This window comes from Oryzias melastigma, linkage group LG20, assembly GCF_002922805.2.
Source record: "Oryzias melastigma strain HK-1 linkage group LG20, ASM292280v2, whole genome shotgun sequence".
In the NCBI taxonomy this organism is placed as follows: Eukaryota; Metazoa; Chordata; class Actinopteri; order Beloniformes; family Adrianichthyidae; genus Oryzias; species Oryzias melastigma.
Window position 1 is genome coordinate 9,755,007 of NC_050531.1, and position 72,089 is coordinate 9,827,095.

The window sequence follows — 72,089 nt, forward strand, 5'->3', positions numbered from 1 at the left end:
CTTGCAAACACATTTTCAGGAGATTGTCTTTTTTCTGAGTGTACATAAGGGCTACGTCTTCTTTCAGATTCTTTACCATCACCGCTCCAATCTCCCTCGCACAACCCCCTCCAAATTTCCATCCACACTCCGGCTCTTGCAGACACATCTCACGACGCCCTTGCATCGCGTCAGATAATTTTGCGATGACAAATCAATAATGCAACCATAAATTTCATTTAAATAAACATTAGTGGCCTGCTTAATTAATGAAAGCTCATCTGTAATTTCTCAGCGTCAGGATTGCTGAGCTCTTTGATGTTGGTATGAATATTCCCTTTCAGAAAATGAGGCACGATTAGTGCTCATCGTGGCGTTAGCCGCTTCCTGCCTTCTGTGTGGCTGCGTGAGTCTGTGCAGGGCTTATCAAGAGAGCACAGCATCGCCAGATTAAAATCATTTACTAAGCAGGGAGGACAATGTGTGTGTGGGGGGGAGGGGGGGGGCAGCAAAATGAGTATAAAACATCAAGAAAACAGAGTGGAGGGAATATCTAATGAGTCCAATCTACATACAAGCAACCTTATCAAACACTCGAGCAATTTCAGAGGCTGTATATCAAAGAGTACATGACATTAAGATTGAGCTCTAACGTGGGGGGTGCACACCCAAAAGCAATAACACTGAGAGTCGGTAACAAGCAGGTCATGGGAGATAAATAAAAATGAAAAATATGGAACAAAATGCTGTCGTATAGGAAGATGAGTGTGTGACCTGTCCTTGCCAGTGTGCAGAGAACAGCTGCTCATGACCCATTTTCCCTTGGATACATAATTCAGTGGTGCGCTACACACTAGAAAATATTCATCAAAAACAAGAAAGCAGATCCACTTCAGCAGAACTTTCAAACATCAGCTGGGAGAACAAGTCATAAAAGCTTGGCTGACCTAAATAAGTCAAGATGATCAACGCCTCGCACAAGCAGATAACTTTAAAACATTCAAGAAGGCATAACAGGATTCATTAACCATTAAACGGAAATCAGACTGACAGCAGTTCAGCCGGCACCAAAAGAACTGCGAGCGCAGGACAAAACCCTGACGGTTAAAATCTGAAAAAAGAAAAAAAAATCTGCTTTTGTCTTCAAAATCAAAACAACATCAAAACTTGAAATACATAAAATCCTTCATATCCGATCTTTGAAGTGGCCCCAAAGTACAAGACGACAAAAAGTGGACGCTTTCCATGACTATCGAGAAACAAATACAACATTTATGCTAAGTCCGAATTCCCACCCTAACTACTAAAAACTGTATAGAACAGGACTATGTAGTGCCCTGGATTTTAAAAGTAATTTGAACGGCATGTTTTTTTCTTTTTCTAAACGGCGGATATGACTTCATCAATTTAACGAAGTAAACATCTAATCAATACGAACATTTTACGACGTCTCTCTATGAATCCACTTTGTTCTGATGATAAAAATGTGGACGGTTTATTTAAAAAAAATACATTTGAACACATTTTTGGGGGTGAAATTCCTCAAATGCAATGCATTGTGGTCTGTATTTCCTAGTGTAGTGAGCATCAATCTACGCTGGTTTTTCTCAAAGACTTCTGGGAAATTTCTTGGGCTTCAAATAGAATAATAAATTGAGTTATTATGAGAAACGTAAAAGTACTTTCAGGTTTAAGACTCAAGTTTGGATTTAAAATTCTAACAATAATTGTTCAGGTTACACGATATTAACATAAAACTGTGAAAAAACTGTTCAAATTCTGAACAGTTTATATTCTTTCTAAAGAAAAAAAGCATTAACATTGATTAATGTTGTTAGATGAATTGGATTTACACCGCCCTGATCTATATTTGTATATTTGGGTGAAGCACTTTTGTTTGCATTTGTGGTTGTTTAAACTGAAGATGGAATTACAACCATCTTCAAAGACAAAACGAAAAAAAAAAAAAAAAAACGTCTCCTGCTTTACATTATCAAACGTAGTCATGTTGTGGTTTTAATTTTTATGTTGTTTTTTTTTATTTTATTCATTTATTTTTTAAATAAAACTGTCAGTTGAGTATTTTGGTTTTGATGCATTTAGTACCTCATGGTCCCCATAAATCACCAAAAGACTTCACTTTTGCATTAATTTGACAGTTTCCCCACTTTTTCCTTATGAATTTTGGGGGTATAAAGATGAATTGATTTATTCTACCAGATCAAACAGTCTGAGGCAAGTTGTTCATCCAATCAAATCAACCTATACAGGTAAAAAAAAAATTCAAAATTAGATCAATCAATAATCAATATTGGAAAATAACATTTAGATTGAGGTACAATAGTTTTTTTTTAATACAACCTAAAGACGGCCAAGTGACATCACAGTGGACAACACCCATTGTTTGGCAGCAAAAAAAAAAACCAGTGGGCTGAACTTTATAAAACTAAAATGAAAATTTATTTGTATAAATTCTTCTTTACTTGTTTGTTAGTTCACATATTTAATTTACATTTTATAATCTTGCAAGAAAAAGAAGAAATCTGGAAAACTTCACCTGCAGTGTTTAGTAGCAGGAATTTATTTCTGAGTCACATTGGTTGAAGTTTTGGCTGAAGATGTCCTGGATCGATTTTAGGTCAGTGAATCGACCTATTGGATCATCAACCACAAATTATAATAGGAATCAAATAGCTGATCGAATTGATGCATTACACCCCTAAAAATATATATAATAAAATAAGTCTTTTTGTTGTTTTATGGAGATAAAAACCAAATCTTCTGCAATAAATGGACCATACCATCCCTTCAGTTGAAGACTGCGATGAATTTTTTTTTGTCTCAATCTGATTTCAAGTCATTTGATTTTGAGTATCTGCTGATACAGAATCCAGATACTTGCGCAGCACATTTGACAAATGTATTTAACAGATCTGTTTTTTTCCCTCTAGTTTCCTTTTATTAACCTTCTTTTATCATATAATTCCTAAACAGATAAATTCGGAAAGCACAGTTCTCATTAACAGAAGCATAACCCTGATCTTTTTTTCTTTATAATGTCCTTTTAGGTCGTTTTTTTGCATTGACAGAACCCCATAAAGACACTTTCAGTCAGTTTAAAACATTTTTAAAAGAGCTATTGATCCCAGAAGTCTAAATCTGTGGATATCTTGCTAGCTTAGCTTAGCTTAGCTTAACTTAGCTAGGCTGTTTTTGTGCGCCTCTTTCGCAAACTAGCACTGTGATAAATTGTGGAGATCATGATCATGATTGTACAATGTGCTGATCATGATAAGAATAAATTCAATGCTGATGGCAACATCCGATTTCGATTAAGTCATCAACCAAGTGATCGAGCCCGACTTCCAATCACATGATAGTTGAGAACACCCAGTAGCTTATAGTTGAGTGTGTGCATTTCTACACATTATAAAAGAAAAGCCCAATCATTTAATTGAGATGCTTTGTTTGGGAGAAATTAGATAAAACTTTCTATGATGTTTGGTAAAAGGGGTTGGGGGGTCGTTTCATTCATTTCGTCTGCGTAAAACTAGGTTGCATGACTAAAAGGCTTAAATTATGAGGGAGACAAAATAAGAAAATCAAAAATCACCTCCATCCCTTATTTGGGACACCTGAAATAGGCCAGAGGCTGGTTCGCTCCTATCAGAGCGGCTTTGGGAAGCCTGAGGGACTACTGGGAAAAAAGAAAGGGGGAGGCAGTGGTGGTGGTGGGATTCAGCCGAGCCTTAAGTGTGCTATCACAGGCGTCTCTTGTGCCTGCCTGCTTTATTTGCAGTAGTCAGGTTAATGAGTCCGCCAGCCCACTTGATGTTGAGAGGCCTGCCACAAAGAGCTGCCTCATTAGAGCTAGCCTGGCATGCTGCTCTGAGACAAAAAGACATTCACACCACTGAATGCCTTTACGCTCCTGAATGCTGCCAGCCTGCGAGGGCCAACGCCATGGCAAAGCCCCCTGCACACGTCCTGGCGCCCGGCCAACCGCACCACAGCCACGGATCCGGCTGGCTGGACTCTGCTGCAGGGTCCGTGAGCTCTGCAGAGACTTCACCAGTGTGCTGAGTTATGTATGAGTGTTTTGAAGAACATGTTAGAGCAAATGCAAGAAGCCTGGAGATAAGCCGCACACTCAGTGACTACGATGCTCTCAAGGTAGCTGAGCATTCCCCTGCTTGGTGCCTCTTGTTATCTCTGTATTCGCCATTAGGCTTCACCTTTAAGAGTAAGCTGTTCTGCTCAAAAGTGCAAACTAAAACGCCCACAACCAAAGCGTATTTGCTAATAATCCTAAAAGTACAATTTCTGCCCTCACCGCAGGTATCCAATCAGTGAAAACACGACTGGAGTGCTGAAAGAAAGCTACAACAGAAAAAATGAACCACTAAAACAAATCACTTTTCACATGAATGCTAAATATAAAAAAAATCAAAATTATTTTGGATTCGTTCAATTGGTAACAATGAACTTTTATCGAATAGTTGATCAAAAATATTAACCAACAAGCAGCTCATGTTTCATAATTTTTGCATAAATCCACATCAACACTTCAGAGCAAAAGAAAAGCAAAAAATTGAAGCTTCAGGTCAGGAGTTAAATACTTTCTGCATAGGCAATCCACTGTTTCCATCACACTATTTTTAGCGCAGGCAGAAACAGCTGAGCTGACTGCAGTGATATCACTTGAGCTGATGGAATGCTTTGTTCCACAGCGTGTGCGCATGCCACCTGGGTCTGCGCGAGCTGCAAGGGGAAGCTCGATGCAAGAGCCAAGATGGCTGGCAGCTGCCCCATTTTTCGCGTGTATATTTTATTTGAGGAAAGAAAAAAAAATGGGGGGGAAAAAAAGTCTTTATCTCTTTGAGCCAGGCTGTCTGCTGCTCCAAATAAGCTCCATAAAAAAAAAAAATAAAAAAAAACCTCCAGTCTTCTGTCATGGCTCTGTATTAATGTCATGAAAGGTATCAGTATTTGTGGCTGCCATTTGGAGCTCGGCGCTCATGTCAAAGTAGAGCAACATCATAGCCGCAGCGCTCTGCATCACAACCTGCACAATCTTAAGCGTTTAACCGTTCCAAGCGCAGCGTGTATTTGGCTGAGGCGTTCAAGAACCACTATACCCATATATATTTTTAGTAAGCCTTTGGGCTTCTTTCAGTGTCCCTAAAAGAGCATGGTTGCCTGGCAACCATTATTGTTGCTATGGAGATTCATGTGTTGGCAGCTGCTGCAATCAGCATTAACTCAAGGCACACATTCTCATTCCGATAGTTGAGCAAGTAGGACACACAGTCAGACAGGGATTGTAATCAGCATGAAACATATGCTCATCCGTTTCTCGCCGCATTAATAAAGTTATATCAAAAAGAAATTTGTGGTGGAATGATCACACTGCAGACAGACGCATACAATCCATGATGGATTCCATTAATGGCTGTAATGTGATGGAAAACAATGAAAATTGGAGAAATTTGCCAAACCACAAAAGAAAGAAAACCTTTTTTTAACAATGACAGAACAAAAATGATGCTCATAAAAACAAAGAGGGCCTCTTAAATCCGTTTTTGTGATCTTGATAAGGCAGATATGTCTTAGAAACAACAAGCATCGTGCATGATGAGAGATTTCAGCTTCGACTTGCAGCATTCTGTCGTTTCCTTTTGACCTGCTGGGCGGGATAAGTGATATTTGCGGCTCTTCCTTCTTCCTATGCATCCGTGCCCAACCGGAGTAGTTGAGAGTGAAAATGTACACGTCTCGATAGCAGTTATTTCCTCCCTGCTTCCAGTTCCTTTCCCGCTGTCTCTGTCACTTCGGCGTTGACATTGCTGAGCTGTGCGGGGATAAAGAGGCAGAGAAAAACAATAACAGACCCATTGACCCCCATTTTCACAAACCTTGGGGCTATGAAAGGAAACCACTTACATGGTAGGAACAGACCTGCTGATTGTGCTTCAATGGACTTTCCATTAAAGAAAAGTCGGAGTAGATCCAGAACATGCACATCTTTGAGTTACGGATGCTTGGATGATGCAAATCTTACTATTTGTGCAGGTTAAATCAACATTCAAGAAAAAAACTTGATAAGCATGCACGATAATCCACATGATGTAAAATCAGTGATCAAATCAGTCCTGCAGCGACTTTTCTACAAAATAACCGTGACGGAGCCGCACTGGGATGTAAATTATTAAAACAAAAGGATCATCAGAAAAATCATTTTTTTATTCCAATCACAAAGCGTTTAAGAGGATTCACACAAATCTTTGTGAAAAGAATCAAAAATAAGCTGCTCATCCTTAACAGGCACTAAGGTCAGCAGAGAAACCTAAAAGCCTCAGCTAATGCGTCTTCAAATTCCCCTTCCTCCGCTGTTTTAATGACTTTATGGAGGAGAAACATGACTTTAGGAGCCACTTGTTATGGCACAGGCATAAGCATCAGAAAGGAGGCTCACCTTGCTTTGTGGAAGCTGCTGGTTGACATTTAACATCACTGAGAGAAGGGGAGGTGGAGAGCCCAATGCCCTACATGCACATTTGACCCCCTGCTAATGTCAGAGGGGGAAGGTTCCACACTCATCCTTGTTTCACTCACACAAAACACCACTGGAGAGCAGACCACCAAATACTCATCTGTGGAGAATTCAGCTTAAATATTTTACATTTGAAACGCAAGTTCATTACACATTCAAAGCCGCTGATTTGAAGTTGTACGATGATAATTTTTTCATGCTAGGCGAAGGTGCCGGTGTCTGCACCACTCTTTGGAGGGCTCCACCAACACAGCCAGCAGGCCTGCAGCCCATACAGCTGACCTGGTTCTGCTTGCACGCAACCATGAAATAACAACTGCTGTTTAGTGTTTGATGTTAGCTCGGGGAACGAAGCGTCCCTGCTTGGGTTAAGCAGGCAAACATAACCTTCAGGAAAAAGAGAGAAAAAAGGGTTCAATAAGGTAATGTTCTGAAACAAAGAGATAAATCTGCTGCATTGTTTTTAGAACTCCCAAGTGGTTTCTAGAGACCAAAAAACCATAAAGGCACACAAAAATGTTGTGGTTATTGCTTTATTCTTAAATATTATATTATATTGGGGAGTAAACAATTCACAAATAAGAGATTTTAACGATTTAGCATGCAAAAAAACACAAAAATTTGACATTTTAGCAACATAACCTTTAACAAATGTAGGCACAATAATCTAATTTTATTTACTTAATTATTTTTAAGAATAAATTTAAAGTAATTTAACTCAAATTATAACTTGGATGATATTGACAAAAAATACAACATTTTTAAGAAGAATACAATTACAAATGTTAATAGAATCTCAATAAATTCATAAGGAATCAACAAGAAACCATCAATATTACAAATAATCCAGACTTTTCTCATTCAAAATAATATACATATTTTTAATTTATTTGTGCTTTTATTCTTTGTTTTTCTTTTTTCTGTTATTGCTGAACAAATGTTTTAATTTATGTAAAAAAAAACAGAAGCAACTTTTTTTGCATTCACCAAAAATAGAAAAGGTCAATTAAATTGACCAAAAACCATTAATATAATGCATTTGTGTGGTTTAACAGATTACCACGTGACAAAAAAAAGCAATTTCATTTTAATCAAAACTTGATTTTTCCTTTTAGGAATACATACAGTAAATGTCTGTTATAGTAAACTAATGTGCGTCAATCCATTTAAAATGTGGATTAAATTAGAGGATATCATGCTGGGGTGATATTGTGTTGGGATGCTGCATGTAGAAAGGCCTGATTTAATCCAAGATAAAAATTAAATTAAAAAAAAGAAGGAAAGAAGAAGACATGCAGTGAATCTGCTCTCTCCAACGGACGCACCTGCAGCTTTTACGCAGCACCGCGCATGTCTGCAGCATTTTTCTGCACACAAACGTGTGGCTGCTTTGGATCACATATAGACAGTTAAAGTCAATCTACACAAATCAAAGCCGACGCTTGTTGTGATCCTGCTACGTGCACAAACAGGCCTGTCCAAAGTCGAAGGAACGCGTTTTTACGCATCAATTAAAATATTTCCAAATTAATATTTTCCATCGATGATTTTATGATTATCAGGAGATTTTCAATTAAGTGTGGTGTTGTTTTAATCTATATTATTATCTATCTAGTATTGTTGTTGTGATGTGGGGGGAGGGGTGCGGCAGCCTCCTTTGAAATCTACAGAAAGTGACGTCCACGTCGCCTTAAATCTCGCTGTGCACTTGCTCTCGCCGTGGAGGTCGGTCCTGCGCCGCCGCGCTGACTCTCGTGATCTCCCGTCAAAAATGCTGAACTCACGGCTCCGCTCTCTTCTCTCTCCGGTCAGGTGCCCAAAAGGACTCAGAAATCCCCGACATGTTGGTCACACATCCACGACACAGACGGAGGAGCACTTCGGTCATATTATTCATAATAATAAATCCATCCATGCTTTCCAGGAAGTTCACATCCATCGCTGCACTACAACTTTTTCAAACTCCCTCTGTCCAAATGATGGAATGCGCCTCTGCAGCTCCTGGTCATTTCTTTCAAACTCCCCCACTTCTTTGCCCCCTTTTCTCCCCCCTAAACTCTTTTTTTTTCTAGCAGAGGGGCCCGGTAGCTGGCGCTTGATTAATAAATGTTTATGTGTTTTGAAGTGCGGGACAAAAGGGGTTGACCTGTGACCTCCAGGAGCCTCGACCTTGTGCGGGTTCATTGTGAGGTGCTGGGAAAGGGTTTTTTTTTTTTTTTTTTTTTTTTGGATGGAGACCCCGGGCTACTGACCCACACACATCCCGGAGCCCTATAGCCATTCATGTGCGCACTGCTGCACGCCGCCCCGCAGCTCCCATTGTTTCAGCGGGAACAATAGTTTTAACCCCCCCTACTCTCTCTCTCTTTCTCTCTCTCTCAAAAGAAGCTCCCCAAACTTCCCTCTGGATGAAGCCTGACGCAAACCCGGGAAAAATTTCTCACCAACCCTCCAAATAAGACAAAAAATGTTGACAAAACGTTGGCGCTGCTAGTAGTGCGCTCGGGTTGCATCACACAAGCGTTGCATCATTGGATTGACTGGATTTTTTTTTTTTTTCTTGGAGCCGCCAAAGGCCAAGACTGTAACAGAGTGAAACAATAAAGAAGAAACGGGGAGAAACTGTGAAACATGGAGTGGGTGTTCAGGTCTGGAGACGACAGAAGGAGAGAGCTCGAAGAAAAAGAGCGCAGATAACACCTGCGGGCTATTTCTACCGCTGCAATGAGATATATATTAATAGGCTGTAGGTATAAGCAGGCATTAGCAGGCTCGTGCGTTCCGCCTTGGCTACGGGGTTAGTGAGGTTACGCAGATGACATCATCCATAGGCCCTGGTCTCGATTGGATCCTTGCCTGGAAGTCAATCACTGCAGGAAGTGAAGGAGCAATGCAGGACTGCACTGGCTGCAATCAATGATCGCCTCGGTGTGCATAAGACTAATGAAATCCAAAAAAGGAGGCATGCGTGGCTGCATGCATGCAAACGCCAAAAATATATGCAAAAGTTGAGATGCACGTGATTCAATCAGATTTATAGGGAATTAAATATCTAATAGAAGCCGCATATTGGTGATAAATTGTGTGCGCAAACAGAATAAATACACTGTCCTCCAGAGCGCGCATTCGGATGTATAAACTTGTGCATGCGCGTGCACGTGGAGAGAGCGAGGGAGGCTGAGAAAGAGAGTGATTTTACTCATTGTAATGTGCAGAACGACCTGCCCTCTTTTGGAAAAAAAAGAAGAAGAAGAAGAAGCGAGAAAGCACAGCCATGCTTTGCAGAGGCAGCCGCGTCGCTCTCATTATCAGGCTCTCGCCAAAAACGGAGTCCAACCGAATGAAACCGGGAATACAAGCGTGTGCCTCCACCTCCACCTCCACCACCACCACCCAACGATCTGCAGCTAAGTTAAGCGTTTTCATCTGAGGGGGATACATACACTGGGATCCACCATATGGCGTGGAGCACATCATGGTGAGTATCGCCTTTCATGCTCAGCCCGTTTTCCTTTGTAAAACCTCTGCGTTCGTGCGCTTCCGCCGCCGGGAGAAGCGCTTGGAAAACACGGCGTTTTGGGGACATAACGGTCCCGTCCTCATGCGTGCACGTTGCACTTGCCATTGTTAATGTGGGCTTTCTCCGAGGAGAGAAAAAAGACTAAACCCGAGCAGCGCATGGCTGCACCGTTTTCATGTCGACGGTTGCATAATCAATGAGAAGGGTAAAGAGGACGGAGGGTTTCTGGGATTTGGATTTTCTTCCCCTTTTTCCCCCCTTGCGCGCCGCGGGAAGACAAAAGGGGTCGTTTTGTGAGGAGGGAGCCGGGATGCAGCAGAAGGGGATGAGCGGATGAAAGCTCCAGAAACGATGGAGACGTTTCCGTCTAAAATGGCGATTCCCTTTGTTTCTGTATCCATCTCATCCATGTCAGGCGACTTATGGGATGCGCTTCCATCACCGTGCACGAGCCTGCACCTGCTCTCACTCCCTTTAACCAATTTTAACGAGTTTATGAGCGAAATATGTGTTGCGTTCATGAGCTTATTCATTTGGAGCAGCCCAGCCTTAAATCCACTTCATTATTATTTAAATATATGCATGTTTTTGATTTTACATCGACATGTGCTCTATCAGATTACATTAATATAGTAGCAAGTGTTTGTATGTCATCTGTAACGAATAATTTGTTGTTTTCTGAGCGTAAAAGACACATCCTCCTGATTTCCCAGCTTCCACCGGGCTCTCAGAGTTACCTGTAAGTCATCACATCCTGCCAAACGTAGCATTTGTTGCCCTCAGACTCAAGCATCTTCCCTCATCACTGGCTGTGCACGCGCGGGAGAGTGCACATGCGCATGCGCTAGTGGGACTGTATTGGCGTGCGCGGCATACGCACTTCTTCCCTTTTTCTGCCCCCCCCTCCTCCTCTAATCAATTGTGCAGTGTTGCATAACCGTTCACAGCCAATGCCAGATTTGGGGCTTCACTGTTTTTTTGCGGGACCATTGTTGGCGTTTCCTGTGCCGCGCGCGCGTGCGCAGACGCGCAGATCCCACGGCAAAGCCCAGTTTAGCACATTTTCACCCCAGAAACGTTCAACCCTCGCAACAGGGAAGTCGTCCATTCATTCTCCCCCCATCAGTTTCTCAAGGACGCAGGGCAGCGACGAGGAGGACGCTGGGTAAGATATAGGAACATCTGTTTGCCTAGTGACGTCATGCCCCAACCCCCCCACCCCCATCGCCATCCCAATCCTCTTGCTGAAGGCAGATGCCTCATTTGTTTGGCTGGAGCAGCATTAATCCCAAAGTCAGAGGAAAAGACCGGGCGGAGAGAGATCAGTCCCATTTAGGTGGTGCCGGAGCGCCGGGTTCGCCTCGCGCTCTTCCCCGTCCGTTCGGTTTGTTTGGACCCGCAGGTTCCGAGGCTCTTCTGCGGCCCGATTCAGAGATTTGCGCCACTTTGAGTTGTCACACGAGAGCAGAGGGCTTCAAGCGCGCGCGCGTGCGACCATAAAAATCCATATTTTCCCGTGGACGGAGGACTTTCCTGGTTTTTTTGGGACGCCAAAGTGGAATATAAGGGTTTAAAAATGTGAAGCCAAATCTGAGGTCCATGACGCATTTTGTTTTTGCTCTTTTTTGTCTTTAGGTGCATGAGTGGAGGACTTCTTTGGGCAAACCAGGATGGAAACAGATCAGTGGAGTCATTTTTACGCGCAAAAAGCAACGTGGAGCATAAAACCAGCATCGCATAATGCTGACAGTGTCTCTGTTTAATCAGTAATCTTTATCCTCAGTTGAATGCGTCCTAAAATAAGGTAGGAATGAATTAGAGGGCCGAATGGATCCAAGATTTTTCTTTTTTTCTTTTTTGGCCAAACTGGATTCTGAACGTGAAGGTTTGAAGAACGCAGAAGACGGATACACACCGACATCCGCACGCACGCAAAAAAACGCACAGAAGAGCGGGTTGTGTCTCTCCGTGTTCACAGCGGACCTTGATTTAATGTCTTACAATTAAGGCACGCGGTGAATGCCAAGAGATGATCCTCCAATCCTCGATCCAAAAAAGAGTTAATTAAAAAAATAAAGTTTGTCATGTTTTAAATGTATGTGCATAAACTGTATTTCTAAACAATAAAGAGATTTCACTGATGTATAAACTGGCTTCATGTGAGCAAATATCTTTATGTGCGTGGGTATTGCGCGCGTGTGTGTGCGTGTAGGTGGGAGCTGTCCATCCCCTCACAGGCTGTCGGAGCGCTGTCCACCTTATGTGGTGCTGAAATCTGCGCACCACAGATCAGCCTTTTGTTTCACTCGCCTGCCGGCAAAAGAGCGGAAATGACTCAACTCTTTAACAAGTGCAGGAATGCAGCCCGGACTGCGCACACGCGCGCACCAGCACCCCGGCTCTATTAGACATATAAATCAAAGAACACAGTGAGAATATGATGTTAAAAATTTGAAATCAGAACACGTCGGGATTAAATGTTGTTTTACTGTGAGTGTGTGGTGGGAAATGTTGTGTCTTCGAGGAATAAGGATGTGGTTTCCTGCGCTTGGAGTCCAAACGGACGGCTGGAGATCTGCGCGCGCACACCAACAGAGCTGAAAAGGAAGACAGCCTGATAAAAATCTGTGGACACAAGTGCGAGGCTGTATCTGAGGGAGCAACGAGGCACCTCCGCTTGATGACAGAAAAAAAAACAGGCGATGCTAATCTGACAGCAGGAGCGTGCAGGAGGCGGCTGCTTCCGGAGAGCAGATTCTGACACATTGGAGAGCGAGATTTGAGCTTTTTAACCTTTAAAACTCAATTTTCATAGTGTGTTTTATTGCTCAATTATATTGCGCAGAAATATCAGAAATTTGTGGCGTTTTTTTTACCACTTTGACATGAAAAAAGAACCATTGATAGAGATGATTATATGGGGGGAGGGATGAAAAAGGAGGAAGGGGGGTTGCCCTGGTTTTATATACTTTTATGTCTTAACGGGGATGACTCGGACAGCACATTTAATTTTTATAGGGGGAGGCTGAGGCTATAAAAAAGATGCTAAATTTCAGTTTAAAAACGACCAATCTGTTTAAAAAGATGGGGATCTGGCAAAAATAGAAGAAGTCAGCAGCGACTTGAAGGCCACCTCGTTGGATTGATGAAGGATGGTGCTAAAAAATACAATAAACCAGCTTTAAGTAGGAGAAAAATATAAATTATGCTTGTTTTTTTAATGCTGAAAACTCCATATATGTCAATTGAGGCTAATAGCAAAAACATAATTTTATTTGAGGAATTCGACATAATCCATCTTGAATCATTTTTTTCTGCTTCTCACCAGCTCAATGTCTTTGGATTTTACGCGTGTTTGGGTGCCCTCTTGTGGTAGAAGTTAAGAACTGATATGAAAACTGTTTCCTAACTATAGAAGTAAAACGATTCATTTTAGCAAAGATTCGATTCATAGTCAATACTTTTTCATTTTGAACGATACAATTTACTGACCTAAAATTAATCCAGGACATCTTTAGCCAAAAATTCATCCAGAGATAAATGCAGGTGAAGTTTTCCAGATTCCTTTGTTTTTCTTGCAAGATAATCAAGTGTTAAAAAAACAAGTATTAATGTCAAATCCATTCACATTTTAGTTTCATAAAGTTCAACTCACTGTTGTTTTTCCACATCAAAATGATACAAACAGAATATTATAAGAAGATTCCACCACACTCTATGATCACATCTTTGCAAGTTTCAAAGTGTTTCCTCATATATAACTATAATGATAGCTTGATCAATTTTTCCTGCTATCACGTGTGTTGTGCTGTCTGTTATGATGGTCATTTTAACTTTATATTAGGAAAACCCTTCCATGTCTCAATCCAAATTGCATTTTCCAATATTGATTATATAGATTTATTCCATTTTGAGTCAATTTTATTAAAGTGTAGGTCAATACTACTCTGCTAATCCTGAGAAAAATATTGCATCCGATTGTCAATCTATCAAATTACTTGATATGAAAGTCATAATTTCCATTTATCATAGAAAGCTCTTTAAAATCCAACTCCAACGTTTGATCTGTTGTAAAGCGCTCACCATAGGATTATGTTTTTAGCCAACATTTGTTTGAAAACTGTTGTTAAGTTTGTGCAGAAATTTGCCTCAGTTGTGGGCAGAAGTAAGCCTACACTGATTTCCCATCATCCCTTTGTTTACACGCTCTCCTGCTAACTTACAGCCTCTAAGAATCCCAACCTGACAAAAATGGCGAGCAATTCTGGAGCTACACGGTTTTGAAAAGAAGACGCTAATGGATCTATTTGTCTTCAAGTGGAAGCATCACAGCAGGGAAACCCAAGTCATTTGTTTTTCCAACGGCATCACTGATTCATCCCATTTTTAATAAAGTAATGCTTATAATTGCAGTTTTAATCTAAATTTATATAAATATATATTCTCCATCAGGAGAAACATGCTACAAGAACATGTTAAAAACACAAAAAAACACAATTTTCATTGGAGTGAATCTTTCTTTTCAGATAATGTGACTAATATAACCTAACAACACTTTTCTGGTAAAATGTTTAAAACTTTCTGACATTAAACTTTACAGGAAGCGTCCAGAATCTATTCAGCCTCATATTGTCAAAACTCAATTTTAGCATTTTCACACAGACACCTGAAGTTGCACATATTTTCTATCAAGTTTGACATCTCAAGGTTTATTTTTTCACTTTTTTTTTTTATGAGACACTTTCTTCACTAATAAAAAAGAGAAAAAGAATAACGGAGGTACAGGATGACAACATTTGCTACCACATCCCACAGTTTTGTCATCCTCCTCATTTGCAAAGTGCTGACATTTACAGTGTGACTGTAATGGCTGTTTCTCCGTCCTCGCCCATCTTGTCTCATTAGCTGGGCCTGATTGGCCATGAAGGTGATCTCAGGATAAAGTGATTGTCTCTCTCTCTCGCTAGATCATAACTCCTCGAGTATTTTGCCCCCAGAAGGCTCAGAAGCTAATTGAAATAAGATAGAAAAAGGGTCTAATGTGCTGACCTTGAGTGTGTGGAACAAAGTGTTAAACGTGTTTGTGATGCCCCGAGGTCCACGGGGAACACGCTGCTTTTATTCTGAAATTTAGGACGTTTGGTCACTGATGAATGTCAGGTTTTGGTTTTGTTGTTTTTGCTTGAATTAAGATCTAATTTTATTTGATAAAATGTAAATTATTTGATACTAGCAAGAATTTGAAAACTTTACTTTTTTTACACATTAAATATATTTCAACAGGTTGGACTTTGTTTTAACCTCTCTTTGATTTACAGCTTTTTAGGCTTTCCTAAGAAAAAATAATTAAGTATTAAATTGATGTCAACTTAATTCTACTCCATACTCCTAATAAAAGGAAAACCGTACTAAAAAAAACTAAACTTATTTGATTTTAGAATAAAACAAATTCTTTTGAAAACAAAAAAAATAGATTAATGTTCTAATAATAAGTGTTACTTTTTGATTTTATTGAGATTATTAAGGTGACCCAATTTGTACTAAGATTGTATTCCTATTTTGTTCTAAAATGAGTAATTTCCACTTATTACACTAATTTTTATCACTGCAATCAAAATGAACTACATATAAGTACATAAAAACTGAAAAAATACATACCATTTGCTTAAAATTAGCAAGAAATTATAGGATTACATCTAATTTTAAGTAATTCTATTCAACAGTTAGCTTTTTTTAAGCTTTTTTAATATTCAATCTTGGAATATTTGTGTGGAACTCCTTGTTTCTAGATTTTGATACTTTATCGGAATTCTACTGCACTGTTTTTTGTAATTTTCTTCTTAATATCATGTTCTTTTTCTATTTGTAGACCATTTTTTTGCATTTTAGTGACCTATTTCATATGCAATTGTTATGTTTTGGTTAAACAAATTGATAGAGGTATATTTAGCATAAAAACATTGATTATTTAAAGAAAAGAGTGGAAATATTTCAAGTTCAAACATCCTAAGACGGTATTTATGTGACAAATTGTTATCAGCCTTCTTTTTGGCTGATATTTGACATGAAAAATTAAGCATTTTTAACAATATGTTTAATGTTTTACTTCTACTTGATCCAAATAAAAGAAAAGCATCACTTAATAAAAATATACATGAATTTGAAACATCTCTTTTGGTCAGTTCTGTGGAAGAATCATGATCAGTCTTTACTACAACATGTACTCCTGCTCCACATATGTGGCTGCCAAGGCAACAAACTCACTGGGTGAAGAAGTCCACGCCGTTCTCTCAGTGCTTTCCACTGGCAGCTGTTGCTTGTAATCATAGTTTCGCGTTAGCAGCACATACGCCGCGGTAACTAACCACCTTGTTATGAGGAGGAGAAGGATTTAGTGTTTCTGTGTGTTTCTTTGAGTTTCTGCCATCACAAATATAAAGGAGAATGTTTACTAAGTAGCTGTTGGCTTGGATTTCAATATTTCCCATGTGAACACAGATGTAAAAGAATCTGCTCACAAAGAGCTTAGACTTGTTGTTTATTGCATAAACCGCACATCTGTGCACTCGGGGACTCTTTGGGTTGGGGTAAATATTAGTGAGTTCTGGTTCAAATCCTCTTTGTGCCATCCAGAGAATCACATATTTATTCAGACTTAAACTCAAAATATTGGAGAAAAAAAAGATTGAGTTCAGTTCATAAAAAATTTAAAAAATATATTTGAAATCAGCTAAAATAAACAACATATTTTTTATTTATGTGGAATTTTTCTTTCTTTATCTTTAATTAAATGTATAATTTGAAAACTTGTAATCATAAGTATTGATATAAATCATTGTCATTATAAGTTAAATAATAATATGTTGCTTTCTTTGCATAAATCAGCTCTTATTGTCTCTTCCAGTACCACTAACAAAACAATTAGAATTTCTAAATTTGATTAATTAAAATCATAGAACACAAGGTTTAGAAAAAGGAAGGATCAAAATATCAAAAACTTTATGACATTGTTCTCAACTGACAAATCCAAACTATCGGGCTATTGAGTGGTAATCAGTTTGTTTTGGGACATGAACATTTTATTTTTTTTATTTATTTTTCTTTGTTACATCAGTTCTTCAGACAAAGTTATGTGGACGTCTTGAACCGTTACAAAAATGTGTTTTAAGAATTTACATTTAATCGGTTAGACGTGTTTTCTCAAAATAGTAATTAAGTTAAAACAAATAACATCAATTTATTTACATACACAACTTTTTTATGTACTTGTTACTTTAAAGTACATTGTAGCCACAAGGTAAATGTAGAAATGTAGAGTATGACATAGACCAGGGGTCTGTAACTTTCTACATTTAAACAGCCAATCAGGTCGATTTCTCACCAACCACAACTCAGCAGGAGTCACAAAGTCTTACAAAATAAGACACTCCTTTGTATTTATAATATTTTTACTATTATTGTGTAAATCAGCAAATTATACATTTTTTGTGCACGAATAAACAAAAACATTATGACAATAATAGCATTTCTTCTAAATATGAAATTGGTTATAACTTTTGACATGACTCCCTTTCAAAATAAAAGACATAGGATCATCTCAATGCAGAAAATGTTTTATTAAGTAATGTTAGCTGTAATAATAATAATAAAAAAAGACTACTTACAGTTTATTTTATAGTTTTTGGTGGAAATTCATAAACTAATTTGTTACCCTTACTGTGTTTTTGGGACCATATGGCACAATTAAAACTCTTGTCTGGTTACTAATTCAGCATGTGGGAATTCTGGTTGTGCTTATAGCTTGGAGGTACACGGCACTCTGTCTAAATGTTTTAGTTCGACTATGAAAAATTGACCACTTTTTAAAATGAAAACATTTCAATTTTCTTCAACCAGAGAGTTACAATGGGGGTCAAAGAGCCACGTGTCTCCAGAGACTCAGATCCCTGACCTAGACCCATCCACATGTGTCATTTACAGGGGGATCCACATAAAGAAAGATAAAACATTAAATTTTACTGAATATTCTTTGCTAAAATTTTCTAAAATTTTGTTCCAAATTTCCTCTGTGTATTTTCAAATGTACATATAAATAAACTTCCATTAAGTATTTTTTTTCATTAAACTGTAAACTCCTTTTTTTTAAATCTAAATTCAAAGGACTGAATTATTCTTGTCTTATCCCCCATCTAAATTAAATATTTTCACCTGAAAGATGTAATAACTCTTTATATCCAGAAGATGGCAGCATTGTTATTCTTGATTTTTGTGCGTGTAGAGCTGAAACTGACATGGAAAAACTGAAATTTAAAGGAGACTTTTGACTAAAGATGTAAAAACCTGACAGGAGGAGGAAGAAACTATCAGATAGTGTGATAAACTATTGTTTAATGTAATTAAAACAGCAATAAATTAAACCTTACGTCACAAAAGTAATCAGAAACTAATTAAGTTTGGTTAAATCGGGCCTTGCTGACCACAAAACTCCACCCAGAATTGGTGATAAAAGGTCATAATTGCCCACCCCAAAACGGTTGTTGATTTAATGGATTAATTTGTTAATTAATGTCACTTTTTCTACTTGAACTCATTCTGAGGATTGGTCTCTAGTTTCCATTAGAACTGATGATCCGACCTGCAGCAGAGAAAGTCCTTGTGGAGTAACACATCCACACAGACGCGCGCGCACATGCCCAAAAGGAAGAGCAGGGGCGCACGCTGTACTGTTTGTCATCGTTTAAACCCCGTTAATTAAAACGTTAACCTGATTGGGTGGAGACAGAGAGGGGAGCGGGCGCCTCTGTCCCAATAGGCGAACTCTCTTTAACAACCCGCCTCGAGATAATGATGTAAAAAGACTGGAGCGTCTTGCGCGTAAAGGAGGACCATCGTGGAGATCCTGAGAAGGTGAATCAGACGTAGAGACTGGCAGGAGAGAGCGACACTTAATACGCGAGCCTCCTCTTCCTCACTACACCTCAGCTGACAAGTGGAGCGACGCTGCAACTTCACCCCCTGACGCGCAACTCAACTCGTTACGCACAGAGGGAGACTCTCGCAGAGGCGCGTCAAGAGTTTCCACAGGCGACCAAAAGCTGCGAAGACGCGGAGTCCACGAGGATATGGACCGGAGGATGAACTTGAGCGGCGGCGCTGCAGACATTTTTCACAAAACTCTCAGCGCCGTGTCCACGAAAAAGATGGATCCGTTTAGGTCGTCCGCCGGTATTGAACTTCCACCCAGAGACCGCCAGTCACCCATCAGCTGCTTTGACCAAGCCGACCCGGACCCAATTCAGCCCGGTGGATTGGTGGGAGGCAGAGGGGGACCACTGGGTCTCCCCACCGGATCTTTGTGCGTCAAATACGGGGAGAGCGCCAACAGGACTTCGGCGGCGGAGAGCAGCGGCGGCGAGCAGAGCCCCGATGATGATAGTGACGGCAGGTGTGACATGGTCCTGCTGGCTGATGGGCGGACGGGGCCCGCGGGGAAAACGGATGGAGGTAAGAAAACCAAAGAGCAGAAAATGCTGAGACTAAACATCAACGCCAGAGAGAGACGACGGATGCACGATTTGAACGACGCGCTGGACGAGCTGAGAGCGGTCATCCCGTACGCGCACAGCCCGTCGGTGAGGAAACTCTCCAAAATTGCCACTTTGCTGCTCGCCAAAAACTACATCCTGATGCAGGCGCAGGCGCTGGAGGAAATGAGGAGGCTGGTGGCGTATCTCAACCAGGGCCAAGCCATCTCCGCAGCTTCCATACCGGCCACCACGGCGCTGGCAGCTCCCGGGCTGGGCGCGTACGACCAACCGCCCGGATACCCCTTCCCCACCGGGGTGCCAACCTCCTCGTGCCCCGACAAATGTGCCCTGTTCAACAACGCCACCTCCAGCCTCTGCAAACAGTGCACTGACAAGCCTTAACTGCACCTGACAGACTTAAAAGCACACGACAGAACAGATTTGGGGACACTTTGGAGGAAAAAGTAAGACTGTTGTTGCTGAAGTTAGACTAGAGACAAAAAGTAATGCTTTTATAATATTTAATAAATGCATCAAAATGCGTTTTTCTTTCTTAAACAATACTTGATTGTGTACATAAATCATTCTTGAAGTGCTGGTATATGACAGTGCAAACCAAACAGAAGAAGAGGGCGGCCTGCGCAGGCTCGCAAGTGTCAAGTCACTTATTGATCACAATGATGGACCCTTTCTGGAGACTCTACCTGGCAACCTGCGACTTAATCACTTGAATAGATGGACATCTTCCCGGATCATTAGTCCAGCCTCACGTTCTTTCTTTCTTTCTTTTTTTCTTGTTTCTTCCTTTCATTCTCCTCCGAGTCAAGGCCTGCTTTCACGAACTTCATCATTGACCACGTGGAATGTTCTCAACGGGGAAAGTTGAAATACAATAGAAAATAAGTTAAGTGGTCCAAATCAGTCAGTTATTTCCGTGCTGTCTCTGATTCTTGTTAGCTGCAGCGCATGCCCGTTTCTATTCATTTTAGGGCAGCATAAAGGAAAAAAAAAACATAAAAAAGATAATAAGTCAGAATCAAGAAATTATCAGGTGTTTTAATAAGTCTTTTGTAATTTATTATTTTGGATATTTATGATGGATATTTTGCTTGTATTGCACATTGTTTAATAAGTTGATGTTTGTTCATTTTTCCTCAAACACGGAGTCTTCTTAATTATAATGGCAAGGCAGCCTGTGATTATTGTAGATATATGGACGAAGAGGGCCGTTTGTTTGTATTTCAGTGTTGAAAGCTTTATTAAAATATTTTGAACATCAGAAACTTAATCTGATTATTTATCCTAAATGGAACTCTTTTTTTGTGTGTGCGTAAAATGGGATTCCTGAATCCTTCAGCAGGTGTTAAAAAAAAAAAAAGTTCAGGGGGAATAAGGCGGCCTTATTTTCCACTCAATCGAAATTAGTTACCCTTTCCTCAGCTGTAAGTCACGCTAAGTGTCGGGAATGAAAGGCCAGACGTGCTTGAATGTTGCTCCGGGGCTGCAATAAGACGTTAGTTCTCCACGGAGAAAATAGAGGCTCCGGTGACCTTTATTGTGCCCATTACAATGATTTCCATGACGGTGTACAATAATACAATAATTCGAAAACAAGTGTGTATGAAAACCGTCACTGTAAGACCCGGCTTTGCATAATTAAAACACGCAGATTAGGTAATTAGACCTCGAGAACGTGATTAAGCAACGTAATTACGACCGTCTTCATTGCTGCAATTTGGGGTCTTCAATCACCGCGCATGCGGCGATCAGTTGCACTCTGGAGAGATTCACCCTTTGTCCCCATCAGGGTCAAAGCTGCATCAAAATAAAAGCTAAAATATTCTTAAAAAATATATATTTGTAAAAATATACAATATTTTAAAATAACACCAATTTGACTTTTTTAAATAAAAATAGATACATTAATTTAAAAGTGCCAACTTTATTATTAAAGTTAGTAAAATAAAAAATGTAAATGATTTCAGCACCATGGACAGAGACCTCAATTCAAGCTTGTAAATGAGCTTCTACTCCTTATTTTTCTTCTTATTTTGAAACGTTTTTATTACATTGTCATACTTTTGTTGCATTATTGAACTAATAATGCCTACATTTTAAAAGATCAAGCAGTCAAGCACAAAAAAAGCCAAAATATATCTACCTATTTTCACTACAAAACTATACATTTGTCGATTTTTACTCTCAAAAGTGGACACTGTTGTTGGTTTCCTTCCATTTTTGACCATATTGCATCCAGGCTGTGTGTGAATGAGGAGCTTCACTAACAACAGAGTCATTACAGTGTCCCATTTAATCCCATCATGCTCCTGAATGCCTCAAATCTGCACAGATCGGCTCTTAATCAAGACTGGAACTAACCAGCAAGTCCGGTTACAGAGCTCATATCTGATATTTCAAGTTGCAAAATGGGATTTACCCCCTCCCCTTTGAAAACAGAAAAAAAACATTAATTATGCAATATGCATTAATGCACAAATGACTGGAACATTTAACCCATACTAATATTCACATTAGCCCAGAATAGGAACTTCCCCAAGGGAGAGACTAAGCCATATGTGTGTGGAAAACAGAGCGGAGCATCCAGGAGAAAACAGGAAACAGTGCAGCAGTATCAGTGCAGAATTGTGAATGTCCTAACAAAAGTCTCAGAAATGGATGAAGATGTCAAGGAAACCAGAATATTCTGGTTTTTATTTATTTTTTACTTCACTTGCCACTTTTTCCTGTCTTATTTTCCTTTTTTTACGAGTGTAATAAAGCGTAATCTGTCCAAAAGTCAAATACAAACCCTTCCTCCATGGATGCAAAGAAGATAAAACGCTCCTTTCATAAAACAGAAAAGTGCTCCATTTACCATATCAAGGTCCAGCAGGGGGGTTCAATCACAACGCAAGTGCTGGAAGCTAAAAACGACGACCATAAAAGTCAAAATATACATAAACATCATAAATTGAAAGCTTTCTGTCCCATCAGTCACAAGCAAAACTCTAGAGAGTCATCATCCCTGTAGCGCATAGCACTGTTTAATAAGATATATGTGGTGCATAGTTTGAGAAACCAAATCAACCTTTGTGGCGATTCATTTCTGTCAGACGTCCGATAGCGATGCATAATATTGTTGTTTTTGAGAACATAAAGCAGGCGGAGATAAGTAACTCAGAGGGTCAAAAACAAACTCTACTTTAGTCTAAAACATGCAGGAAATGGCGATGTTGTGCTGTAAATAGTCCAATTTTGAGGGAAATTTGTTTTCATCGTTTTCTGACGACGTCTCAAATCTTTAAATTTTGGATAAAACTGTAAATTTCCATTTAAATTGGTCCTAAAATATTTTCCAATATTAATAAAATTAGCTTAGTTTAAGAAAAAATGCAAGAAATTAATAAAAATTAAGATGTTGGTTCAACAAAACATCAGTTTAAAGCAATAAAAATCAAATTATTACATGCGTATTTATAGTTGTGCAATAAAAAAGAAAATTAAAGTACTTTAAAGAGATAGTAGGTAGTTTGAAGATCTTTAATTTATTGGATAAAAGTCAGTTTTTCTAATAGTATGTTTTCCATCTTACTCAAAGCTCACAATCCCAGTTTTAAATCCCTTTTTTTGTTTTCCTCGAGGATGCTCCGAGGTCAGGTAAACATATGGCTGCTGTAAAGCGCCTTCCCTCCAACAATAAATGACGTAGTGAAGTGTGATTATCTTCTTTGAAATCCTACTATTGAGTAACATCCTTAGTATTGCATCTGCCTCCATATTAATCAGATTAACGTCCCCAAACCCCTAATCCCTGTTTACCGATGGCTCTGTTTTTGTGCCATAATCTGATGTTCTTTTATTTCCCAGAGATTTATTAATTTGGAGTTTTGTTATGGAGAGAGCCCGGCTGTACTGATGCACAGGTTGTGTACTGTAAACAAAAACAGGTGCGGGGATGTGGAGGGGTGTGTTGTTTTTGCAAATATTTGAGTAAAGCAAATAAAATGACTATTTAATTTGTTTTTCCTTTGTGGTACTGTTGCTGAAAAAACACCTCCGAGCTCTAAAGAAGCTCCACAAACATTGTTGAGAAACCTCTCCAGCTTCAAATCAAACTAATTAGGTGACAAATATGTGAAAATGTAGAGCTGATGTAGTGGTCGAGACAGCACTGAACTTTTTTCTGTGACCTCACATTCAGATAATGTTACGCCGTTTGATTAGAGCGGATGTGCAGCTCTCAGCAGCTGCTCTTTTTCCCATGAGCCACCACAACAACAACAGCAAAAAGAAGAGTTTATCTAAGACAATCCTCTTATGTTGCGGCTCCAAATTCCAGATACCTGGTTTGTGGTGTAAGACAGATCACTAGTCCTGATCAGTGTGCAGATCCTGACCCTCTCAGGCTTCATTAAAGTGGAGGTGAAGTGGCTTTCAGCTCCAGTCGGTGATGTTCATTAGCTCTGGCTTCCACATTAAAATTAGGACAGGAGGGTGACACCATAATAGTGAGATTCGCTCGTCTGTTTGGCTTCTCTGCCATCCACACACACACTCGGATACTGTCATAATTTATCTTCTTTACTTCAGAAACAAGTTCTTTTTAACAAAAGTTGTTCATATAACTGAATAACAGGATTTAAAGACGTTTTTTTAGGAGTTTAAATGGATTAAAATAAACAAAATCCAGAAAAACTGCATCCTTATGATAAAAATCTGTCACGTTACTGGAGCATGAAACCCCGCCGTTGGTGTAACACTTGCTTGGCTGATCCTCCTGATGTGTTGAGTGCTACTCGGGGCTTCAGTGTATCCGTCTGAGCAGAGGTCTTTAACAGCCATGAATGCCAACTATGGGGGGAGGCAGGGCAGGCCAAGCGTAACCACGGCAGCCCAATGTCCTTGGCTCCTTGGCGGCCTTCACCTCACACTCCCTGCACAGTAGATTTTATGGCTAATTTCCGGCAATTTATCCTGGCACTTTCAGAAGAGAGATTCCTGCGGGAATAATGTGCATAATTTGCATAAATCATCCTGATAGAATGCATATCAGCGTGCGACTCCCCCCCCTGTCTGATTCTCCAGCATTTACTTTGTAATCAGAACTGACTCTTTTCCACCAACGAATGCACGACAGCAAAAGGAGGGGAGTCCGAGCTTTTGGTGAGTAATTACAGCCGAATGGAAGAGAAATAAAGACGCTAAGTGTTCTCTCTAAAAGCCACAGTTCAGCAAAAAACAAAAAAAAACTCATAATCCAGGAGGCAAAGTTTAGTCAGCAATTCTCACTTCAGCTCCTGCTTCTGAGAGGGATTTCATTAGATCAAACTCTCCATTTGAACTCCTTTCAAGGCCTTTTTTTTGCAAAAGCTCTTCTGCGTGACTGTCTGTGAGGAAGAGGGTCAGTGTGAGGCTACCTCCTCCCATACTGTGATCTAATCTGACAAAGAACGTACATAACCTCTTCCTTAAAGTTATGATCAGCCTCATTAGAGGACCGAATGAGATGAAAACAGGAAGATTTTAGAGTTTGGTGCATGCAGGGACATAAAGGTGTGTGGCTTGATGGCGATGCAGTGCAGCAGAAGATATCCAGGCGCTAATCCGAGTCGACACGCAGACAAAACATGGAACGTGGAACGAGCCTGCACGGTTTTTCAACTGACGGACAGTAAAAGTGAACGTGCGGGCCGAATCGCTGCGTTCTGCCCGACGAGGTCCTTCAACTGGCCTTCATCCCAGAACGTGAAGATCTCAGATGGTATGACTGGTGACAACGGGACAGTTGTCTGCTGAGTGGACGTTAATCACAATAATACGGGGCAGACCGATCACGACTCACTGATCAAGCGCTTAATGACATGCTTGCCATAACCAACCCGCTGCTGAGGGATTCACACACCAAGACTAGCTCTTTTGTGGGGGCAGGAGGACATCGGTTATGAGGCTGGTGCACAGCCATCCAGACAATAATTACTCGATGACTGTGGTCACATTAGGTATCAGTCAAAGTAGATTAATTTCGACTGATAGCATTGGTCCCTCCTAAATGCAGATTTTCTTAATAAGAGTGAAATTGTCTCACTGAGAGGGTGGTGGACTGTGAGGTCTGCTGTATGGGGGTAAGTTCAATTACTTATCTGGAGTGACAATGTCTCCATCTTCACATGCTGTATTTCTGCCTAGAATTAACACACAAATGTGTTTTCCCAGGTCGTCCGATCCAGCGTGTGTTTGTATGCCGAGAACGTATGCACTGGCACAAATGAGGCTGCGTGTGATGCGGGTAGGCCTTTCAGTAAATACCCAGAGACCCCAAGAATTACCCAGAGCACTGAGGACAGCATCTGTTTGTGTGCTTGTGCCGAGCAAACAAGGCAATTTGGAGAACACCAAGAGAGCTGCTAATAAACACAACCTTATTCCCCCTTCTTCCTGCACCTGGCTCTGAATATTACAGTGCCACAGCAAGGATACACGTCTGTCTTAGTGTGTCTGAGTGTGTGATGCAATGCCAAATCCAGCTTGACCCGACGGCGAGCGCTGCGTGTGCGTTTTTTTCTTCCAAACTCGCATGTGAAAGGGGAAGTGTGCCACGTGTGTGCAACCATTCATCATTCTGCAGTGAGAGGCCTGCCAGAGCTGCTGGGTAACGGCAGGTCTGCGCCCCGTCACACGCTGGTGTCTTTTGTCTGGACTGCCAAAGTGATGCCAACTTGTCTATCCTGGACATATGGCACAGAAGCAGCACTTTGCCTCTCACAAAGGTGAGCGAACTCATGGAAACCGGGGTACAAACTGCAGTTTCTCTGTTAAGTTTTAAACAAAAACGAAATGTAAAAAATCAAATGTTTTTTTAAATTGACTTCAGTTTGCTCTGCTCAGGCTGCAATAGTAGATAAACACGTCAGACTGAGACATGCAACTCTGCTGTGAAGTGCAGCTAATGTGACAACCAGTAAAACCAGACACAAAATGGCCGCCCGGTGCCAAACCCCGCCTTGGCTTTCACTTTAAATTTCACTACAGAACTTGGCCTGGGAGTGAAGGATCTTAATTTTTTGTTTTTGGTGAAAACTCTTCAAAAAACATAAAATCCGAAGCAACTTTTTAAAGATTCACTCTGATAAAAAAAAATGTGTTTTTTACATTTTTAACATATTTTTGTCATAATGGAGGACACATATATATAAAAAAAAAGAATAAAATTGCCTTCTGAGTATTTCTTTATTTAAATTGTTCTGAATGCAGTTGGAAAAAGCTTGTAGGTGTGATGTAAAAGCTACAACGGCAAGCCAAAACCTCCGCGCTCCACTCTGTTCTGATGTATCCACTAGTAGACGACTAGATCCATGGGTGATGGGAAGGGAGGACGGGCTTGCTCTTTGTCAACTTAGGCAATTTCTAATCAACTACTGATCTATATCCTAGAAAACAAGACATTTTTTTTTAATTTTGCCTAAAAACTGCATAATCTTAAATAAAAGACTACTGAGTACGCTTTTACAATAGATCCAATCACGATTGGAGTGAGTCGTGCACTGATACTTAATGATTATTGTCTTTCATTTCCACCCAGCTGGTTTTTCCAGACATATCCTGCTGATTACCTGAATCAGGTGTATTCCTTATCTAACAAGTAGCTAAGATGGATACAAGAAAACAAAACAGGACAGCCCCCCTTAGAATTAATGAACCTCAAGCCTTTCTCTTCCCTCATCACACACCTGGCATCCTCAGACAACACCTACTCTCTAAGTAGACCCTTTGAGCCAAGAGCATCCTGAAATAAAAGGATGGATAAGAGAAATGCAAAAGAAGAGATTCATGTGAGTTATTCCATTGATTGGATTTCCAGAATGCTAATTAAAAGATGTTAGGACATGGGCTCAGCCAAGGATCAGTGGGCGCTAATGAGGACCAATAGGCGTCTGTAATCTGGGCCATAATGAGAATGGTTTAAATGTAAAGTTTGCAGGGAGGCGAGCTGGGAGGCAGAGAGACGGGAGGATGGAGGAAGCCGTCATTTCAGCAAGTTATGGTGAGGATTCACAGCCGACGGGAGTGGAAATAAAATGAGGGAAAGCAGAGATATTCAATTACACTGAAAGGAAATTTGCACAGTAAAAATATTTTATTATTAGGTAATTAACAGGCTGGTTTAACGGCTGAAGGTCACATGCTCTCTTGTCTCGCATTACGACAGGGGCCATTCTAACAAGCCAATATCCTTTAATGAGAAACCAGTTATCTCAAAGTACTGCTCCTTTACTTTCTGCTGCTCCCCTTTGTGTAATTCATGAAAAAAGTTTTACATTTAATCTGAAAAATGGGATTTTGTGCCGTTTTTTTTTTGTCCGTTTTTATTATTAACAGAAGTTATTCCGATTTAGAATCAGGCAACTTTATTGTGAACAATTTAAAAAAAGAGTTTATTGACTCAATCCCACCCAGTCTACACCATTTAGAAAAACAGACTTTATGTTTTTGTGTCCATAAAGCCATTCATTTATAAAATGCAGTTTTTAAATATTCACAAAAATTGAATGATACAAGTCTTATATTTCTTTATATAACATTTTAACTTATTTTAATCTGACAGCAGCATGTTCATGCAAAGTCGTGGACATGAAATTGAAAACAAGAATACATTTTTCACTGAAATTAGCACTTTGTGTACACAACTTAGCATTTTATTTACATTTTCTGCACACAAGTAAACATTGTCTTGCTTTTTGTGCACACAAGTTAGCATTTTGTGGCTAAAAGTTAGCATTTTATTCGCATTTTGTACACCCAAGTTAGCATTTTGCGGCTAAAAGTTAGCATTTTATTCGCATTTTGTACACCCAAGTTAGCTTTTTGTGCACAAAAGTTAGCATTTTATTTAGATTTTGAGTGCACAAGTAAGCATTTTGTGGCCACAGATTAGCATTTTATTTGCATGTTGTGCACACAAGTTAACAGGATTTGATGGCCATATGATGGGTAAAAAATTTGGAAAATCTACCACATGCTCTTAGACTAACTTTTGGTAAAAATTAATCGATAAATGCGTGTTTGTGGAATAGAAGTGATACAGAGGCCAGTTTATATTCCATTGCCACTAACTTAAATAAATCAACCTAAACCATAGATCCACTATTTATTCAGTCTGTTAGCATTTTTCTTTAACTCCAAAGATTCACAGTGGAGGAATAAAAAGCCACATGAGGCTCCAGAGCCTCAGGTTGGAGCCCCCTGGACTGAATAGTTGCTTTCCCTTTTTAGTTTAACAGCTCTAGTTTGTAAATCGCTTCAGCTCCAATCCGCTGATCCATCTAAATACAGAGGGAGGGATGATTATAAACACGGTTTAAGAGGAGGAATCAATCTGCAGCCAAAGAAAATGGCAGAATAATACCCAGCAGATGGTTAAGGAGTCAACTGAAATTAAAGAGGTCGTTACTTATTCAGAGGATGATCGTTTTCAGAAAATGGGTCTTACTGACAGCTACACCTCCGAATGACAACAAACCACCATAATCAGCCGGCTAATTCATCACAAATAATGAGTTGTGTAGACATCGGGCTGGTAAACACTTGATCAGAATGTTGTCATGATGGGGCTCACCTGGCTCACTGCTTACAGCTTCAGGTGTGTCTTTTATTCACTGTTTATTGCTTCAGTGTTTTGGGAATTGTAAGAATTTGGCTTCTGAAAGAGACACGTTTAAGCAAACCGTGTTCTTGCATTAGAATACCTGGTGTTTGCACAGCGAGCTGGCAGCAGGTGCTCGCGGATTAGTTCAAATCTAACACGTGAATGCAAAGAAAACCAAAAATAGGAAGGGATTTTATGGTTGTAAAAAGACAAGAAAGGTTTTATGGGAATCTGGATAAACATTGATAAAAAAAATTGTTAATTGAGAATAAAATCACTATGATAAACGTATGAAAACATATAAAGTCTTCAAACTTTTTCCATTGGCGATGACAAACGGCAGCAAAAGGCATCATGTTTAAATGTGTTTAACCAAGCTTAGGGCCTAATATCCAACCAGCCTTATGGTGCAGAATGAAAATTGCAGCGGTAGTATGACAATACTGATAGGCTATAAAACCATGTCATTTAATACCCCCACTCAGTCCTCCCCCTTGTGGGGCTCTGCAGTCCACCCACCATTAAGCCGATTCATCACCTGTTAAGAGAAGACCGTGAGACAGATCCAGTCTATCAGTCACTCTTTAGGATGCTCTGATGATCATGGATGTGAACACAGAGGCCATCCAAACTCAATAAAACAAAGATTCTGTATCAGATTTTTAAACAAGCAGTAGCTTTAGGTTTTGTTTGCACTTCAAGGTGTCACGTTTAAAATGACCTCTAGAAAGTGCTTCACATTTGCATTGTTGGTCGCGGCTCCTGTAATGAAAAACGTCGGGCGCATATTTCACTCAGCCTGTCAAACCCACTCACACCCCTTTGCAGGGAACTTTATTCCACCGCTTTACTACAGAGAAAGTGATGAAGTTAGCAAAAGGAGGCTGTTCAGACGCCATCCTATAATGGAGAAATATAGTGGGTTTCCTTTTTTTAAAAATGTTTCTAAATCCAATTTAGCTCCAAAAGATTGAATATGAAGTCTTCTTAAAGGTTGTTTGGTCTCTTTGAGCTCCAGATTTATGTAATCACAAGCTTGTTAGGAAGATTTCTCTGGTTTATTGACAGTGATGTGTGCTGGGGTTTGGCAGATGTGACATGTGGGAAGTGTAGTTCAGTGACACCACCTCGCAAAAGCAATTAGAGATCCATACTCCCAGACAGGACCGGACTTTGCACTTTGGTGGAGGGATAGGCCCTTTTTTTTTAATGCTTTTATTAACATGACATGCATGTCCTGTAGTTTGCATTCAGACGACAGTCAGAGGGTCATCACCGGAAGAGGTTGCAGCAATCAGTGAAAACGTGCTCTTCTGACAAGTCGGGAAATCAAAACCCATTTTCCAAGTGAACGGATTCAGAACTATGAGAGATTTTAAAAAGCCGCCCCCCCAACTAAAATCACACCATGTATCAGACAATGCTGTGGCAGCCGTAAGGAAGCAGAGCTGGATGGTTAATTAGAAATGAGTCAGTTTCAGTTGAGCAGGCTCAAACACACACCACTTACTCCCCAGCATTAAATGAACGTCAACTGGCTAAAGTAATTAGTTCAGTCTATTAATTACTATAATCACCCATTATCATGTTGGCCTTCATTTTGAACATGCTTCATGGATGTAACGAGCCTGTAGTGACACCGTTTCCAGAGTTGCTCTCAGCCCGAGTGCTAATTTTGTTGTAATTAAAAGGATAAAGCTGGTCTTATGACATTTGCTTTCATCTCCATAACTTTTTTTTATTGCACTGGATTTGTATTTTTTAAAACTGCTCATTCACTGTTTGGTTTGTATTTTAAATATGCAGGGAAAAAAAATTTGACTACATGAATTTGTGAGCATACATATAGTTTAAAGACACACTGATGAAAATCGTGTTTTTGTGGCATTTTTATCATGATGGAGGATAAGTATAGAGGAATTTAAGCTAAAAACTGCATTTCTGAGTATTTCTTTATTCAAATCCTTATGTATCAGGATGTGAAGAAAAACACTTGAAGACACATAGATCCATGAACGCCTTCATTTTCCTCGTCTGAACTCAAAACTGCAGTTAGATAATTTCTTTTTAGTCACCATTTTTGTTGCACTGCTAATTTTAGGTTAAGGTTGTAAGCTAGCGGGACAGCGAGTAAACAGATGGATGGCGGGAAATGAGGCAGGCTTACTCCACACTAACTAGAGGTGTGTATTGGCACAAGTCTTCCGGTACGATACATATTGCGGTACATGCATCGCGATACGATATTTATCGCAATACGATACGTCCCAAGACTATACCAGAACAATTTTTGACTATTCAGGACCTAGTGCATAGCTGTATTGGGGCAGGCATAAAATAAGAACATCGTTCTTCTGTCTGCTCCCTTTCATTCATGAAGTTGTAGGATTGTGTTGTGTTCTGTATATGATTTTCTTGCTGATGTTCCTCACGCTTCATAAAAGTAAAAAATAAATAAATTAAAAAAGAAAGAAAGTATTGCTTCACTTGTTTTTATCCACTACAAAGCGCTGCATTTATTTGATACTGGCAGCAACGTGGCACAGAGTCTCACTACAAAACGACGTAAATATCTAAAACAACAAAAACCATGAGGCTAAATAAACATTTAACCCAAGCTGGTTCTTGCGGGATCTTGTTGTTTTGGTTGCGGTGTAGAGCTGTTTAAAGAAGCTAAGTGTGCTGTGCTACCAACTAGTGATCGGGGGTTTAGGTGGAAAACAAAACTAACTTCATAAATAATAATCTTGTCAACATTTTAAATCGATACAAGTATTACCAAATCAAATATCGCGATATATCTGCAAATGGATTTTTCCTTACACCCTGAACGCTAACAGCTCACAACTCAGATTCAAATTTCTAATTAATTATGTTCTAGAAAATAATAAAAGTCCACTCGGAATGCTTTTAAAATAGGTTAAAAGTTGGTCTGAGTAGGGTTCTAAGAAAGCCCATTTAAAATCTCCATCTACATAAGCAAGATATGGTTTCAATTTCATGTATTTTGGTCAGCGTTTGAAAAAAATATGTATATTTTTTGTATATGTTCTCATTTCTTTCAACATTACAATGCTGACCATGTCCTTAGCTCTGGCTTTTTGTGATGAAATAAGACCAGGCTTGAAGAGATGGAGGTGCAGCGGGGTAAACAAGGCGGCCCTGCTCCCCAGCTGTGAAGGTGACACGGGGAAGCTACACGCAGAACAAGCCCTTTTGATTAATCACAGGATATTTACTAGCTCAGATCTAATCACAGACCGCGGGATCACAGGCTACATCATACACGGCCCAGGAATTTACACAGCAGAGTTAACCTGTCACCTGCCACTGTCCTTTCCTTACATCCATAAACACCGCGTCTGGGTCCACCCGCAAGGATGCACTAAAAGCAAGCGGCACGCTCCAAAAGTGATTGTTTTATTTCCGAGGCAACAGTATAACCTACAGTAAGATACTCAACACATGTCGCTTGATATAAAACCTTATGGCAAAGGGGAGAAAGAGCTATTTATCTCAAGGTGGGCCCGTTAATGGGACGCCGGAACATGAGGAGCTTCACCGCAGAGTAAGCTGCAGCGTCGTGCTCAGTGGGCCGTCATGGCAGCCTGCAGCAGCTGGATTGTTATTTCCTGAGGAGAACATGTAAGCCAAGGACTAATCCCAAGATTACAAGTGAAAAAGGATTATGCAATTCTGAGCTCTGATGGTTTATGACTTCTATAATCAATTTGACATTCATAAGATTGCACATTCAAGAGAGGCATGTTTTTAGGATAATATCCTTCTTTCTAAGATTAACACTACAGTTGTTTCATGTCCCAATAAGCTTTAAGATGACTCTCGATTACAGGGCTAATCTCAAATGGGAAGGACAAACAAATTTTAAATCAACTGAGTAGTTAAGGAGTGGATATCCAAGACAAAACAGCTTTTCTCTACTTCCTCATTTGTGATGGTAAAACAATTTATTGAGGGCCTTCATTAACCTTAGTCTTAGATTTGGGTCGGTATCGACCCGTTTTAGTTTTAAATAACATAAATGAATGACTCAATATTAATTTTAAAGCTTTTTGACTTGTCAGGAACCTTGATTTCAACAAAATCAAAATTTTTTACTTTTTTTATTCTAAAATTCTCTGGTTAAAATCATGTCCTTTTGGGTGTTAGAGTCAGTAAATAACTTTATAAAGTGATAATTAGAGCTAAAATCAAAATCCTTAGTATATTGGATCATTTATTCAATATAGCTGTAATAAAGCAAAATAAACAAACTCTGGCATGTCCAGAAACACTCAAACTCTTTTCTGATTTAGCTTTCTAATACTTTTGGAAGATTTAAGTGATTTCTATTAGTTTGATTTATTTCTTTTGTTGGTTGTTTGTATTCCAACGTGTTTGGATTAAAGTTCTAATGCTGACAAAAATAAATATATACATGTATTTTTTGCATGTTTTTGAAGAAAATATGTGACATATATGACATTGTGGGTCAGTCAATCATTCTAAAAATTAAAATATTTCAAGCAAATTAATTTCAGAGAAGTGTTCTAAACCTCTCAGTAACATTCAAGCAACACAATAACCTTTGTTTTACATGTGTGACACGATTAGATTTATGTATTATATATTTTTTTTAAATCTAGCGGTATTCTTCTTTTTTTAAATGCACAGAGACTCACAGAAAACACTAATAAAACAATTATTTCCATGGATAAGGAAGCCTAACAAGATAATTGAGAGATGACAAATTAAAAATCGTATGATAGGTTATTGCTTTAGTGCAGACATCTGCAACCTGCAGCTCCAGATTCACGTCTGGCTCTTCTACTCCTACATTGAGTATCTCTGGTTAAAGAAAAATGCAAACTTTTTAGTTTAAAAACGTAGCTTAAAGTGAAAAAAAAAGTAATATAACTTACCATTCTGTAAGCCTCGAAAGCACATCAGCCAGTAGTTTGATAATCGAAAACTAAACGTTTAATTAGTTAACTGGGTTTTAAATTTAGATAGTTAGATTTATGAATTTTTGGCTAAGAAGAATCAAAAATGTTCATTTCATTACTGACCATACACTACCACAACATTTGCTCCATCGAGATGATCCTATGTGACACAGGAAGTCTTTTATTTTGAAAGGAAGCCTTGTGAACCTCTGTTAAAAGTTATAAACTGTTTCATATTTGGGGAAAAAAGTCAATTTTCTCTTCAAGTTTGTTTTAATTATGCCAAAAAATAATATTTTTATTTATACTTCTCATAAAAATAACAATAACATAAATACAAAGTCTTATTTTCTAAAGGATGTGCGACTCCTACTGGTTAGAAATCGACCCAAATGTCTCTTTAAGTGTTAAAGGTTTTAGTGTATTTTAAGCCGACTCTTTAACAGTGGGGATGGTAACAGAAAGCTACCACAAGAGGAAATCCATACAGATGGATTAATACAAACAGTCTCCAAATATAAAATTAATTTAATTGAAGGTGCAACTTAGAGGGTAAAGATTTTTTGATAAATCCAGAATTTTTAAAAATCCACTTTTTTGGATTGTCAAGTAATGTATAGCTGCAGTCCGACTATTTTTATGTATTCAATTTGTAAAAAGAACTGTTGTCAAACAATGTGAAATGGATGAAGACATAACCTTTAGTGTGTCCTGGGTCCTGTCCGGTGTCATTAGCACTTCCTCAGAAAGAGGCAGCCGTGGAAGAGCCGCAGCCTGCCGTGTTTATGAGGAAGCCCATTGAGGCTTGCACCATCGTGTCGCCTGGAAAATGTCACTCAACGGGGGGGATGGCTGAGTTTGAAAAGGTTCTAACAAAAAAAGCAACATTTCTAAAAAAAAAAGTAAAATAAATGAGTACGTTTTGAAAAGAAGTGGAGGAGAATCTACATCTTCCTCAGATGTGATGAGCCTCTGTGAGAGCTTCACCCTTGCGTTGAATTATAAGTTATCTGGAGAGCCTGAGCTACAGATTGTTCTTGAGCCTCTTCCTGCCACATGAGCCCCGGACAAATGGTCTATTAGAGGAGAGTGTTTTTGTCAGACTCCCCGTCTCCCCCATATTTCCTCACAGTGACGAGTCACATTAGAGGCTGGAGGGAGAGTAATTTCTGTGTCACATCCCTTTAGCCCACCCTCAAAGACAATCACCAACATGAAAGCATTCTCACTAAAAATTAATCACATTTGCCTTTTTAATGGTATGCTCGTCCCGCTGCCAGGAATTTACAATCATCTCCCAGCTATGTGTTTGCGGCGGCTCAGTTTCTCTTGTGGTGACAAAGTGGTTTCGGGGAGTGTATCGATACTTACATCTGCCCTCCAGCCTCCTCTCTTCAGTGTTGACTTTTGCAGCACTCTGACTGAGCAAGGCCCAACTGGCAGGTCGCCATCCACTTCAACACACACAGATAGTCAATTAGTTCATTTAATTAGTCAAAGACATTTATAGAGTGAAAATCAACAGAAGCTGCACACAAATAAAAATGTGGCGGCGGAGTCTGTCGCTTTTGGACGCATAGACTTTATTTTGGATCAAAAGTAATTAAAAAAATAATTGTGAAGAATCTTAAAACCTTGAAAAACAACACAAATATTGAGAAAAGTACATATTCAAGAGTAGTTTTATGTACTAAAATTGTTTAAATGTGTTAATATCATTATTGTTAAATATTTGAGTTGTATCAGTCAAGAACAATGAGAAATGTTTACAAATGAAAAAGTTGAAAATACTTTTCAATTGAGTAAAAAATGTATTCATATTCGTCCAGAAAAGGCATGCATTTCTTGTAAGCAAGTCAGTGTTCACTAGAAGTTGTGTACTCCCATCACACAATGTGGTTCGAAAAAAACTCATTTATCTAGTCTGATCCTACCTGCAAAAAACACATTTTACATACAAATATTAAAGCCATTTATATTTATAGTTTTAACTGGGCAGAGAATGTGTTTTCTATATGATTGGGCTAAAAAAAGTGTGTTTTAAATCATGCAAAAACTGTCCTAAATCGATTTATCCATACAGGATGTAAAATCAGTTTAATAAATGTATGTATTCCATTTCCATTCCAAAGAAAACTGTTTTTGTTGTTTTTAACATGTTCTTGTGGCATTTTTCCTTTTAATGATGGAGGACATATATAAAGAAAATTAAGCTTAAAACTGCATTTATGAGTATTTCTTATTTAATTTGTGGTGAATCAGGAGAGGATGAAAAAATGCAGTTTAAAAATGCTTTAGGTGTGACATAAAAGCTACAATGGGAAGCTCCCTGCTCCGCTAGACCCATGAACATCTTCAATTTCCCTGTCTGAGTTGGCCAAACTAAAAGCTCCAAAAATTTTCCACCAACAGTCTGATGAACTCCTGCCACTCTCCAGAAACCTATAATTTTGTGTCGTCCAAGAAAATGACCTTTTTTTAAATTTTTGGCTAAAAAAGGCATAATCAAATCATATAATGATACAATCATTAAACAATCACTGATAAAACTTTTGAAAAAAAAAATCAAAAGATGATTGAAACAGGACTTTAAGCAATACTTTTACTGATTTTAGGGAACTTTTATGTTGTTTAAAGAAGAAATATTCACAGTTTTCTTAAAAAAAATCAATTTTCACTTAGTTTGAAATGCAAGTTGTGCAAAAACTGTTTTTCACAACCAAGTAAAACTTTGGAAAACAAATTATATAAATGTATATTAAATGAAATCATTTAAAAATGGTGATGCCCAGCCACAAAGAAGATTATAATTCTGCTGGCACCTAAAATTATGACAAAAAAGATAATAAATTTAAGAAATTACTTAAAGTTTTTAAATATTAGTGTGAATAAAACATACTATTTATTACTAAATTGATCTGACAAAAACAATCACCATCTCTTCTCTGTAAAAACAGGCTTCTTCTACCATCAAATATTCAGACAGACTTGTGATTCCTTGTGAGTGAGAAGCCCTGTAAAAATGACTGGAAACAAAACACTTGTGGTAAAACAATGTTTTGAGGACATTCTGTCAGATTCCTCTCTTTTCTACAGATTTCATCCCTGAGCTGGTGTGGCGTAAATGCTTTAAAACACTTTGACATAACATGCCCTGTCCAGAGACCAACTGCTTCTGAATTATGAATCTGCAGTATGTTCCCAACAGCTGTCATGCTGTAATATGCTTCATCGAGGCTTTGAATCCCATCTTCAAAGTTCATCTAAAGGTATCTGCATAATTTTATTAATTTACACCGTGCCAATTAATAAGAAATTACCGACATCCAAGGTAACAGCAGGCTTTTGTGAGTGGACAAGACACGAAAACAAAGTCCGGGCTGTCCTCCATGCCTGCTGCGCCTGCTATTTTATATTTAATTCAGAGGTTGTGTATTTCTTTATGTTTGCAACATCTGCTTGCTCCCTGTGCCAGCTCCCTCCGTCATCCCCCCTCTGTTCAAGAATTCTTGTCCGGACCCCTAAGAGCCCCTGACATCACGGCACCGGCTGCTGCTCAAACTCCACTGGACCAGACACAAAGGGACAGGTGCCCACATGTTCCCTATTTACTGAACTCACAAAGCAAGTTCATCTTCTGCAAGAAGATATGGGGCTCTGGAGCTGGAGGGAGACAGGTGCACGCAGAGCTACTGTCAGAGCCTTATCAGAGAGGAAATCAGGTTAGTCCTGTTATTTAAAGTCTTAATTACTAAATATATTTTCAGGGATAACAACGACTATCATAGAAATATGTTTGAAACCTTTTTTTTTTCTTAGTTAGCAATCTATATGGGACAATTTTAGTGGGTTTCCTGTTTTTTAAGATTTGAAAATTAGGCACAGTGAAAAATTTAGCAATAAAATCTAAAAGACATTTACATATTTGAGCTAAGCTATTTGTCACTGTTAAAAAAGTGTCTATGTACATATTTTATACAATTGCAAAATTTGTTTTTAAGTTAATGGTGTTTTTTTTATTGTAAAATTAAAGTCCCACTCCAATGAAAATCATGTTTTAACTCATTCTTGCAGCTTTTTATCATGATGGAGGACACATTTAAAGAAAATTATACTGAAATCTGCATTTTTGAGTATTTCTTTATTATATTGGGGGCAAACGAAAAAAAAAATGCAGTTGGGACAACCTTAGATGCCTGCTCTGCTCCATTCAGATGTATCCACTTTTAGACAAATAGATTCCTAAACTTCTTCATTTTTTTTGTCTGAGTTGTCTACCAGAGATTTCGGTTTCGGACCAAAGCTTGTAAGTGAAACCACATGACTAAAGATCTCTTCAGTCTACACGGTGGGTCAAAACAACAAGAGAAAGTTGGAGATTATGGGCTTTAAAATCCTTATTGGGATAGTTAACTTCTTAAGACTTTATAATTCAATTAACAGTTTTAATGTTATGAACAACAACTTTTACGTATTACTTGGTAGGGTGGAGGCATGCTGACCACCAGCTATGGTGGCTATTTTGGTCCAGTTATTCCACTCTGAGAGTGAACTGTATTCAGGCTGAGGAGCTCAAACAGGAGTTCAGTCTGTTTGGAAACAAACCAGGACCACATCAAAAGATGGGTCAGGGACTAGGATTCGCTTGGGTGTATTCAGACGGAAAATTCTTTTTGGATTATTGCGGGAAACTAAGTCTGGTTCACTTAAAGCGAACCAAATGTCTCAAGTCTGAATACACCATAAAAGACCAATGGGGATGCTTTTAGAATACATCAAAAGATCTACACCTCGGAGCACAGACTGAACAACTCTGTAACCGACCAGAGGGTCAGTGAAGGCTCCAATCGACCCAAAAAAGGTCCACTCTTCATTCTGATGGTAGACCCACAACCTCACACCACCAATAACTCTAACGCATAAACCGAGTCACTCACTCGTTTGATAGAGTTTTACAGATATTTGGTACTTCTATTAAACTTAATTTTCTAAAAAGCAAAAAAAAAAAAATAAATAAAATAAAAAAAAAAAGTATTTTGGACATGTCTGGTGTTTCCACTTTTAGCATTGATTACGAGTTTTTAAGTGTTTGAATTAGATACTTAGATTATTTTCCAAAGGGAGTCTCAAGTGGATCCAAGTTCTCTTCTCGGCCTCCTTTCCCACCTTCTTGAGCTCTCTCCTCACCCCTTACGTAGCTCCTCTACTCAAGGATGCAGTTCTGGTCTCTTGCTCCACCTGCTTCTGTTTATCTTAGCTATTTATTCGGCTCTCCTGCTCCTCCTCGTCACCAGATTGTAGACACTTACAGAGCCAGTCTGTGTTTGGGTTCTTTATAGATAAAGATCTGACAAATGCGTTCCTAATTCCCATCCCAAATGGCAGTAAATAGTACTAATGTTAGGACAGACAGTCAGCGGATAAAAAGAAATATTTAATCGCAAACAGCAAAAGTAAACAGTGAGAACACTCCCACGCCCAAGAAAAAGATAAATAAGGTATAAAAAAAACGCACAAACAGAAAAGAAAAATGTGGCACTTAAAATGAGAGCTACAAGAAATTAAAATATAAATAAAACTTTTTTTTTAAACAACCAAAAGCAGTGTTAGAAATTGTGGTTTGAAGGACTGAAGTGCAGGAAGTGAGTTTAACTAACCAAATCATGACTAAACAAAAGGTTCAAGCTTGAAATTAAGAAAAGAGGACTGGATGATCTGACAGTGACAAACTGGCACCAAAGCTTTAATGCAGGGGGCAACTAGTTACAACAAAATAGTTGAGTTATTGTGCATTCTCACTATAGTGATTCTCCTGCACCTTTCTGTGCGTTTTTGGCATGTAAAAACTAGTAAAAATTACTACTGGTAATTTGGAGTTTAGCTTTTTTTTTGCAAAATGCTAGCTGTTTCATCCTAGTTTAGACATTTTTCCATTTTAATTTGGAGTTTAGCTTTTATTTTAGCAAAATGCTAGCTGTTTCATGCTAGTTTAGACATTTTTTTTTCGTTATAAATTGGAGTTTAGCTTTTATTTTGGCAAAATGCTAGCTATTTTCATGCTAGTTCAGTCATTTTAGACTAATTTGAAGTTTAGCTAATAATTTAGCAATATGCTGAAATATTGGCAAAATTAGACATTTTACCATTTTTTAGGCTAATTTGGCATTTAGCTAATATTTTAGCAAGCCTTCAGCTTCAGCATTTTCAGTTATCAGCTCTAGTATCTTCAAGTCATATTCCTCTTACGGTATTCACACTAGTATTATTGCAGGTAATGCCATATATCTAGTTTAGTCATTGAAATGTGCTTTGAATATGAGGGGATCAGAAAAGCTGAAAAGACAGCATTAGATTGACAGAGAAAAATGACTTTTTTGGAGAAAACAAAACAATTCCAAAACTTAAAAGGAATAAAACTTTTAGTAGAATGTGGAGAAAGTTGCTATGAAGAAGTTAATAATTACAGATTTACAGCAGACTTCTGTCTACAGTTTAGAACATCTCAAAGTCTTCTGGTAGGTAATAAAAGTAGTCAACCAAACTTTGTTTCTTTTTAAAAATTGATGACTTTTCATCGTTTCTCCAAAAGGCTTGCTCAATTCTGATACACAATCACAAAAGAACCGGCTTACAAGCTCCTTTGAGAAGAATTGAGGAGCCACTTTTATATGTTCTGGTAGCATTTTTCTCATGATGGAGGACATATAAAGAAAATTAAGATGCATTTTAAGTATTTCTTTATTCAAATAGTTGTAAATCAGGAGCAGACAAAAAATATACAGTTGGAAAAAAGGTTGTAGGTGTGGGAATGGGCTTACTTCGCACCCACAGTCCGCCCTCAACTCATTGGCAAATTTATAATGAACTTCTGCCGCTCTGCAGAAATTATGTCTCGCTTTTAAAACAGATAAACCGATGATCGGAGCCAGACTTTAAGACATAAGCTCTATTTACATGATTCTCAAAATTCGTTATTTGATTTTTTAAACGTGGTTTTGTTAAAAATCTTGTTTTCAGACCCCCTACTAATATGTTTGAGGAGCCAGATGTTTGGCTGACCGCACAACACAGGGACCAGCTGATGTAGCAGTGATGGAGATGGATACTGGCAGAAGAAAGTGATCTGGTGGCATCAAAGGTTCCCATTTTTCCCACTTTTTTCTGTCCTCCCCCTCTAGTCTAGGCAATCCTGGAAGGCAGAAAAATATGAAGGATGGAGGAGGAGAAATATGTAAACACGTGAAACAGAGGGGAGGGAGAAGACTGGTCAGTGGTGCCGACAGTTGTCACAGATGTTGAGTTCAGCACAAAAGTCTGCCAGAAGCCATCACGTCAAAGCTAAGTTAGCTGAATGAACAAGAACAACTCCAGGCCCTGCCACTTTATATCTTGTTCAAAGTTCAACAGCTGTTTCTTGAACGAATGCAGATGCAAAATAATGATAATAATGTCTACTTACAGCTCCTGCTTAGAAGTAAACAATCTTTCCTGACCACACCCTGTGCACATGGTGTCTCATTAGCTGTCTGCTGCCACAGCTCTTTTGGTAGGTTTGATTCTGGAGGCAACAGAGGTTTGTAACAGGGATTATCCGGGGCTGAGACCAAACCAACAGTCCTGATGTGTAACAAACAAGTAAATTAAGCAAACAAAATAGTTCAATAATTGGCTTTTAAATCCCAACTTTGCCAAACATGAAGTTTACACAGTTGTCACAGGCATGCAACGCATCACTGTGAAATATATCTGTAGCATTGTGGTTCCTTCAACATCATTTCTCCTCAAATCAACGCTTCAGCTTGTCGAATATGGCATGAGAAATTCTTAACATTTTGACTGGGTGCATCTTGGCTTCAAGCATCTTCACTCAGCTCAGAGAATGTCTTTGTGCCAAGGCCGCAGCCTGTGGCAGTTTTCCTAGTGACAGATGAGCATGTCAACATGCTGTGTGTGCGTGTGTGTGTTTATATGTGTGTGTGTGTGCTGAAACAATAGACTCTTTTTTTTTTAAGCTGTGAACTGTTCTATTTGGGGCCACACTGCCAGGCTATCCAGCAAAATAACCTATTGCGAATCTGTGAACATATTAAAAGTATTTATATAAAATATTATACTTAAACAGAGACATTAAAGACTAGGGCTGGGTGTCGCCAATAATTTCCAAAATCAGTTCGATTCACCAGAGCCTGGATCGATTCCTATTTTCTTTTTCCATCCAATTCTTTAGATCTTATGCAGTTTACACATTTAGACACGTTTGCTTAGAAATACATTAATAATCTATATATGTGTTTTGAAGATTTCATATTAATCTGATACAGTTCACATACTGTAAAATACATCATAATGAGATTGTTAACACCATACAGTGAAGCTCCAACAATTGTTCTGCCTGTTCTGGAGGGTGTTTCAGTTTGGCCACTAGGGGGCAAACATGCTACAGCATTATGCCATACTACAGAAGAAGAAGAAAGTATGAGCAAAAAATGGTGCTTTGGACCCACAAATGGTTACTTAGAACATATTTCCTTGAAATTGTTTGGAAAATTCATGCCTGTGAGTTTATAAATATGTCCCGTTTTACGTTAGCATCAAGCTAGTGGACTTTAGCATTATGTATTAGAGCGATCTCTACTTTTATGGATCGATTAATCAATTTTTTTATCAACCCAGTCCTAAATATTACTTTAATTCTGGCTTTGACATTTTAATTGACACATCTCACTCAAGTAGACAACCTATTTATAAGCAAATATAACTAATGTGAAGCTACTCATTAAAAAAGATAAAACTTCTTCACTCATTCAGCTAAAAAATAACAAAAAAGGGGATGCAGCGTGTGGATCTAAATCTATCCATCCTGTCTTCAGGCCTGTTGGCAAAGGGCAGCTCAGCTGTAGCAGACAGATTGTGTGAACAGCAGACTATGAACATCTCTCCACAGGCCATACCAAGGTGTCTAATCCAAGAAACACTGTGAACACACACCCTGTGGGCTCCCACAGTGCACCACACAGACCAGATCCCAGGATGGTACCACAGCAAATCTCCCATCTAAAGTGGCTGGTTTGTCCATTAGTCACAATATCTTTAATGCATGAACAGCATCAGAAGATGAATATGACATGCATGAAATTATCCTGATTTTAGAATTTGTGGCATAAACTACAAACTTTAAAATATCAAATAAATGTTCAATTATAAAATACTTTTTTAAGTTTGACTTTATTTGTCTGAAAAGCAAAAAAAAATAATCAATAAGTCGTTTACACTTTCTAGAGTCTCACCTGAAGAAATGTCTCCTCTTTGCTGAGGAGAGTGTGCTCTCTCCAGCACCTGTCACAGCGACTGAGTGTCACCCACATCACAGGGCAGTGCGAAATGACAGCTCCCAATGTCTGCAAAGATGAAGCCTCAGGAGAAAAAAAAAAAAAAAAAAAAAAAGCAGGACAGATCTAAATTTCATACTCCCAAATATATCAAAGTGACTCCTGTCAGCATTGCATCAAAGCAGAAGAACAGGAACTGTTCTTTTTTACAGCTGAGCAGGACAGTGGAGGAGGTTTCTGTGAAAATGGACAAGTAAAGCAAAGGTCATGTGTTTAATTGTGGATATTTGGATTTAGTAAAGCAGTCAATGAATTTTAAAAAGGCTAAAATACTTTGGAAAATTGTTGTTATATTTTAAAAGTAACAAAAGTAGAGTTCAAACTGTTGATAATATTTCATCGTGCACCTGTTGAGGAAACTATTTTAAAGGAAGTTAGAATTAGAAAAAAATAAATAAATAAAAATATCCTATGTTTCAATGGCATTCCGTTTAAAAAAATCCTATATGTGCATTTTTTTTATAAAAAAAAGTCTTTGTTTGAGCAATATTGTAAAGAAATGCAACAAATTCAACATTTTGCAGAAGAGAAAACAACAACATAAACAAAGCAGTATCAGAGGCTTACACTAAACAACATTGACAGTTACCATGGGGCAAGCCTTTTTACCTAAGCAGTCTGAATAACATGTGAGTGTCTTTGCTATTATGACCCTACAGTGCTACAAGATACACAAACACAGCTAGTGCAGATATGACAAATACTAAAGACTTAAGGCTAAGAAGAAGAAGAGGGAAAATAAAAAACAACCAACTAAAATGTGTTTTTGTCCCAGAGCAAAGCCCTGCTCAGCACTGTGGGCCACTTCTGATTTCCGCACTAGCTGGTGTAACGCAACCAGCCATGCATTAGCATTGGCCCTCCAGTTAGAGCAGGCTCTTAGGATCCTGTCACCCAAACTTATCATACACTCTCGTTCACATACACACAAGCCGACACACAATCTAACATGGAATAACGACACGTTTGGCTGGCTGCATTTTCTATATGAAACAAGCTTTTATTTTGTTAAAAGGAACTTTAAGACTAGCTCCAATGAAAATTGTGTTTCTAGGATGTTTTTGTAGACTTTTTCTCCTGATAGAAGAAAAATATAGGAATTTAATACTGCATTTTTTAATATTTATTTATTTTAATCTTATGGATCATTAGCAGATACAAGCGTTTGAAAAGTTTGAAAGGTTGAAATGAGCAGGCTAAATTATTTCTGCTCCATTCTGACCCATCAGATAAATCCATAAACATTTTCGTTTTCCTCGTCTGACCTGGCATGTGGCTCAAAACTCATCTTGCTTGCCATTTTTGTTGCACAGCTAATGTAAGATTGGAGTTATAGGGGGCTATAAGCTAGTGAGAGAGCATGTGAAAGGGATGATGGGAAATCAGTTAAGGCTTACTTCTGTACCAACACTTAAGCCCACAACTCAAAGGTGAATTTTTGATGAACTCCTGCTGCTCTGCAGAAAATGAGTCTTCAAAAAAGTCTACAAACTGCATAAATATAATTAAAGCGGGACTTTAAGGGACATATCTACAATATTTCCACCTTACAAGTATGCTGGCACAATAATAATAATAAAAAAACCTCTCCCAGTCTCCCAGATATAGGGGTGTCCAAGCCAGCGAGCGGAGTTTAACAACTGTGTAGAAGGAACAATTAAGGAGGACACACAAAGCAGTGACCTTGACTGACAAGTGCTCTTCATTCTGGCCATAAACAGCGGTGGGGCCTGATAAGTGTTCATCGGTGCAGGGAATAATGGCCTATTCGTCAGCAGCGGTTGGACCGTGTGAGGTAGTATAAATGGAACATACATAATGTACAGCAATAACACCAGCATGCTCACAGCCTAATGTATTATCATTATTCTTGGGGACCAGATTTTTTTTTTTTTTTCCCTCTCCCCCCACATCTCCTCCAACCCTATACGGCGTGCCTCAACAAGCTGGGTAAGTGCCTTCCGGCCACTATAATTTCATTCTAATCTTTGTTCCATATTATAATTTTCATGGTCAGAAATACACCAAGAAGCAGCGACACATCTCTATCAAGGGCTAAACAGAATACAGGCCATAACTGGAGGTTTTATGGGAGTGTGTAACAGCCTGTTCACAGAGCACACCAGTCAGTTTATGATAAGAAGGTAGAAGGCTATAACTTAACGTGGGATGGCCAATCTCAAACAACATCATTATGTTCCCAACTAACCTCTGATAATGAAGCCAAACCTTTTAAAGGGGACGTCTAAAACTTCACTGAAGCAAACCATCAAATATTTATAGAGAATATAATTAGGATGGAAGCAAAATTAATTTTGTGTACACATAAAAGTGTTCACTTAAAGGAAAGTAAAGACTAAAAACACTGATTTACTGTAGGAATCACTGTCGTTTTAACAGAGACTCTGAAAAACTTTATTTTTTGACATTTCCTTCATCATAGTTTGTCTGATATTTGCTCGTCAAAAAACAAAGAGTGGTTTACTCAATTTTCTGTCCTGCAAAAACTTACAAGGTGTAAAAGTAAAGCACTTTAAAAAAAAGATATTCTCGCTAAACATTTTTTTAAGTGCCACCAATATTTAAAAATATGTATTAACCCCTCGTACCATTTAGTCCTGGATTCCACCTAATTTAGCATCACTTTTGAGGAAAGAACACTTAAAAATATATTTGTATGTATAACTGGAAATAAAGTAATGGAAGAAGGTGGTACTTTACAGGGGTTTTTATTTCTAATGCAGAGCTGAAAGAATCAGCAGACCAGGGCAGTGTTTGTATTTTAAACACCATAAACTTCCATCTGCAAATTTAAAGCAAAAAAATATATATACATATCAGCCAGACTGTACATAGGTCTATAAATGGTGTGTAAAGTAAAAAATTTAACACAAAAGTCAACTGGAAGTTGATAAAGTTTGAATCTAGCGTCTAGAGATCCTTTAAGGAACCACAACATTGGATGCTTTTGGGTGTCCTTTAACATCACAGCTAAAACTCCAGTGTTAGAGGTGTAACAATTAATCAATTTAGCCGATGAATTGATTTATATTCCTACAATCCAACCAAATCGATGTGTCTGAGGCAAGTTATCAAATAGAATTGATCTACATCATTCTAAAATTGTTTCAAACTTGATAGTATCAAAAAATGGAAAATACAAATTGTGTGGAGACATGGTAGGTTTATTTTACTACAACATAAAAAAGTGGATGGAAGCAAAAAATGATCAATCCGTCATTTCAGTCCAATGTGTGGAAACACTTTTGGTTTTGCAAAGACATGTGACCATACAGTGTGTTAGAATGTTCTTATGTCTTCTATTTGTGTTTTTTTGATGTGGACAAACAATAGTTTGCTGAACTTTATAAAACTAAAATGTGAATGGATTTTCCATTAATTCTTCTTTACTTGTACACATATTTGACATTTCTTGCAAGAAATACAAAGAATCTGGAAAACTTCAGTACCAGGTATTTATCTCTGAGTCACACTGCTTGAAATTTTGGATTGTTCAAATGGAACCAATATAATCCTAACCTCAAATTATGTTATGAATGGAATTGTTAAAATGATTCATTCTTTGCTCATTAAACGCAGTTCTAACAGATTCTGAAGCAGGAAGCAGCTTCAGAGCCGATGTGCCAATATGGCTGAAGAGTTGCAGTAGTTCAAAGAGCATTTCATGTGGCCATTAAAGGGTTAAAGTTGAGGATTAAAGTTGTAGAGGGCTTAAAATCCTGCTCCAATTATCTTTTTTTAAATTGCAAAATTGTTCCCAGAAGTCTTTTAATTATGTTTATGCATTTTTGGGGCAAAATCAAAACCCTGTGATGTTTTTTTTAAGACATATTTTCTGGTGCGCATCAGGAGCTCATTAGAAATTTGTTGTGGGCAGGATTTTTGAGAGTAAACTTCCCATGATCCCTTCGTTTACACTCTCCGTCGCTCACCTCGCAAGCCCAAACTAACATTTGCAACCTTTTTTTATGAGCATTTTCAAACTGTGTGTTTTTATCTGCTTTTGATTCAACACTATTTAAATAGTCAGAAACTAAGTTTTAATTTCAAATTATTTTATATATTGTGAGAAAAATGTTTCAAGAAATGTTAAAAACAAAAAAAAAAAAACATTTTTATTTGGAGTGGGTATTTAATGAGATGTTTAAACAAGGCAAATGTGATTGTTCCAGGTCTCTTAGTTAAACATAAATTAAAATCTCTCTACAAAAGAATCTTGTTTGTTTTTTTGCTACCAAATTTTAAGTTAAATTACTAAAAAAGAAACTTCCAACATCTGATCATGGATATAGTTACTTACAATGCCCATCACCTCCCAAAATACATGAGCTGATGAGTTCTTTCTTTCTGTTCCTGCACTAGTTGTGCTGAGAGTTTTCATGCTACAGCATTAATTAACAGGCCTTTCTGAAGCCTCCCACACACATATTGCATCAAAGTCACAGCCAGTCTTCTTATCCAAAACTCTCCACTTCAAGAAACCAGAACATGCAGTGTTACTATGCAACATAAATCTCCTCATGTCTGGATACAAGAAGAAAGTTTTCTAAAAGATTTTAACATTGTTGCTTTTTGCATGAAATCATTTTAAAAAGCTGCACGATCTGAAGCGCTCTCTGCATTCCTGTCTCATGTCCGAAGTTTCCTTACAGAGAAGGCAAAAAATGAAAGATGTCTCCAAAAGCGTGGAGACAGTAATCTCTCCTGTGGAGGTCAAATCTAACATGGCAGGTTAGTTTCTGTGGAGATTGACAGCCTGGAGAAATACTGCTGCCAGGCACCCACAATGCACAGTGACAGTGAACACCTCCCAGGAAAAAGGCTGGTTACCAAGCCTCATAGAGCCACAGTCAGAGGGCGCCTGTTGTCAAAGCGGCTGCCAGCTCTGCTCCGACAGACTCTGTCAACCCATCTCTATCATATCAAAACCATCTCAATCATCCACACACTGGTGTGTCCGAGAGGTGGACACATCTATATCAGAAATGTTTAGAGCCGCGTCCCATACAGATTCAAAGAAACCCAGTAAAGACTTTACTTAAAACAGGGAAATTTGAGTTAAAATCCCATTTTTTTATTAAATAAGCTAATAATACATGTTAATACTAAATTAAAGTTTGTAAAACTTGATAAAAATATCCCTTTTATTTTTATACAACTTACATTTTTTTGATTAACTCTAAAACATGGTAATTTTTTTTTCAATGAATATATTTTTAATAAATTAGGAAAATTCTCAAGATAAAAAATGTATAATTCAATTGAAGTTTCTTAATAAAATTAGGGCGACTCAATACTAATAAATAATTTAATGTGCAATATTGGTGATTATTATTAGTAAATAATGATTTTTTATATACAAGAACAGGAAGTAAAGCAACTAATACATAATTTCCATTTAACTGCAACAGCTTTATTTGAATAAAAATCAACATAACTTAAATTATACTCCAAATAAGTTAATCATTTATTGCAATTTGAGTCATCCTTTGTATTTCACAGGCTGATATCACAATGATATTGGATATTATTGATAATTGAAAGTCAAAAAATAATTGAAATTAACACAAAATTACATTATCTATGGACTTGGACTGTAGGATTTGGTGTTTGCTGTGTACAAAGATGCGATACAGCAGACTACTAATTGCATAAAATATGTTATCTTACAGGCTTGTGCTGTCTGCGTTTTATAAACAAAGGCTGACAGATCATGCCCTCAACCAGTGACCCTGCTGTGAGCATATGCACTAATGCAAGGTCACACTGAAGAGTGGCCACATGAGGAGAAAACAACCCTTCCAATTTGCCTTGTGAGCTCATCAGACGTAAACCCGTGATGCAGACATCATGGCCCACAATACAATGTCACTGCAAAAGGACTCTTTCATCTGCAGCTCTAATGAAAAGAGGCTCATGTACTGAACTGAGGATTCCCTTTATGTCTGCGAAATGAAAAAGAAATTGGCGAGCAGATTTTACTGCCAAAAATCTGTTGCACCCTCTGCAGCCCTCTTCGCTCTCAGCGCCGGAGCAAAAAAGCCCAACAGCTCGTGGTGACAGGTGGCCATCTTTAAATCGGAGATCTACATATAATACCAGCTCCACAACACCACATTGACTCATATTCATAACAATCTGTAGAGTGACACAATTTACATAATTTTGCTTGTGGACACCATGGAAATAAACGAATCGATGGATAGATTTGGGGATTAAAGTCTTTCATATAGAAATGTTCAGTCAACAAAAACTATTTTTTAAGTTCATGATATGAAAGTGTTTGATGCAGTTATTTTGTGACGTTATCTATGTAAATTTTTCAACATGGGAACTGTTTACACAAAAAAGTTACGATATTCATCATGTCTGATAGATATGATTGGTTATTTCACTCCAAAATGCCAATCTAATTCAATAGTCCTGTTTTTATTTCTTCAAATTAAATTTGTAGAGGCTCTCGGGAATGTTTTCCAATAACTATCTGCATATTTTTGTGTCTTAAATGGACTAAGAATAAAATTAGGGCTAGGAATCACTGCAAAAATACTGAATTGATTCATAATTTAATATTAATTTTAAAATTTCAACACAAAAATGACTTGATTTGATGCTAAAAACACTGTTCAAGCATGAAAGATACCATATCAGTAATAACTATTGACATAAACTGAACAAATGTGTAACTTTCCACCCACTAAATTATGAATTAATACTTTTAAAACTGATTTAAAGTAGTTCCATCCCTAATAAAAGCAGTTTCTTCCAAGAAAAATTGTAGATTTAACCTTTAATAACCCATTGTGACATCAGTATAATAAAAATGAGGATAAATGCATTCTGTAGTCCAATTTGTGATATTTTTTGCATAATTTCCTTTTTATGGAAATAAAATTATAGGTTAAAAGGTAGAATCGATACACAGATTGACCAATTAATTTGAATTTTGCAAGTAAATAGTGGTTTGAAAAGCCATTTTTTAAAAAATCTTTCTTATTGAGATGAAACTTCTTGTTTTAGTTACCTTTCTCCGTTGTTTAGTCGTTCTCCAGCCATTTTTCCTGATACCTAAAACCTCAAACAAGCGAAGTTTACCTAAATATTCACTAATTTATCAATTTGGGCATCTCAAGAGTATATTTGTTTTAAATATGGCAATCAACTTATTTCAGAAACAACCTTCTTTGAGATCATTTTAAATTCTTCTGCAAATTTGAATAAAAGCACAAACATCTCCCCTATAAGAAACTAATTCTCCAGAGTTGGAACTGAAACGGGGGGTTTGGTTGATTATTGCAAAATGAAAAGGACAGACAGACCTATGGACTGATGACGTCTCCTTTGGTTGCCCTTTGTCATGCATCCTCACCTCCAGAGCTGTCACTGGCTTGTCAGAACCAATCACAGGATGCCATGCTGTCTGCCAGCCATGCAGCAGTTTGGACAGGATGACATCAGATTTCTGGTGCTACATGTCAAGGACCATATGAAAACAGATGTCCTCATTATTGCCTCATCACAACCTCACTTTGTACTGTTTTTGCTTACAGAAACATCACATAGATTATTTTTGTTTCCAGCTTTGCTGAAATAAAGTGCAAAAAATGAGATGGGAAAGCGTATATAGGAACAAAATAAATGTAAAAAATAATAGATAGATAAAAATCCAGTTAAAATAGACGACTCATTGTGTGATAAAACAGTGACATGTCCGAGCCCAGTGTTATGAATATATGAGGCCCTCTGAGATCCGGCATGACAAAAGTAAGTTTATTGAATGGGACAGATCGCTGCTTGTCTGACTGACTTAATCTGTTTGATTGAGCAACGGGACGCCTTCGGCTTCACAAGTCCTTCAAAGGCCGCAGAATCTGCAAGTGTGAAAAAAAGAGGGAGGGGAAAAAAAGATGAGAAAAAAAATCCCCTCGCTTCTCTTTCGTCTGCAAATCCACACAGAGTGAAGCAGCTTTTCGGAGGGTTTATCTATCATCTTTAAACGCCTTACTTACTGCCCCTTCTTACCCCTGCTCTTTCAGGTCATCAGCTTTTCACAAAAACTGCAAGCTAGGAAAATCTGTCAACTGTCGACATCATTGATTAGAATGATGATGAGGCTTCACTAAAACCAAGGGAGTAATAAATAGTTTTTGGTTTAGACCCAAAAGCACGCCACATTACAGATCTTTACATTCATTTGCTCAAGCTTCGCCGTCTCCTTATGGAGGTTTAACTTTCAGCTCCGCCCCTTTTTTTCCACAAGGCTGTCCAAACACAAAGCAGACCTCAGCTATCATTGTTCTTGATCTGAATTTTATTTAGAGCTCCATATGCTTCTCTGGGCTCCTCTCAAAGGCTGGTGTCCATGCTCGGCCCGGCTTGGTCCGTTAAACATTAAAAGAGGAGACATTCTGTCATCACGGGGCCTATTGTCAACCTTCAAAGTTAGCAGACAAAAGTGTGAGATCATGAATGAGTGTCTGGCAGTCTATTGGGACGGGAATAAGAATCTGCACCTGATGCATGTTGGAGGAGCCGTTAATTCAGACAAAGCGCTTCTTTTTTGTGATTTTCACTATCAGAGGGGGGTTTTCTTTTGTTTATCCTACTAAAATACTACAGATGAGTGAAAAAAGGCCTCACAGTGGGAACGAGACACTTATGTGTTTTCTCTGAACGTACAGATTAAAAAAAAAAAAAAACCTAAAGCTGAGTCTCTCAATTTCCAGCCCCCCACCCCAACACGGTGACAATTTGTCCACATCAGAGAGCCGTCATGCCTAACGAGATCTGACTCGTGACTCACAGATGGGGAGGGGCTGGGCACAGGCAGCGCTTGTGCTGGGTGCCCGCCTGCCCCGGGGGTGCAGAAAAGCGCCATGCTCCAACTGCTGTGTGAGAGAACACAGTTGCTTCCTGCTAAACTCTGCATCAGCTTTACCAGTCCGGCACCAATTCACAGGATTTTAAAAGCAGTTTCAGTTTTGAGATGTTCTTCTGGGATGCAAATCCTTCAAATGTGCAGATATTTATGCTCCGCAGCCGTGAAATATATTTTAACACCCTAATTCAAAAATCATATAATCATCATGTCTCTGAATCTACACTAAGGTTTCAGCATCCAAAGCTGTTTAAACCCAAATGTGTGTTTTCCCCTTTTTATCTATTCAGGTTGCTGGTTCACTTTTTTCACCATCCCCTGTGTTGGTCTGATGTCAGGTTACATAAGAGACACGCACACACTGCACAACATTAACTCTGCCGCACAGACTGACCCGAAACCCCTTAAAAATCACAGCCTCTCTGTTCCGGTCAAGTGCATCAGCCTGGCCAATATATGCAATTAGGTCATGTTGGCCACTGAGGGAATAACAGTCATTGTCAATTTTAAGAAAGGAGAAACAAAATCTAATCAGGGTCGAGAGGTACAAGTTTCTGAGGGAATAACCTAAATGCAAACAACAGATAAAGAGAACATAAATAAACATACCCAGCTTTAAGTACAAGGACTGATTTCCTTATATTCCCACATAATTATCCTGAATTAATCAATGCAACACAACGTTTTTTACAAAACTATATTGGGAGTGAAAAACAAACAGCAAAACTAAAAGTGAAGATCTGAAATCAGCGCTCTGTTCTCCTGTCATGAACACACCTGCTGGTGTCTGCAAACCACACCTGCCTCCTATTTGATAATTACCCTCACTTTAATAGTATATGATGTCAATTGCTACTTTTTCCTCTGTTACCTATAAACTCAGTTTTGTGGTTTTACTAAGTTGTTTATTTATTGTGTGTTGTTTATAGGATCCCCATTAGCTGTGCTTAGCAGACAGTCATTCTTCCTGGGGTCCTTTATACGAAACACATAATACAACAAAACAATTCATAAAAAAAATAAATAAATAAAAATCAAAGCCATTTTATGCTATACCAAAAATACATTAAACTCACATTTAAAAATCATAAAAAAAGAGTTCCTACAGCCAGAACCGTGATGCTTTAAATCCCTTACACAAACAAAATGTGTATCTGATTGAGCTTTTATTCAGATATACACTTCATTTAAAATATTCAGCTCCAACACGGGACCTCAGTTGTTTTTTAAAACCATAATTTTAAGATTTTTCCATTTAAATAAGTGGTAAAAAATAGTTCCAAGCTGTTAATGCTCTAAGACAAAAAATGATTTTTTAAGGAAAATTTGTCTCAACACTTAGAATCTGAAAACATTGGTGGTGTAGTCATACGAGTCTAGATTTCCTTTAAATTCCAAGTAGAAGTGACTAATGTTGGTAAATTGGTTGCATTGACGAATTATACCACAGACAGAAACTATATAAAGCAGCTGCTGCTGCCACTGACATTAGATATTCAAGTATTTTACCAAGTTTGAATTAATTTAACCTATCTTTGCCCTACACCGTTCCAAGCTTTTTTCAATATCAGCATAGTTGAGAAGTGTTTTGTCTCATTAAAAGCTAAGATCTGGAAAAAAGGGGAATTATTGTTAAAATAATTCAAAAATCATTTTTGCTCCACACTCTTGATGATTGAAAACTCAAATTGTCCTGTCATTTTGGCTCAAGTGTAAGTATTTTATTTAAAAGTTAAAAACAGTAAGACTGGTATTCTTTGTCCTTATTTTGGAAACAAAAATTTACATTTATGCTTTCAGTAAAAGTGCTAGGTTTAGATTTTATGAAGATTTATTAAGATGGGACAACTTTTACAAAGATCATATTTTTATTTTGCTCACATTTTATTCAAAAATGAGTCATTTCCTCTTATTGCACCCGGTTTTTATGTTTTTCACTGTAATCAAGATAAACCACAATTAAGTATATAAAAACTCAAAAAATAAAAACGGTTTGCTTAGAACTAGCAAAAAGCGCTTAAAATTATAATGTATGGCATTCAATTTGAAGTAATGCTAACAGTATTTAGCTCTTAGTGTGGAACTTCTCATTTCTAGGTTTTTATAGGTCACTATAATATTTCTTTAGTAACAATTTCTTGCTGCAGGGACAGTAAAACACATAGAAAACATGTTTTTGAAAATATTAATGATGTGTTTTATTCCCCCAAGATAAAAAGCATCAAAAATAAACTTTTTTTAATGATTTTCTCCTGGCTTGGTAGTTAAACGGTTAAGATTGTGGTTTCTTTTTCTGCTGCATTAAGACTTAAATACTTAATTCATTGAAATCCCCACATATTTCTTGTTTTATTTATGAAAAAAATAACACCTAAAAGCAGCTTTTATTAGTCCTTCCTGAAGGTTCAAATTTAAATACTTCACATTTTTAACACTAATTTTTTAGCTAATATAGGCTAAATTTTCTGTTTTTATGGGAGATACGGCTGGGTTATTACTTGAGTTAGTTGTCCAGTAAAAAAGAGACTAAAATGAACCATAATTATCATATTTTAGGTCAACATGAGAGTTTAAATAAAAAAGTACAAAATATAAAATAAAAGATCACTATAATGTCATTTAAAATTATAACACAGCCCAACTGCTGTCCTTAAGTGATTCTTTTTGTCATGTTTGTAACATTTTGTCAGATTGTTAAAGGTAAATTTCATGATTACAGCTTTATTAAAGGAAAATTAGAAAAAAAAACAACTGTTTTAGAAAATTCCCACAAATGTTCAGTTTGCTAACTTTTCTTTTTTTGGTTCCTGTTTTTACTTTCATGCTTCCACTCTCCGCTTCAGCATCCTCAGCCCTGCTGGCTCCTCTCACCTTTCTCTCCTGGCCCTCTGGCCCTCATCCTTGACTCAGGCTCCTGACAACCTCACCCACAGAGCTCCAGATTGGCTGGCACACAATGCCCCAGATTCTCAAACACCAGCATAATGCACTCACTGACCATACACCTTCTCTCAGTTTTAGTCTCTCTCCACACCCCCCACCGTCCATCCTTTCATTTTCTTCACCCTCCCTTCTTTCATTCTCCTCAATGCATTTCTTCAAGCTCTCCAAGTCCGTCTCTCCTGCTCTGCCAGTATCTTCCTGGCAGCTGAGCGGAGACTGGTGTAGCACAGGCAGGAACCATCTCCCGCCTTGTTTCACTGCAAGGCACCATGAGCAGAAAGAGCCAGAGCTCACAAAGCTACTGCCGAGTGAAACAAAGGTTGTGTGCTCCATCATTCAAACCGGGGCCACTCCGACAGCTGCCTCTGCCACGCTCACACTGACAAACGGCCAGAAAAACAGATGGTTTGTGCATTCATGACCAGTTTAGTAGAAGCCCAGGAGTCACCCCCATTCAAGGGGAGGGTTTCTGTCAGCTATTCCACGATAAAGCTTTTCTGTCTGGTAGAAAATTAGAAATGCATTTTAAAATTGTCCCTTAATTATTGAGGTCATCCTGGCCCCAAAGAGGAGAGGGGTGAGAGCCGGGGATCTGGCTTTGTGACACATGACTGATCTGAAAAGATGGGCTGCCTCATTTCACTTTTTGAATCCTGCCAACACATTAACATACATTTGTCAGTGGCTTCAGAAAAGCAGATGTATTGAATTTTGGAAGTGATTTTTTCCTTTATGGAGGAAAAGTTGGATTCTTTTGGGCTGCTAAAATTAAAAACAGTCCCTCAAAACAGCAGAATAATATAAATTGGTGGGTATTTTAATGAAAAAGTTTACATTTTAACCTGCAGCATAAATATAATTGATATTTAGTTTTGTAGTTTGCGTTATAAACAATCAGGTGATTGGAAATTGTAGTCTGTAGTCTATTTTTTTTCTCTAAACTGTCTCGAAAATGAGTGTAAGACTGTCGTTTTTGCTAAATAAACTGTTTTATATGTAGTTAGAAAATGTCCCAACTATGGGTTCATGTTAGGGTTCTCTACGGTGGCCCTGAAGTGCAAATCAACAAATCACAAAAAGATCACAACTACAAATAATAAAAAAAAAAAAACATTTGATTTTAGAGATCACAACAACATTCTAGAAACCAAAATGAAATTGAAAAAAAGTAAAAAAAAATAAAAATGAAAGAATAAAAATTAAACAAAAGTATACTCCAGAAATAATAATAAAAAAAAAAATTAAACACAATAAGAAGTTGGAAAAAGTAGGTACTACGGGACATCCCTAAATGGAAGATGACATTTATCCATCATTTTGACTGAAAGTTATTTGGTATGAAGCGATACTGGATATGCTCCATACTAATCATAAAACTTTTTTAGTATGTGGTTTAAAGATTTGAAAACACATAAATTCAAATTACTTTTGTTTTCTGAAACATTTATTTATCATTTTGTTTCATTTTTGTGGGGAATAGTGTTGCGGTTTCTGACTTTTTATTATTATTTCTAAAACGTAATGTTTATTTTTTATTTATTTGTCTTTTTCGCATCGAATGATTAGTTTACGTGATTTGCACTTCAGGGCCACCGTAGTTTTGAGAATATCCTACGGTGGCGCTGAAGTGCAAATTACATCAACTAATGACTCAACACAAGAACATTTTAAAGATCACAATGTGGACAAAAAGCAAACAAATGTTAAAAAAGGAACAAAATTATGTTTAGAAAATAATTCCAGAAGCCAAAATGTAATATATATATATATATATATATATATATACTGTATATATACATTGGAAAACAAAAGTAACATTTCCAGAAAACAGCATGAAATGTTAACAAACGCAATGACAAACTGAAAAAGGTACGGACATCGCTGATTGGATGATGATATCCAGTATCACTTCATGTCAAATAACTTTAAGTTGAAATGATGAACAAACATCATCATCTAATCAGCAATGTCCCATAGTACCTAACTTTTCTTAACTTTTTCTTATTGTCTTTCATTTTTCAACATTTTGTTTTGATTTCTGGAAATCACTTTAACTTTCCTAAATGTTTTATTCTTTTTTACAAATAACGTTAAAGGTACTTTGGGACATCGCTGATTTGATGACGTCTTTCCTTTTAACTAAATGTTATTTGATATGAAGCAATACTGTGATGATGGATTTCATTATCCAATCAGTGACATCCTTTTGTACCTACCTTTTACAGTGTTTCAAATTTTTGCTTTGCTTTTTTTAACAAAAAATGTCTTAGTATTGAGTGATTTGTTCTTCAGGGCCTCCGTAGTATACTACTTAAAAATCCATATTTAAAAAAGAAAAAAAATATACAAATTTTTAACTTTTGAGTTTTGTATTCTGTATTCAACATTAAAGATTTAACAAGACATAAACCGTATACGAGACTAAGTCAACCACAATGATGGTGCATGTCTTTTCATTAAAAAGAGCTTAACGATTGCTTTGAAGCAGCGAGGCGTGAACCATACTGGGCCTCCGAGAATCATCATCAAGCTGCTGGCAACGCAGCCCAACAAGTCATTTCCAATCGTAAGGAAAAGCATTCACCATGTTGCACTGTATCATACACAACTATATTCACACGAATTACAGCAAGTGCCAGCCAAAGTGACTCTGACTGAACTTAGTTTGTTTGTTCCTCTGTATTAAATTAGCTGCACATCACAGCGCCTGGAGACGGGGCCTAAAGCGCAGGAGTGCGGCTGAGCAGATATGAATTAAAGATAATGCCAAGTCACCGCACGTCTGTCTTGGCCTGGAAACCATCTGGACGTTCAATATTAAATCCTTGTCTACACTTTTCACACTGATCAGGATCGCAGCTTTTTTGACGGGCCTTCGTCGTGCGTCCCACTCAGATGTGGTTGCTGACTGAACACATTTGTTAAAGTATCGTTCTTGTCTTCATTGAATTAAAAGAGGCCTCCAGAAGATGAAGCAGAAACTAAGGTGTAAAAAATTGTTTTTAAGCAAATAAAACTAATGTGTTAATGTTGACAGATTTTCATATTAACTATAAAAAAATAAAAAAATGCCACTTAATTTTTAAAAATTTATTTGTAATTTATTTGATACTGGACATTAAAAGAAGACCAGCATATCTAGTCCACTTTGTGACCTAACACGGTGTGATCCTATTAATAATCGCAGAGGCTCAGCATCATTGCACTGGACTGGTAGAGTCAAATTAACATAATCATTGTCATCATTAGCATAATTTCTGCGCTAGTTTGTCCATGTTACTTACTGTAATGTATAGCACAACACAGACAGCCAACAGCATGTTACACACTGGATGATACCAATACCACACACTCATTCTGACCTGTGAAAGACCCACACGACTTGCAGAATATAAACAAGGATGCAGCGGACACCTTTGCATAAACACACAAACCACTTCACACTCATGCTGCTGCTGATGCTGACATCCCCCTGCTTTGTTTCCACTTAAGCACTGCCCTCCTCTGACTGTCTGCAGAAGTGCAGCGCTGCTCCTCAAAGTTGACTCCTTCCCCAACAGAAGGAAATTTTTTTTTTTCGATTGGTATTTTTGAACGAGATGAGAGGAACCCTTCCTATTTTTGCCCCCTTTTTCCAATGTTGGACTGCGCCCCTTTGGCACCAGATAGGAAGCACTTCCTGCGAACATGATGTGGGAGGTGTTCAAAGATAGAGGCTGACAGAAATCTGCTGCCTTTGCCAAACGCTCGGAATTACTATGACACAAGCGATGACTCTCAAATGCATCCGATTTGACCAAAAAAAGAAAAAAAAATGCACAAAAAAGATATTTGATAAAATAAAAATATAGGAATAGAAGTTTATTTAACTTCCTAAATTATAAAGTATTTCAACCGCAGTGATATTTCCAGCTGAACTTTTTTTTCTTCTTCAAAGTTGTTTTCTTGCCAAAAAAGACACATTTGTCATCTTTTTTTTTTTTCAAACATTGCAGACTCTGCTCTTCAGCATTTAAGCAGATCATAATTAAGCCCCCAGCAGATTTTAATCAGCATTTGTGAGTGGCATCAGTGTGATTTACAGTTGGAACGCTGTCAAGGTGATTTCTCACCCCTCACCACTCCCACTCTCACAGATTTAAATCTCACGCACACACCAGCGCTGGGCGTCGGCGTACTCCTCTCCCCCAAATTAATACCCACAGGTGAAAACATAACCTACGGGAAGGCAGCCCCGACCTTTTAGAGGGGGATCCACCCCCGAAGCTCGTGGCCCAGCTTGTCCTCCCCCTTATCCGCCACTCCCGAGGACTGAACAAGGTCAGGACATTCAGGAGATTAATGAGATGTTACTCCCCTAAAAATCCATTCATGTTGTTATTACTAAAAAGTTGGTCAACTTTAGAGCTTCATAAAGGAGGGAGCTTCATTTAAAGGATGTTTTTCAGAACTGAATGGACCCTGTCACCAAATGGCCACTGCTTGGTTAGCTGTAAGCCCCATTTTGGGACCTTTGGTTCCCATATTTAATTAAAAATCCATTATGACCTTCCAGCATTGCGAGCAGTACTTCAGCACATACTTTCAAATCTGGTTTCCTAATTATTCCTAATTGGCCTTAGATGACTAAATAGCCTTTTAACATAATCCGTCTTCCAGTTCCTGTAAAGGAAAAAAGTAGTTTGGGCACCATATTCCCTCTTAAAAATAGTTTCTACTGATAGTCTTTGGCGTTAGAATACACTGAACAAAGTTTGCATGAAAACTTTTGTCTTGATGATGATTTTTTAAAAGTGATTGTGCCAAACAACCTTGATCTGATGCACTCTGGCACTCATCAATGATGTACGGCTGCACAAACAGGGAGAAAGCATCAAGTCAAAGACCTGACAAACTCCTGTTTGATCCAAAGCAAAAAGAGAGCTGAAGTCTCCTTCACATCCCGGCGCCGCTCTCCTTCACTACCTTGACGAGTGGCGGCCAGGCCCCAGCTCCCCTGGCAGAAACTAAGTGGCTTACTGGCATATGGTGTAACCTCCATTTGAGCGCTAAAAGCTGGATATTGTTTTTGTGGAGCAGATGTTGGCGGGCATGAGGCACAGCTGACTGGGTTACACAGCTGGGAATGGTGTGTGTGACCCACATACAGGAGAGCAGCAGTCAGCTGAGAGCCACTATCTTAATGGGGAATGGCTAAACATAATACAAAGTTAGTCCCCCTGTTGTAATTACAAGTATGAAGTGAGGAGTGACATGTTTTTACCTTGTATTTCTGTGCTTTTTCTCACGTTATTTAACGGCAGATGGCAGGAATTTTGCTCCAGAAACTTGAAAGCTGCGATTCTTATGTCTGGTTGTGGTGTTTAACTTGATTTTTTGTTTACAGTAAAAAGGCAGAAATCGTACAAATTGAGCTGCTCAAACTGTCATCTTTTAACAGAATTTTAACTAGCTTTCATCAAAATTCAGTTTATAAAACGAAATCTGGATGCTTCTTGACTGATTTCTCAAACCCAAAAGTGTCCTGACGCCAAAAGTGGACAAATGAAGATTATGCTGAGATTATAATAGGGATGCCAAAGCCATTATCCAGTCTACTTTGACAAATGTTGCGCCTTTCTGCGAGCAGATGGGGCCCAGAGTTTGAGTGGTGAAACAGGCAACATATCCTTCACCCAGTTGGCCAGAAAACGCAAGGATAAATGACAAGCCAGGACTCCAAAGAATCCTCAACATTACATGTAATTCCTCAGTGCAAATATGTCCATAACTTTAATTGGAATCTGAGTTTTCACCATTTTTATTGGTGAAAATGTAAATCAGTGACTGTTAATAGTGTGACCCTCATGCATTTTGACCTCGCCTACGTAATAACACGAGTGTCGGACGCCATATGTTGTGGATTGAGGCAAAACAAACTGACCAAACGTGGTTTCCCCTCGTGAGAAAGGATTAGAAGCGCCTGTCACTCAGCAGGGTCACACAGAGCAGGGGCACTACTTAAAAAGTCATTTAGAGAATTAATATGCCCCCAGTTGAGCCTGCTATCAAGGGAAAGACAAAACTGAAAAAACACAATGTATTTAGCAAAAGTAATGAAGCCATGAGGCGTTTTCTGTTAACATTTCCCTTTTTTTTGCTGTTTTTTTATCATACATATATGTATATATATAATAACTTTTTGGGTTAAATGTATAATTTCTTGTTTTTGTTAAAGTAATGTAATTTTTCATTTACTTTTTGAAGCTTGAGTGCCTCTGTCAAATAAAGGTTTCTTTATTCTGTTTTTTGTTTTGGACTAAAATGTTTGACAGATTTACATTTTTCCCAGCGTCCTCTAAAAACTGCCACAGATGTGCCCTATTAATCAACTTAAACAATGACTGATGCTGATTATTTTTTCAAAATTACAAAAATTAGGCTGTTTAATCATATTTAATTCAAATGTAACTTTATTTATAGATCACTTTTCCTGCTACAGAACTCCTCAAAGTGCTTTACTTCCATAAATAATAAAAACATCAGTAAAAACATTGATCAAAAATCAACATTATAGAAAAAAGAACAGGGAAAAACTATCAATAAAATCAATCTAAAACATGAGGAAATGTAAAAAAAAAAATACTTTAAAAAGTAAGTAAAAAGGTGTGGATGAACTTAATATTTTTATTTTTCTCTGTGAGTGCTAAAGGTGAGACAACATCCACGGTAACATACTCGTACCATGAGTCAGGAGGATCTTTGTGCAACGCTCGGTTCATGACACATTTCTGGATCTAGCCTCATAACTCGAGCAGGTTACAGGGATTACCTCCAGGTTGGTGAGCAGCGCTGGTGCTTGTGCAGAGCTCAGTGGATGGCAGGTCGGATTAAATGGCACGACTCTGACAGAAGTTACAAATACAGATCAGACCTCATAACTGACAGGCCTCACTGACGGGCGCTCGGGGCCTCTGGGGCCGAGGAGACGCTTTGACAGGAAGATACAGAGAGATGCTACCACAAAAGAGGTGCTTGACAGGCAGGTGAAGGGAGCACTTATTTGTGAGTGTTGTACCGAAACTAGATGATAACAGAAGAGAGTGACCAGCTCATGCTGGAGCAGGAGAAAGGAGATGTCTGAGCATTAAAAATACATGGACAAAGTTTTAAGGTGGTCTTTCAGGGGGTTTAGTTACACATTGAGAAAATATGAAATTCACAATTGATTCTATTTGACATGTATTATTTCAATTTACTCTAAAATCGAAAATTTGTTTGGCAATTAAAAAAAATATACATAATTAAAATTGAGATGCTAAAGAAAAGTGGACATTTTTAGCATAAAATTATGAATTCTCACATTCAAAACTAGCTAAACGAAACACAAGAAGTTATTTAAAAGGATAATTAATTCATGTTTTTGATAAATTTATTGCTTTATTGAAGTAATGATTGGCTCAATATGGAATAATTTGAAGTTTACGCGACTGTAAAACATATAAAACATGGTCAATAAGTTTTAATAAATGAAATAATGTAACAGAGTTGACTGTTATTAGATAGTACTTTACAAAATTAAACTAATTTGATGGTAAATAACATAAAAATGTCTTGTATTTTATAATAAAGGTTAAAATCAGTAAAATATTGAAACACTTAAGCTCTTTTATTCACACCGATCAATTTCAGACACAAACCTCCTTTTACAGTAGACTAAAACTTAAAACGTAGTTATGATAATTTGTTGCCGTATTCTGGACTGAATTACTGTAATATCAAATTATTAGAGTTGGTGATGCTTCTTGCGTTTTTGTAAAGCGCATTTGGACATTTCTTTTTTTTTTAATGGATTAAATGAATGTTAATCAATAAAACAGAATCGACTTAAGGTAAAGGTAAATTAGTTAATAATATGCAGATAAATGGCTAGTTTTAATGAAAAGTTTGGTATATGTGAAGGCTACATATTTTTTAATTTATATTATTAAATGTTTTACTTTATCATATTATTTTCTTGTTTTTTTCAGTATTTCTTTCTGTAGAGACTGCAAACATGTGTGCTTATTTTTTTAAGTGTTGATAAAATAATACATTATTTTTTGCCTGTCATGAAATAGTATTTTAGAACTCAATATTTTTGCTGTTGTTATTTTATATGTATCTTAGCATTTTAGAAATGTATCTTTTTCCAACCTAAGCTATTATTTAAATAAATTTGGTTTATTTTATTTAAAAAAACACATTTTAAACAAAAAAAATGGCGAATATTTTTTTTAAACGTACCGAATCTTCCCTTTAGTGATCTTTAAACAAACCTCACAAAAAAAGTTTGGATACCCATAGTTGTTTATTGTAGACAATATTGTCTCTGCCTTTGGCCTCGTGCGGTCACATACTGTATTTGACTGCAGTCCAGAAGTTTTTCCATGGAGTCGGTGTTGTCTGATGCGTGGTGGCAGTGCGCTGCGCCGAAAGTGACAGTCTGATTCCTGAGTTTGTGCATGAGTCAGTCCCAGCCTTCCATCTCTGGAGCAGGCCTCAGCCCTCACGCTTCATATCAGCCTGACTTTGATGGACACATGCTCCCTCTGTGGTTGGCAGGACGCTCTTTTGAAGAAACTCTACAAAAATGGCAGCAATGATTGGGTGGACACGGGAACAACACTTGTTTCACAAAAGCCACTGCTGTCCAAAAATTAAGAAAAGTATTTATTTCTATAATCATCTAAAGTTATTAAAAATCAGTCTATAACTGCCAGAACATCAAGAACTCTCCAAACTCTCTTTTTCAGCAAACTCACACACTTGACTGAAGCAAGGCCCACTCTTTCGCCAGCAGACAAAGAGAGTCCCGCACTACGTCTATGTCAGTCTGCTCATCCCATTATATCCACTCTGCTGCCCCCAGTCATCAGCTATGACGAGCCTTCACCTGAGTTGACAGGTGACTGTCCTGAGGCAAGCGCAGCACCCAACAGGGGAGCCTTAACCTGCCAACTATCTGTCAGCCCCCCAAAACCAGCTCTGTCATGTCATCTCTTCCACGCCAATCTCAGTGACACATCAAGTTTGTGTCAGGAAACAGTGCAGGATATTACAATTTAATACAACATTGCCCTCAGCGAATGGCTTGACTTTGTAATTATTATGTGTAAATGCTGGCAGCTCACGAGCAAAAGATAATATAAAGGAAATGTCTTCCTGTGGGCTAAACTTTGCATGTGGAGATTAAAAAGCCACTTCCCTTTCTTTCATAAAGAGATGGCAGAGCAGCACAACACAATTTACTAATAAATAGAATTAAGATAAATTAATTCAATTAACAATGTTATTCAGAGAAATATGTAAAAGACGTTTTTTTCATTAAAGATCCACTCAGATGAAAATTATGTTTTTGGTGTTTTTAACTCTTTTTTTTAATCATTTTTTTTACAACTAAAAAAAAAATAAGATCTAAATTCCATTTCTGAGTGCTTCTTTATTCAAATCGCCATACCAATACCTAAAAAAAGCCCTACCAATGTAGGTGTCCCAATAATGTTAGATTGGGGTGGTGAGGGGCTGTAAGCTAGTTGGTGACTGTGTAATAGACCTTTTAACGGTGACGTCAGACAAAATGACGACATCGTTTGTAAAGTTATTTCCAATTTATGTGTTTAGACCATCAAAGCAGAGAACTAAAGGCTGTTTAACACAATTTTATGGAAATAATTACAAAAGATAATCTTACCAACTGTAACGGAAAATTGTAGACCAACAATATTTACTTTATAAATGCCCCACAATGTATAGTCTTCGTCTTCTTCTCTTATATTGCTCACAAATCAAAATACAAATGAATGATATCCTCCGATAATGAAGGTTTCATTAAAAATATCAAACTCTCAATTGAGCAGACAATATTCTACAATATTCGCACGTATTTTAAGTGCGATCAAGCACAAACATTGATGGAAATTCATCAGATGACCGGCGAATAATGATGATGTCATAGAGGGTTATAAACATTGGAATCTGAAGACAATTTTTCCATAACTCTTCCTTTGGATGGCTAAGTAGTACGGAAATCATTTGGATTCTGCCTAAAAGTGAACAAAAAAGATTTTAAAAGTAATGCAAATATAATGTATATACAGTATTTATTCCTAAATTTCGCTAAAAAAACAAATTATAAAGGCTCCAATCATATTTTGGTTTCAAAAGTGTTCCGAGTGGTCTTTTAATTATGTTTATGCCTTTTTTAGAATAAATCACAAAATGTATCATTTTTTTGGTACTAGTTTCTGCAGAGCGGCAGGAGTTCATTGGAAACTCCCATCTGAGTTGTGGGTGGTACTGTTCCCTCACTTCCCATCATTGTTTCCGAGCTGCGTTTTCTTCTGATCCTGATTCACATGGATTTGAATAAAGTAAAGCAATTTTCAGCCTAATTTTCTGCATATTTGTCCTCCATCATGAGGGAAAACCCCTGTTAAAAACATTGAAAAAACACAATTATCATCAGAGTTGATCTTTAAGTAAGTGTGTAAAGAATCTCTACAATATGTGTTTAAATGAGTCATTAAAAACAACACCCCAAATCCTGCTTTATCTGCCAATGATCACATGGATCAGGTGTGCTTGGTCAATAAGGAGCTTCAATGGCAGGTAGATTGGAAAACATTTAGGGCCCTCGAGGACCGACCTTGGACACCCCTGCCCTCAAGGGTTTGGGCTGCAGAATATTGACATTAAAAAAACATGTCTGGAACAAATTATATCCATTCTAATTTCTCCTATCACTCATCTTCATCCAGATCAGCTAAAGTCCCACATGAGTCACTATGTTGTTGTGACATTTCACTAATATTACACTTTATTAATAGAAAATTTGGACTCCAAATGATTGCATAGTGCAAAATCCACCCAAGAAACTGTCCAAGAATCTTTATCAAAAATCTTTGCTAATTTCTCACAGCTGTTGTCCTTCATTAAGAATCCAGTCTTTCTGGTTTCAATTCAGCAAAAAGATCATTAACTTTCAGTGTTGTCCTTCTTTTCTGATCCATTTTTGCGATGGGAAAGGTTGAACTGACCTCGCCCCGCAATCGCAAAATTTGGAGTTAGTAGGGGGAGAGGCAATCCGCGCCATATGGCCGACGATCACAATAATACATCAATTTCAGCATCCTGTCATAATTTATCTAAGATGTTATGAGTTCTGTTCATCAGTTGTTTCCAGTCAGTTGTTTTTACAAAGACCCTTTTTAGCAAAAAACGTGGCTAGAAGGCACTCAGGCAGAGCCTTAACCAACTGCTGGGGTTTTAGATGGGACCAATCATCAAGAGCAGGCTGATTGAAACTCTTATCAGTGGATGCTCCCCCCTCCAAATGTAAATGAGTAACCTTTAGGAGGGCTCGGGGTGGCAGCAGTGCCAGATGGGCAGTAACGGTAATGGGGTGGAGGCTGGCTTAAATAAATGTCCCATAGTCTGTAGCTTATTTAGTGCCTCCATTGATCAACTAGTCCTTGACAATACAAAGGTTAAGAGTCAAGGATTCAGAGAGATTGTGTGTTGAAAGATTTTTTGCAGACACTGGATTGGCAGATTGAATGAAACCAAAAAAAATAATATAGATTTTTTTTTAAATGTGAAAATGGAAAAATTAGTTGAATAATGCAGACATTATTATTCTACTGTTGGAATCACAAGAAAAACAAATTCTCAGTACCACGTGAGAGAAATTGATTTGAACCCCTAAAACATGTGTCAAAGTCAAGGCCCGGGGGCCAGATCTGGCCCTCTGGATAGTTATATCCGGCCCTCCAGATCATTCAGTTTTATTGTTATTTACCCTTCAACACCGGAGCTACAGTATTTATGTTCTTTGATTGGCTGTAAGCTTTCAACCATTAACACAATCAACGTAATTCCAAGAGATTCTGAAAGAAAAGCTAAATTAAACGATAGGACTTAACATATAAACATATTAGGAATGTGGGTGTGGCTAAGAAAAACTGTTGCTAAGGAAATTAAAATAAATACTTTTGACAATTCTTCAAAAAATGACACAGACATGTTCGTCAGCCTCAGGAAACCAAAAAAACAAATGGTTGCTATGGAGATAAAACTAAAAGAAAGGCGCCATTATGAAAAAACGTGTTTTTTTTTTTATTAATTTGTCACGGGTCAAACTTTGTTTGCTCCAGTGTTTATATTCTTTGATTTACTGTAATTTTTTTATTTGTTAACATAATCAATGTAATTCCTGTAGATTTTAAAGGAGAAAAGCGGCTCACGAGCCGCTTTTCTCCTTTAAAATCTACAGGAATTACATTGATTATAGATTTATTGGTTGAAAAGTTAAAGCATGTTAAAGATTTTATGCTTTTGTGGTTGACTTTTACACCCCTGAGGATATATATATATATACATATTTTACAAAAAATAAAAAAATTCAGACGGAAAATATCAAGGTAATTAAAAGTTGTAGACAAGTCAGGTCACCCCACTCCTGATGTGAAAAATAGCAACGCACGGCTCAAATAAAATATAGAACATCACAGACTTGTGTGGGTCATTTTCCCCTGCAGCCTTAAATTAACATGACAGCCAATGGTTTCTTGCTGGCACAAAAAGTGAGTGATTAGTATCATCGTTTAAATTGTAATTTGGCAGTTAATTAAAGTGACCTTGGTTTCTATTGCTGCTTCTGTAAATGGGCAACCAGAGTGCCATTCTGTCTTTCAGCAGTCTGTAAGGCCGGCGTCACCGGGGTCACTAAAGGATTAAGTCACCCCGGTGAAAAACCGTATTAAGCAGCTGTCACTTTTTACCTGCAGCTCAGAGCGGACAATTTCCCACAATTCCCTGTTCTCCTATTAGCACATGCTAATTTATGGAGACATATTTGGCTTTTTTGAGTATTGTGAATCGTTTGCTATGATTTAAATCTGCATACTGTAACTCAAAAAAGCTGTTTGACATTTTTCAAACATGCATATACTCTGGAAATCATGAATGAGTGTGGGAAGAAGTCAGAATTTAGATAATTAAACATTAATTTTTGTGGTCAAGTTTTTTGTGGTCAGATTATTACATTAAATAAATATAGGATTACAAAAAATAAGCAGAATTTTCACATTGAAAAAGTGGTAAGAAGTTGTTTTTAGCTTGGAATTTGATGGTTTTTACATTCAAAAATTCATTAAAAAAATGATTTTTTTTTGGTTAAATGCAAAATTTCAGTTTTGAAATTTGGTCCAAAATTAGGTTGGCTTCTAACAAAATACTTTTACAGGAAAAGGCATCCCAAATTCAGTCTCTCTGGGTTTGAGGTTGTTTATTGTGTAGATTTTGGTAGCAATTTGAATATTAGGTTATGTACTTTTCTCCTCAGAGTTTTTAAATATTATTATTATTATGATTATAGTGACTTCAAAGTTCAGTGTTATTGTTTCAGTAAACTTTTTGCACTCTAAACATGATTCAGTATGACCTACTAAAATAATAATTTATTGTGCTTAATTAAGAAAAGTAGAAATCAATTAAAAAACCTGATGCTGTAATGCAATAAAACAGGTTTTTGATATAAAGATGCAAAATTGATATGAAAAAATTTACAAAGATCTATATTTTGGTGCAGCACATGTTTAAAAGTTCACGAAAATATTATTTTTCGACCTTAGTCCTTATTTTTTTTTACCTTTTTCTATCAGATATATATATCTACTTTAACCAGTTTCTTTTGCAAAAGTTCACCAGGAATTGTAAGTAAGCAGCTCTTTAAGTTCGTGTCACAGCATCCTTTCAACGTCTGTAATAAAAAGGTGGTGACAGAAGAGAATTTGTTCACGGACTGGATCTGCATTTCAATCTTTGCCTGTTTTCAACAGAGCTTCCCTCTGTCGCCGCCTGCAAACAGACTGATTCAAGGCTAACTGTTTTGGATTAAAACGTCAATGAAGCCGTGGGATCCTTTCATCTCTTTGGCTCCAAGCTGTCAGTCTCCCCCCCCCCCCCCCCCCACCAGCTCCCACAAACAGGGTCCAGCTCGTGACACGAGCCACTCGTGGGATCCTCCTCTACTGGAGGATTGTGTCAGGTAATAAGCTTTGTCTCTAGAGAGCGTTTAGCCTGATGGGAGTAGCCGATTGGAACAAAAGACCCCTGAATTTTTATCTGCCTTATTTAGTGAAAGGAAAAAGCTAATATTTGTAAACATTACTTGTAAATATTAATTTTGCCACAACCAGTCTGTGGCATACATTAAATAAAATTACAAAGTGGAGTCATAAAAGTTGAGAGAAATGTTTCATTTATCATAAAGGATGTTGTCTTGTTTGGTTTTGTGTGCTTGAGGCTGAGAAAAGCAGAGAGGAGCAGGCAGGGTGAGCAGAGCAGGCAGCAGCTGTATCCACAGATGCTCATGTGAAAACATCCTTATTCATGTTCCCCTCCACTTGTTTGTTTCCCGCTAATTTAGCTCTTCAGCACAAGGAAAAAAAATGCTTTGTTTTCATACTAACAAGGCAATTAGCAATCATTACAAATGTTTATACTGGACTGCCTACAGGCCGATACAAGTCACCATTAGCCACTGCATTTCATCTCTAATTTATGCATGTGTGGGGCTCACGTCAACATTTTTAACACAATATTCAGGAGGGTTCAGATCCCAGGGAGCCATTTCTTATGCTTTTCATTGACAGGTTTGGATACAACATGAAGATTTAACCTCCGGCAGGACCAGAAAACTTCTGCAAACAAATATAAGTTAAAAAAAAACATCTGAACTGGAACCTTTAGAGGTAAGTCGTTATTCTCTGATCATCACTGAGACTAGAGGGAAGAAAAAATAAGGTAAAAGATGAAGTCACAGGTTTGGTAAATCTTTCATGAATAACCTGTACCAGCTCTTTGCAGAAAGAGGGCCTCAGAAAAACTTTATTTTTTGATAAAGAGGGTAGAAATAATAACAGAAATAAAAATTGCAGCATCATATTTGACTTCATCATCTAAAGTTTTGAGTCCAAGCAAAGGAACTTAACTGAAATTAGACACTAAAATGTTTTATTTCATATTTTGTCTTAATATAGTAACTTACTAATAGACATTTTAGAAAGCTAGAGTTAAGAAATATGGTAAATCTGTTTATTTTTAATATATTTTTTCCAAAATAGAAACCCATAGTGATTTATCTTCTCAAATTAACCCTTAAAGTCCAAATTCAACTAAATATTCGATTGGAAACAAACCAAACACACCTCGAAAGTCTGAGAGAAAATGATTCTGTTCCTGATCCTGGACCAGGGTCCACTTGGGTGGATTGAGACTGAAATTTTGTCCCGGATTATCCAAGGGAAACAAATTCTACTTCTCTTTGAGCGAACGAAAAATGTGTCCAATCTTCAACTGAAAAAAGCAAAAGTTCTTTATTTTTAAATAAATAAAGCGAGCAAAACACTTTCAAAATTTTAGGAGGAATTATAGTTTCCATAAAATAACCGATTATGCAATTACTTTTTTCTTACCTTACACACAGTCAGAGGATTGCCATTAACGCAAGCTTAAAAATAAAAAAAATATAAAACTCTTCTTAAAAGTTACATTTTAGAGGCTAAAAAAGTGAAATAGTTTGTAAATAAAAACAATACTTGAAATTATTAATCATCACAAGCAGAAATATGGATACAGTTTTTAATAAATATATTCACTTTATGTCAGATTATTGACTATTAAATTACCTGATGCAAATCCAGGTTTATTCTAAACCCTTAAATACTATTTTAAATCACAAATAACTAAAATAATAAACTCTTTTGAAGAGCCACATCCTTCAGCTGTCCTCCATGTTTGTGGTCCTTGCTTCTTTGTAGCCTCATTTCATATGCCAGTTCTACTGGCTCAGGGCAGCAGTGGCCCTTGTTGCAAATTGGCCCAAGGGTCCCTGAGGCCTGGCCCTCTGTTTAAGGTCCGAAAGGGTCACCCCCCCCCCCCATCCATTTTACCTGCTTCAGTATGTCTGAGCAGATATGACTGCCATATGTGAAGCTGCGGGAAAGCAGATGCTGTTTTTCCATTTGTGAAATCAAGTTTTTGGAAAGCAATCAGAATTGCGACGGTCCGAGTGAAGTCGTGGGGAAGAGGACAGCGAGTTGTTTGCTAACACTGTGTAGTTCTAACATAAAAAGTCCCGATGAGTGTCTGAGGCTGAGCAGTGATTTTGCATGTCATCTGGTGATGCTGATGGACAATACGGGGCTGAAGATGCGTGCTACAAAGAGAAATAAAATGACAGACTTGTTCATCATCCCTCCCCATCAACTGTTTCCTTCTCTCGCTGTCCCTAAACATCCACCATCACCCAGAGCAGCTTTGAGAGCTGTGACAAGTCTGACACCTGTCAGTCACAGACAGGAGGAAGAGGCTCCACATGTTACAGCAGAACAGCGTTACATTCACACTGGTACAGTTTCTGCATCATTTATAAACACGCCACTTTCTTTATGAGACATGTAATAATCTTTTTCTGTGTAATAACAGAAGTTTTGAACTTTAATAGGTGTTTCCCACAATTATGTGTCAAAGCACAAAGAAGCGACTGCGGCCGACCATCCTCCTCCTGGCGACAAATTTCATTAACAAACCTGATGTATACAGTAAATGCAGCCTCAGTTCAAATGGAGAACATAAATTCCAGCCTGTGGGGTACAGCAGTCACATC

At 37.8% G+C, this 72,089-nt stretch overlaps 1 protein-coding gene and 2 long non-coding RNA genes across 4 annotated transcripts; 2 read left to right on the plus strand and 1 right to left on the minus strand.

Annotated features, from left to right (window-relative positions):
* Positions 1–8,003: 8,003 nt before the first annotated feature.
* On the plus strand, positions 8,004–12,201 carry LOC118600249. The gene is made up of 2 exons (XR_004949859.1): positions 8,004–10,010; positions 11,688–12,201. It is a non-coding gene; the product is annotated as an uncharacterized LOC118600249 (long non-coding RNA).
* Positions 12,202–18,762: 6,561 nt separating this feature from the next.
* Positions 18,763–20,867, plus strand: bhlhe22 (basic helix-loop-helix family, member e22). The gene has a single exon (XM_024280552.2). The coding sequence runs from the start codon at positions 19,175–19,177 to the stop codon at positions 19,979–19,981; it is 807 nt and encodes a 268-aa protein (XP_024136320.1). The 5' UTR covers positions 18,763–19,174; the 3' UTR covers positions 19,982–20,867.
* A 3,277-nt stretch (positions 20,868–24,144) lies between these two features.
* Positions 24,145–53,257, minus strand: LOC112151564. Of its 2 annotated transcripts, XR_004949858.1 has the most exons (5): positions 53,066–53,257; positions 50,948–51,046; positions 43,456–43,581; positions 35,540–35,622; positions 24,145–24,577 (listed from the first exon to the last, which is right to left on the minus strand). It is a non-coding gene; the product is annotated as an uncharacterized LOC112151564 (long non-coding RNA). The 2 variants fall into 2 exon arrangements; XR_002920155.2 differs by lacking the exon at positions 50,948–51,046 and having other exon boundaries at positions 53,066–53,251.
* Between the last annotated feature and the right edge of the window lie 18,832 nt (positions 53,258–72,089).

Coding starts and splice junctions, on each gene's coding strand:
- bhlhe22 (XM_024280552.2), top strand. CDS start 19,175: ATGGACCGGAGGATGAACTTGAGCGGCGGCGCTGCAGACATTTTTCAC.